This window comes from Bubalus bubalis, chromosome 8 (genome assembly GCF_019923935.1).
Source record: "Bubalus bubalis isolate 160015118507 breed Murrah chromosome 8, NDDB_SH_1, whole genome shotgun sequence".
Classification (NCBI taxonomy): domain Eukaryota; kingdom Metazoa; phylum Chordata; class Mammalia; order Artiodactyla; family Bovidae; genus Bubalus; species Bubalus bubalis.
The window spans coordinates 68,400,677-68,465,866 of NC_059164.1; the positions used below are offsets into that span (position 1 = coordinate 68,400,677).

The 65,190-nt window shown below is 50.0% G+C and overlaps 2 protein-coding genes and 2 long non-coding RNA genes across 6 annotated transcripts; 1 reads left to right on the top strand and 3 right to left on the bottom strand.

The window, feature by feature from the left end:
• Positions 1-7,703: 7,703 nt before the first annotated feature.
• Positions 7,704-15,394, bottom strand: EVX1 (even-skipped homeobox 1). Its single transcript, XM_025291262.3, has 3 exons — positions 12,537-15,394; positions 10,710-10,957; positions 7,704-10,140 (listed from the first exon to the last, which is right to left on the bottom strand). Exons 1-3 carry the CDS (start codon positions 12,961-12,963, stop codon positions 9,595-9,597), a joined length of 1,221 nt encoding a protein of 406 aa, XP_025147047.1. The 5' UTR covers positions 12,964-15,394; the 3' UTR covers positions 7,704-9,594.
• Positions 15,395-27,768: 12,374 nt separating this feature from the next.
• LOC123334749 lies at positions 27,769-39,055 on the bottom strand. The gene is made up of 3 exons (XR_006552844.2): positions 38,889-39,055; positions 38,664-38,757; positions 27,769-28,135 (listed from the first exon to the last, which is right to left on the bottom strand). It is a non-coding gene; the product is annotated as an uncharacterized LOC123334749 (long non-coding RNA).
• A 9,322-nt stretch (positions 39,056-48,377) lies between these two features.
• On the bottom strand, positions 48,378-54,182 carry LOC102410654. Of its 3 annotated transcripts, none has more exons than XR_328206.4 (5): positions 53,176-54,182; positions 52,817-52,964; positions 52,328-52,505; positions 51,968-52,204; positions 48,378-49,735 (listed from the first exon to the last, which is right to left on the bottom strand). It is a non-coding gene; the product is annotated as an uncharacterized LOC102410654 (long non-coding RNA). The 3 variants fall into 3 exon arrangements; XR_003110986.3 differs by having other exon boundaries at positions 48,378-52,204; positions 52,328-52,363; positions 52,454-52,505; positions 53,176-54,179; XR_003110985.3 differs by having other exon boundaries at positions 48,378-52,204; positions 53,176-54,180.
• A 283-nt stretch (positions 54,183-54,465) lies between these two features.
• On the top strand, positions 54,466-60,490 carry HOXA13 (homeobox A13). The gene is made up of 2 exons (XM_006066084.4): positions 54,466-55,488; positions 56,208-60,490. The coding sequence occupies exons 1-2, from the start codon at positions 54,567-54,569 to the stop codon at positions 56,450-56,452; spliced, it is 1,167 nt and encodes a 388-aa protein (XP_006066146.2). The 5' UTR covers positions 54,466-54,566; the 3' UTR covers positions 56,453-60,490.
• The last annotated feature ends 4,700 nt before the right edge of the window (positions 60,491-65,190 follow it).

Below are 65,190 nucleotides of genomic sequence, written 5' to 3' on the forward strand. Positions count from 1 at the left end.
TAGAGCTTCTCCATCTTTGGCTGCAAAGAATATAATCAATCTGATTTCGGTGTTGATCATCTGGTGATGTCCATGTGCACCACAAAGACAACTTTAATGATGCAATCAGCAGTGAGAACTCTGGAATCAGACTGATCTACCAGCTGTGTGACACAGGCAGGTCACTAGCTCTCTGTGCTTCAATTTCCTCATCTATAAAACAAGAGTTATAATAGTATTCACCTCAAGGGGTTGTTGTAAGAATTTAATTAAATAATGCATAGAAAGCATAGAACAGTAAGTGCATGAGACCAAGTACTCAATGGACTATAGCCTACCAGGCTCCTCTGTCCTTGGGGATCTTGTCCTTGTCCTCTTGTCCTTGTCCAGGCAAGAATACTGGAGTGGGTTGGAGTGGGATCCTCCTCCAGGGGATCTTCCCAACCTTCCCTCATTGCAGGTGGACTCTTTACTGGCTAAGCCACCAGGGAAGCCCAAGTACTCAATAAAGGTTAGGTATTCAACCTCGCAGCCTAGCACCACAAGTCTGGTCACTGGACTTTCCAAGTGAAGGCAGAGGAATGTAGGAGCCACAGTTACTGCTGATTTGAAGGAAAACCTCAACCTAGGGTTTGCCCATCGCCATCTTGAGCCCAGATACCCATCAGTCAGAAGCTTAAAGAGTCCCCACCCAGCAGCTGAGTTCCCTGTATGGTGGACTCAGAAAGTGATATTTTGGAGAAATTAGTTAAGAGTGGAACTTTAACTTCTGAAACCACTGTTTACCTTTCATTGGCTGTCAGATCTCAGGACCTTCTCTCTGCTCCCTTGAAAGTACTCTCCATCAAGGAACTGCTTCTGCGCTATTCATCCTCACTGACTTTCCCACCATCTCAAAGATCTCTACTTCTGATTCCTTTTCCCTGCATGCTCCAATCTCTCTACCCTATGTTGCTCTTCAGTTGCTCAGTCATGTCTGACTCTGCGACACCATGGACTGCAGCATGCCAGGTTTCCCTGTCCTTTACCATCTCCTGGAGTCTGCTCAGACACATGTCCATTGAGTTGGTGATGCCATTCAACCATCTCATCCTCTGTAACCCCCTTCTCCTCCTGCCTTCAATCTTTCCCAGCATCAGCGTTTTTTCCAATGAGTCAGCTCTTCACATCAGGTGGCCAAAGTATTGGAGCTTCAGCTTCAGCATCAGCCCTTCCAATGAAGATTCAGGGTTGATTTCCTTTAGGATTGATTGGTTTCATCTCCTTGCTGTCCAAGGGACTCACAAGAGTCTTCTACAGTACTACAGTTTGAAAGCATCGATTCTTCAGCACTCAGCCTTCTATATGGTCCAGCTCTCATATTTGTACATGACTACTGGGAAAACCATAGCTTTGACTATACAGACCTTTGCTGGCAAAGTGATATCTCTGAAATTGAAGAAAGTAGGGAAATCCACTAGACCATTCAGGTATGACCTAAATCAAATCCCTTATGATTATACGGTGGAAGTGAGAAATAGATTTAAGGGCCTAGATCTGATAGATAGAGTGCCTGATGAACTATGGAATGAGGTTCGTGACGTTGTACAGGAGACAGGGATCAAGACCATCCCCATGGAAAAAAAATGCAAAAAAGCAAAATGGCTGTCTGGGGAGGCCTTACAAATAGCTGTGAAAAGAAGAGAAGCGAAAAGCAAAGGAGAAAAGGAAAGATATAAACATCTGAATGCAGAGTTCCAAAGAATAGCAAGAAGAGATAAGAAAGGCTTCCTCAGTGATCAATGCAAAAAAATAGAGGAAAACAAAAGAATGGGAAAAACTAGAGATCTCTTCAAGAAAATTAGAGATACCAAGGGAACATTGCATGCAAAGATGGGCTTGATAAAGGACAGAAATGGTATGGACCTAACAGAAGCAGAAGATATTAAGAAGAGATGGCAAGAATACACAGAAGAACTGTACAAAAAAGATCTTCACGACCCAGATGATCACGATGGTGTGATCACTCACCTGGAGCCAGACATCCTGGAATGTGAAGTCAAGTGGGCCTTAGAAAGCATCGCTATGGACAAAGCTAGTGGAGGTGATAGAATTCCAGTTGAGCTATTCCAAATCCTGAAAGATGATGCTGTGAAACTGCTGCACTCAATATGCCAGCACATTTGGAAAACTCAGCAGTGGCCACAGGACTGGAAAAGGTCAGTTTTCATTCCAATCCCAAAGAAAGGTTTGCATAGCTTTCCTTCCAAGGAGAAAGTGTCTTTTAATTTCATGGCTGCAGTCACCATCTCATGTACCACACACATTCTATTCAGTTCTCTCTCTCTACTTTTTTCTCTCTTGTCTTCCTTCACAAGATTATATTTGAGAATGACACACACAGGGATATACAAATTGATATTATGCTGTCACAGTTCAAAAATACACACTTCACAGTAATTGGCACATAGTAGGCTCTCAAATATTTGCTGAATAAAATCCTCCTTGACTGAACCTTCCAAAGCAGAGTATCTGAGAAGGGGCTCAGCTCCCTAACTCTGGTGAGAACTTGAGGGAGGAAAGAAATATTATACATCATCTATATCAAGCCCTACCTCCTGTTTATTTTATAAAATAGGAAAATAATGTAATATAGACACACGGCTATTTAAGCACAGAGTGCAAGCTAGAAGCCTCATCTGCTTTCCAACCCAGTGCAACTCACTCTGGATTATGTGGATACAAATATCCCTTATTTCCCAGAGGTATGAGTTTGTAAGGCTTGGAAGGCAGCAGATAGCCACCACTCCTCAAAATGGGCCCTGGATTGAGACTCAGGTCTCCATTTCTGATCTCGAGCAGATTCTCCCTGCAGGATTTGACATCCACACTTCATTGGGGTGGGCTCCTAGATGGGATTTGCTCTTCAACACTACAAGGGTTTGGGTCTGTGCTGACTTTATAGGGGAAACACCCTGAAATGGGGACCTAGACCCTCCCTCCTCCTCTACCCCTGGGCTCCTTGCAGGCGGTTCATGCCCACCTTCCTCCAGGTTCCAGCAAGCCCGGCAACTCTGGTGTAGGTCTCTGTGAGTCTCTGCTCCTAGCGCCTTGATGAGGCGTGTTTAATCTTCCACCCAGATTATTTAACCTCCGCATCCTTGTTAACAAACAGCCATTATTAACGAGTTGAGAGACCACATGGGGTGGGCTTCTACAGACAATGCGCGCTCCCTTGGCTTTTCTGCGAACAAATTCATAATCCTCAGCGACTCAGCCGGAGCCCTCCTGCCAGGTCCGCGAGGGAGTCAGGAAACTATAGAAATCGGGTGATCTGGGCCCTTATCCAGGACCCCTGCGCCCCGGAGGGTCGGGGAAGTGCAAGATGGAGCTGTATCTCTCCCTTCCTCCCCAGCCTCCCTTCCTCGCTCGCTCTCCCAAGGGATTGCTGCAGTGCGTTATAAATTTTACCTTTCCAGTGTGCGGGAGAGGCGAGAGGAGGCTGTGTCCCAGCTCCGGGCCAGCTTGTCCCTAAGGACACCAATTAAAGGCACTAATTGGACAGCAATACATCAAAGTCGCTCCCGGGAGTGGGTCCTCAGAGCGCCAGGAATCCATTAGTTGGGCTTTTGTTTCAAAACACAGAAATACAGAGGAATAAAAAATAAAATTAAAAGCACTTCGACGCAGACGGGAGTGGCGAGGGTGCTGTACCGCGAGGACTCCTCTCTCGGTTCACTGGGAGCCCCCTCGCTCTCCCCTCCTACTCAAGTCTCGGTACATGAGCCCACCGCACATTTATCCCCAAAGAGTGCCGCCTGCAAAGGCTCGGTCGCCCCTGGGCCCCCAAAGAGACCGTGTAGACGCGGCACACAGAACCAGACGCGCCTGGACCGATGCGGGGTGGGGGGAACAAACCCACCCTACCCCCGCGCACATTGTTCAGGTTCTCTGCCTAACCTGGCCCAGGAAGGGGAAGCGGACACCTCGGGGAGGCACATGTCACCCGGGAGTCGTTTCGGCCTCATGGGCTGCACTGGGGACGCGAGGCAGACAACGCAGGGGACAGCGTCCCTCGGGGGTTATTTCAAGGTGCGGGGAGCGGCACTTCGACAGCGGAAGGAAGGAACTGGTTCTTCTTTGCAGAGCTGGATGCCACTCGCAGGCCCGAGGGCACTGGGAGAAACGGGCCGGGGAGGGGCCCAGGCCCCGCAGGACAGGAGGAGACCCCTGGCCCAGGGACGGCGGGGCGATAGGCCCGGTGGAAATGCGACCCGAGGCCAAGTCCAGAAGTCCATCCCCCTAGTCCCGTGCCTGGCGAGGCCTCCAACCTCTGCGGCCGAGGCCAAAGCATGTCAGAGCTGGTGGGTGAATCCCGGGCGTGGCCAGGACCCGGCACAAAGGGCACTGCCTGCGGTTGGCGTCTGCGGGCGCGGCGCCTCTAGATGCCCAAGTGAGGCTGAGCCGCGGCTTCCCGCCAGACCTGAAGACCGGGAGGAGGCTGGCCCCGCGTCGCTACGGCAGCCAAAGCGCCGGCTGGCGTGCCGGGAAGCCCAGGCCTCACCTGGGCGGCGGGAGGCCAGAGGCCGAGCCCTCGGCGCCCCTCATCCTGCGGAGGCCGCGCCTGCTAGCTTCCCTCGAGGAGCCAGATTGGAATGGCTGCTTTTGATCCCATTTGTTACTAACCCCGGCATTTGTTTTCCATTTTATAAACGCTTCCCTTTAAGTAATTGTCCCTGTTAACAGCGTATACCTTTCAGCAGCCCTCACTGCGCTATAAATAATCTCGATGAAGATGCAAGGATATGACTTTCACAAGATTGGACAATTGATTCAATCTGTGACCCGCGATCGCGAATAATATTGGAAGGCTATTTAAACAGATGAAGGCCTAAATTGTCTTGCTTGTATCTGAATTAATTTCTCATTCATCATCATTATGAAGTGATTGGTCTATTCAAGCTCTTCAGCCTGCTGGAACGGAGAGGGATTTAAATGAGATTGTAACACAATTTAAATGCTTGCCGACTTTAACGAGGCCAATTGAGCAGCTGCAATAAATACAAATATTTTTCTAAACAGCCTTGTTTTAAATAATTACTTAATGCTTTCATGTTATTTTTAAGTGGCAATCTCTCTCCTGCTCCTGCTCAGAATATCACACACTTATTTGCTGAGAAAGCGATTTTGGAAAGGACTTTGTGTTTCTATTTGCTTTGTAGACGGTGGCTTTTTCCCTCCTCAGGCTTAACATTTCGGGGTCCACAAACCGGCACAAATGGTGAGTTGGGCCTTGGTTTCACCCTAATACACTGATGTGTCTGCCCCCACAGAGCCAGGGAGGAGCTGAGTGATGGGAGAATTTTTCCGTTTGGATCAAGTCACTTATCCAGACTTGTTTTAGCTGGGTCTTGCAAACGAATCCATGCGACTGCACTGACAAATGACACCCCAAAGGGTGGCATCGTTTCTGACTTATCCTGATAACCATCATCATCTTGAACAAATCAGAATTCCAGCGTACCTGAAAGGTACTTAGGAAGTTCAGTCTGCCAACAGTTTGGCTCCCGTGCAAGTCGACTGGAGTGAGTGGAGGCCGGCTGAGGATTTCTTTGTTAGGGAACAGGCCCAGAAAGAGAACCTAGCCATAAGGATTGGGGTGGGGGGCAGAGTAACTAGAAGGAAATCGCCATTTGGGGGCTCAAACTCCTTTTCCTGCCCCCACTCACCGACACTACTCCCTCTCTCACTCCGGGTGAGGGTGCTTAGAGAGGACTCTAGGAAGGAAAAGCCCTTTCCACTAGGAGAATGCCATCCGCTGGTCATCCCAGACAACTGTCCGCCCGTGACACCCACGCCCTTAGGCCGACATATGGCTGCGGGTGTTTTCTCGATTGGGGAATAATGGAAGCAACCGAGCGGGAAAAGCCTGGGGAACAAAAGAATCTTTTAAACTTTCAGGAACGTGCTAGGATGGGGGTGGGGAGACACGCGACTGGGGCGGGGACCTAAGCTCCCGTTAGCCACGACCGTCTAGGGCCATATCCCCCTGGGAGGCCTAGGCTGAGAGGGCGCATCCTGAATCACCTCTCACTATGCCCGGAATAGGGGCAGAGGGACTCGATGTGTGGAATGTGCAGCTGCGGGTTTCCCGGTTGGGAAAGCAGGGCCGACATAGTCACTAGAAAAATCATTGGTGGGGCAGACAACACTGAGGGGATGCAATCAAACTGCAGGCCAAGAGGGGAAACATGCGGGCAAGGGTGGAGAAACTAAGTGATTTGCTATGTAACCGGGCAATTTAATGCCAGAGTTAGGGAGCTGCTGGCCGGAATCACTTCCTCTTCGGAGGCTCTGCCGAGCTCATCCTCTTTATCCTGTTGTTTAAAATGAGCATTATCCCAAACATATGCAATGCAATCAGTTTGGTCACACTTACAAGAACACGCTTTAATAAGGCAATCAATCACTCGCTAACTAGACGGCGACGGCCTGCGCTGAGCGCGCACTCGGGCTGCGGGGTGGCTATTCTTCCCGGGCCAAAAGGACCGCGGCTGAGCGCACGTCTGCGCTCCTAGGCCCCGCTGGGTCCCCGACTATGTTGAGGAGCCTAGGAAAAGTGTGAGTCGAATGTGAGGTGTCAGACTAAACGAGGGTAACCGTGGACTCTGGGCCCCAAAGAGGCCTAAGGCATGGGAGGGGAAGCCACCGGAGCTGAGAGCCTCTAGCTACATAAGTCACTAATATCTGTGTGAGGCCAGAGCCTCCGTTTTCCCACCTGCAAAATGGGACTGAGACGGAGGGAAACTAAGTAGAGACGTTCGGAAAATTGAAAAATGAAAACAATAATACTATGTCAGCCCTCTTGCTTGGACTAGCCTTCTCATTTTACAGATGAAGAGGCGGAGGCTGCGGAGGACGCAGTGCCTTTAAGATCATCTCCGCCCCAGCCCCCACTACAACGATCACCACCTAATTGGGCCAGATGCTGCTTCCGGTGCAGGTGGGAAAAGTCTATTTTTAGGTGCGGGGGTCTGCAAGGGAGTGTGAGTAGTGCGTGCCTAGCGCCAAACCGCAAACCTTGGCAAAAGGGAAATTTCATTATGAAGTAATGAGTAATTCCTCCTGGCAAGATGTATTGTTATATCTTCCACTTCAATTTGGAGGAAGAGAGGCTCAATTACCCAGAAAATACAGTCAATTAAAGGCTGCTGATTGGACACGAGGCCGGATCATCGATCTTGTACTTTCCAATATCGCTGCAGACACCTCATTTTCCCTCCCTATTAACTGAAAATACGCCTGGCATTACGGCAGCCCGCAGCCCATTTACCTGTCGCAAGCAATCTTGGCCCGACGCGAAGTAACCCAGAAATTTGCCGGGTTTGGCACCGGGAGCTTCCCAACTGCAGAGGGAGCTGCGCAGGGCTAGGGGGACGGGATGAGTGGCAGATAGGATGCTGGAAACCTCAGCACAACGATTTGCTTGGGAGGGTAGGGAGTACTGTGTTGGAGAGGGTTTGCTTTAAAGCCCCAAGAGGGATGAAGGCTGATTAAGGAGACCCATGGGTACAGGGGCAGAGGACCCTTGAACCCATACAGTCCCGAGCCTGCTGAGGACACCCATCTCGCTCCTGCTTGAGCACGACTTCAGAGGCAGCCACAGTGGCTCTCCTAAAGGGACAGAGAACGACAATGAGGTGGCCATTCAGGATTGCCTGTCCTTTTGCCCTGACCAGCCCAGAATTCCATCCTTGGAGATAACTTCCGGTTTGAAAAGGATTCAAACCCTCTCTTCCCAACTCAGAAGTCCTCCCTCCTTTCCCTTCACCATAAGATGCAGACTCAGCTTGACCAACAAACCCAGCTCTCTGCAGTGCTCCACCTCCACTCCCACCACCCCATTTGTCTCCACCTTGGGTTGGGGTAGAGATAGGATTACAGAGACCGGAGTCCAGAATCTCCTTTCCTCAAAGCGTTGGAGCAGATGGAGAGGACTCATGAGGGTGAGTTCCCGATGGGCTCAGCGCTCTGCTGGACCAGTTGAGCCAAGTCTCCTAGTGTGCACAAAATTAAGGAAATATGCACCTCACAGCAGCTCCTCCTTCTCCACCTCTGTGAAATGTCCATTTGGAGACTGCCAATGCCAAATGGAGGCTTGGGAGACTGTGTCCCTCTTTTGACTCCTCCCCTACCCAAGGCTATAGTTGAACTAATAATTCAAAAGGAGTTAACAAACTGCCTGCTACCAAAAAATTTAAAATGCTAAAGTGAGAATCATATCCAGCTTTATTGCAATATGGTCAACAAATTGTAACAGCAAATTCTTTGGGCTTCAAAGGAAAACCAAATCAAACTCAGTCCCTACAGGAAGAACCACTCCCTCCCAGTCAGGGTGAAACTTGCCTTTGTGGGGGTATAAGTTCTCCTATCCCTCAAAAACTGGCTGCAAGAATGACTACAGATGTGAGAGTTTGGGAGTGGTTCCCAAACAAGCCTTGGAGGAGGGGAGAGACAAAGTCCCCAGAAGCAGCAGAAGGCTCCTGCTAGTATTCTGAAAGTCAAGCCCCATGGCAGCTTGGGAGGCAGATGGGTGTGAAATGCCAAATGCAAAGAGAAGGGCCAGAAAGCTCCTAGTGAATGAAAGGAAAAGGCTGGAAATAGCCTCTAATTTGCCACCAGATATGGAAGGAGGGAGATGAGGTTCCTGCTCCCTAAGCTCTTCCCTGGGCGCCTTGTTAACAGCTCCGCTCTGGGCTCCATGGCCAGCCAGAGGCATGGTAATCATTATTATACATTCAACATTCAAAAACCCTCCTCACACACATCACTTGCTAATCAGGGTGTGTGCTGGGCCCAAGGAGAAGAGGCTTGGGAGAAGTTGCCAGGGGACCCAAGGGTATCTGCAGCTTCCCTGCCCACAGTACACAAAAAGTGAGGGTGGAAATGAAGTTACAGTGGAGGAGAAGCCAGGAGAGAGGAAAGAGATCAGGTGCTGGTAGATGCCAGAATCAGAAAATATCCTGTAACTGAGGCTCCAGGGGGGCCAGAGAGCCCCCTGCTTCTTTGGGAGGGTAGTAAATCATCTCCCTCTCTCCCCTAGATGGCTGGTGCACTGTCATCCACAAGCCCCTTGCCATGCCTTGGAAAAGCTGGCAAAGATTAATCTCTACCTGCTCTGCATACACAGCATTTTGTTCAGAGAGACAGCAATTTCCCTTTCCATCGCATGGGCTTGGCCTTTGCAAGGGGGAGGGGTCCGGGTGAGAAAAGGGTTGGGGGTTGGGGGCTAAGGGGCTTGATACTGGTTGCTGTTACTGCTAAGTTTGTTAAGCTTTGGAGCCACGGCCTCAAGCCCAGGTCAGGGCAGTGGGTCGGGTGAAGAATGGCAAAGAGGGGCCGACCCAGAGGAAGGTCTTTCAGGCTCAGCCTCCCCAACCCCACTCCTGCTCCCCAGACGCGCCAGCCAGGACCCCTTCCCAGGCATTTCGACGCTCGATGCTCGAAACCAAGTCCCGCTGGTCCTCGGCGGCCCTCTTCTTTCCCCTCGGTGCCCCTGGGGCGGGGAGGGATGCTGTCTGAGTCCCCGAGGGGTCCCCACGGGCGTCCTGGAGCCGGCTGCCCGCGGGCGGCCCCTTATCTGGTGAGGGGCACCTCCTCCCTCTGGTCCAGCGCCACGGAGGAGGCCTTGCTGAGCACCGAGGGCGCGAAGGAGAGGAAGGAGTCCGAGCGGGAGGTGGAGGCACAGGTGAAGTCCGAGGCGGCGGCGGCAGCGGCGCGGGGCGCCAGCCCGTTGGCCGGGCCGCCGTGGCAGGCGAGGCAGGAGCAGGGGCCGCCGGCCGCGGTGCCCAGTCCGTGCGCCGGGCCCGGGTAGAGCGGCGGGTGGCGGAAGGCGCACAGCAGTTCGGGCCGTGGGTAGGGCTGCGAGAGCACACGGAAGGTGTCGAGCGGGCGCAGCGGGCCGCTGAAAGGCGAGGCGGCGGCGGATGCGGCGGACGCGGCGCCCAGACCCACGGGCGAGTAGTAGGGCAAGGGCAGGTGCGACGGGAAAGGGTAGGGCAGGCCGCCCGCGGCCGCCGCGTGGCTCATCATGTACGTGTAGAAGGCGGGGTCGGCCGGGTGCGGCCACGTCATGGCTAACCGCTGCCGCTTGTCCTTCATGCGCCTGTTCTGGAACCACACCTGGCGGGCGGGGAGGAGAGGAGCGGGTTCGGCGGCGCCCGGCCCGGTGCGCAGAACCCACAAGTCCCGTCCCACCGCGGGCGACGGTGAGGGTAGCATAAGGAAGAGCCGAAGAGGAGCTCCTCTGGGCGCGGGCAGATCCCACCACCACCCCCTTGGATCTGTAATCCCTCCCAGACAGGCTCTCTCCCTCCTCCCCTCAGCCCTCGCTGCCAGGACGCCCAAACGCAGTGTGGGTAGGAAAGTAGTGGGGCAACTAAGAACTCCACCGGTCTGAGGCAGCAGGCAGCGATCCCCTCAAAATACGTCCCATTCCTGAGGCTCTCCCTGGAAGCACTTCCTTGTCACCTGCCCAGGCACTTCATCCCCGCTGTTTATTTGGCCACGAAAGAGAGTCTCCCCTAGGGGCAAATCTGCATGCACCTGGCTCCTGCACCAGGCTTAGACACTCCTGGCCTAGCTGCCCTGTCAAGAGACTCCAGGCCCTACTTCCTGGTTCATGATTTAAGAAGGTGGTATTTACTTCCTCCTGACGGGGTGCATCCCCCCCTCCTCCCTGTGGCTCATACCTTGATTGTGGTTTCGGGCAGGTTTAGGGCAGCTGCCAGCTCACATCTCCGAGGCCTGGATACATAGTTCTCCCTGTAGAATTCCTTCTCCAGTCGTGCAATCTGCTCCCGGGTGAAGGCAGTACGGTACCGTCGCATCTGGTCACTAGCACTGCAGGCCAGGCTGCCCTGGGAGCCACCGCTGCCATTGCTTTTGGGGGTCTCGCTGCTGCCATTGGGACTGCTGGCCAGTGCTTCAGAGCCAGGCCCTGTTCAGGGAGCCCAGAGTATAGGCACACACAGAACACACAACAGATACAGACACTGTTGATGTGGGGCTGTAGGTCTTGGTTGATGTGTGTGGAGGAGGGTGATGGAAAGGGACATCCCCCCTCTTTCCAGTAGCCCCAGACTCTACCTCTGCTAGGGTGGCAAGGACTTTGAGAACCCAGGAATGGAGGACAGAGGCTCACCATTCAGATGAGCACATAGCAGCCATTAGGCCTGGCCGGGCTGCTGTGTTAGGCCTGCTGGGTACAAAAGCCCCAGGCGCCCTGGCCACCTGCCTTGGGGCACAGGACAGATGCAGCCACTCTGAACTTTCTGCCCACGGTTGACAGGAGTGAGCAAGGATACGCATATCTGACAGTCAAGTGAGTTGAGATGCCCCCTTTGTGCTGGAGTGTTGTAAACTTGGGTCCTGTTTTGTTGGATGTTGGGCAGGGACTGAGTTTCCGTGCTTTGTGTGCCAGATGGCTGGTGCAGGTGTGGGAATGTACACTAGGCTGCGTGTGCTGTGTGAATGGCCCAGGAGTGTGTGTATGAGTGTCCTATTGCCTGACTATATATGAATGGAGTATGGGTTACTCTGAGGGTATGTTGTGGTTAGTCTGGATTGAGTGGATTAGATGGCAATGGGTGGATGTGGGTTCTCAGCAAGGCGTTGGCTGCCAAGGCCAGGGGGTGGGTTTTCTTCCACACCAGGGTCTTCTCACCCACCGGCACAGCTTTGTGGAGGAGTATCTGCTGGTGGGCTCTTCCTCCTAGCTTTCCACCCCTCTCAGGGAGACTCCCTTCCTGATCATTCACCTAGCCCCTGGTCAGGGAGGGGTTCTCCAGTTACAGCAGTGACACACAACTCACCCCCCCACCCCCCAATTTGAGCTGAAACCCAGGGAAGGGTGGGGCTCCTGCCCCCTGCCGCTCTTTTCCTTTGGGTGGAGGAGTGGGACTAGGAAGGAAAGGTGAATGGGGGGAGGGCCAGAGCACTGCCTTTTCAAATGCAACCGGAGACCAAAGGCAATTAGACCATTGGGACCATTTCCGACCTGGCGCCACCGAGCCCGGGAAGTGACAAGGTAATTTGGACCTCTGACCGACGTGCAAACTGGTCGGAGGGCCGCAGCAGCCGGTCGGCCCTAGTCGGTCGCGATTTTACGGTCCTTTATGGACTCCGCTTCCGCGCCTGGATGCGCCCTACACCCTGCTAGCCACAAACTGCCTGGACCCTCGTTTGATCTCGCCCACGCCGGGAGATAGTGTCTTGCCCTCGCAGCTGAAGCAGTGCCACAAAGCTCTGGGGGGTTGGGGTGCACTCTGAATCCCCCTCAAGCCCAGGGCTTGCGTCTCCCTCCTTCCCCCAAAGCACAGCTGTCACCCTCAGTCCCGCCAATGCCAGAGCGGAGAAAGAGACCCCCGCCAGGGCGCGGAGAGCGGGGGATGAGTTGTTCAGGTGGGTTCCCCCAGCCACCCCGCCCTGGGGTAAAGGAGTGTCTTCCTCTCCTCTAGAGCTGAAGTGGAAGGTGGGCGCGGTGGGAGGCCGGGGGAGAGAAGGGGCGCGGTGGCTACCTTTGCTGTGCTGGTATTCGGCGTTCCCCGTGGCGCAGTCCGGGGTGCAGCTCACCTCGATTTCTTCATAGAAATCCGACTCGGTGTCTGAGCTGCTGGGTTGCCCCTGGCCAGAGAGACTGTCGGCGGAGGCAGCCGGAGGTCCGGGGCCGAGTACCGCGGCCCCGGCTGCCCGCGACTCGGCGCCCGGCCCCGCAGCGCTGCCTGCTAGTCCGTCCACCGGCTCCTCCTCCAGGCCTCCCCCGCCGCGCTCCCGGGCGGCCGGAGGACCGGCCCGCGGGCTCAGGCAACCACGGGGCACCATCTTCTCGGGCGGCTCGGGCAGCGGGCTGCCCACGGCTTCGGACAAATTGGAGACCCTCTTGCCAACCAGAGTGCCAAGCTGACCCCCATCCAAAAACATAACCATGTCCTTTCGGCTCTCCATCCCGGACTCTCGGAGGGGGGAGGGGGAAAGCCCCAAGTGAGCTCCTAGCCCCCCGGCTCCCTGGGTCCCCAGCGGTCCGACAGATCTTGGCTGAGGGAGGGAGAAAGGGGCCAGGCGACTGGGCGGGCGCGGAGCGGCCGGAACGCGGTGTCGACGGTGACGGCGGCGGTGGCGGTGGGGAGCTGGGGTCACCTTGTGATGCGAGCGCTCCTCTGTGCCGCACCGCCTCTGGGAGGAAGCCCCATTGCCCTCTTCTTTCTAAGCTGTCATCCTCCTGCTGCAGTCGTCATTACAGTACCGCTGGTGACGCCACTCGGTGAGCGCAAGTGGATAAATAGAAACGTCTGCCACAGCGAAGATGAAAGGAGACCCGCAGCTAATGGCTCGGCAGTGATGCGCCAGGTGTGGGCCTCGCTCGAATGGGGAGGAGAGTGTGAAAACAGAGAGACACACACACTGAGAGAGGGAGACACCCAGGCACAGGGGATGCAAATGGAATTCCGCAGGAAGAAAAGGGAGCTTAACGCGGCGAGTTCCGCAGGGGTTGCGGGACTCGGTAATTGAATACGCTTTTGATATATTTAATTTTTTTTTATTGTTTGGGCTTTTGTTTTCTTAACTTGGTGCCTTGTTCTAACACTGATGAGAGAATCCATAACTGCATTTTAAAAGTGTGAAGGCCGATTGACAAGCCTAGCTTCTCTTATTATTACAACTGTCTGTCCCTGGTGAGCTAACCGCGCCGCGTCTCCTAAGTCTGTCTTTCTTTCTTTCTTTTTTTTTTTTTCATTAACAAGCTATCGAAAAGCGTATTCCCTCCCCCGCAAGTTGTCTGGACAGCTTGAGCCTGAGATCTCCTTTCCTCCCACCTCCTCCCAGCCCCTACCCCCAGCTGTTTCCTTCCTCCTAGGAACCAAAAGAGAACTTGGCGATTTTTCTTCCCCAAGGGGCAAGAGATAAATGTCTTTATATTTTTCTTTAAGACGGCTTTGGCTGCTGACTCCAAATGTTCGCTTTTTTTTTTTTTTTTTTCCCTCCCATTGCCCCTCTCCCCATCTAGGTGACCTTAAGCTTTCCACAGCCGGGCTTGACCTCCAGATGGCTATTCAAGGAAGAAATCTCCCATTTGCTGGGGCCTCGCCTGCACTTCAGGTATGTAGAGTGGGGAAGAGGTTCTAAGGGTGGCCTTGTTTCTTTTCTTGCCCGTATTTTAATGTATTCGTTCAGAGTCAACGAATTACCCGGAAACAGGTTTTTGGGAGTTAAGAAGCTCTGGCAAATGTGCTCCCCACAGCGGCAGCGGCAAAGGCTCCTAGCTGGGAGAAGGTGCTGTTCTTACCCGGAGATTTGGGGCAGGGGTCGAGAAAGACCAGCACGCGGCATTGGGGTTCATAGAGGGTTGTCTAATGGGGCTCTCCCTAGTGCCCTGCCCCAGGGTTTTGGTCCCCTGCTCCAAAAGTGGGTGGCATTGGGATCGAAGAGAGAAGGCATCGAAAATGCCATGAAAGTACAAGTGACTGGAGTTCTCATCAGTTGTCGAAGACAGAGGGGGACCTCCAGGGCAGGGCTGGGGGTGTGTGAGTAGTGCCGAATGTCTTTGGGAATAGCCACAGGCTCCCTCTCAGGTCTGCTTCCAGGGGAGGTGGAACCCATTAGGAAACTGACCCCTTGCCAGTTTTGAGTGTGTTGGGGCTAGGTAGGCAGGCTGGGTCTCTCATTTTGCTGAGGCTAGAAGGCAGGCCCCTTCTTTGCTCTGCAACCGCTCCCACTAGACTTTCTCTGCCCCTTTCTAGGAGCTTCTAGCGCTAAGCTGATGGCTGCAAAAGGCTGCTTTGCCCCTCCTCCTTCTGTACATTCCAAGACAAAGCCCCAACTTCTGAAATTCGAAAGAAAAGTCCCTCTATCACTCAGTATTTTTAACTTTATCTTTTTTCTCTCCTCCTCCTTTTTCTTTTTCTCAACTCTTCTCCCTCTTCCCCCCTGCCTCAATCTTCCTATCTGTGGGCTTCCAGAGGTGATGAAGGAAACGAGGAAAGACAAGTTCCCTTCTCAAGTTCTGCCTTCCACATGCCCCCCTCCCACTTGATAAGAACAGTTCACTGACCTCCCCCTGGGGTCGGGTGTGCAGAGGGAACTGGAAGGGAAGGTTCTCATAAACATTTCCAATCCCCGGGACTCCCAGAGTCACCAGGTGCTGAGCACTGCCGGCCCCAAAGTCCTGGAGAGTATTTCAGAGGTGAGAGGAGTGATCCGGGTCAGAGTCCAGAGCCTTTTGCCCTGGCGGAGAGTTATCCTAGGATTCCGTGGTGCCCTGTCCTCTCTAGCTGGTAGGCAGAGCCTGAGAGAACACCTGGCTTGCTCCTTCCTTCCTGTCAAAGTAGAGCCACCAGCGTCTGCATTTATATCTGCCACTATCCTTCACCTTCTGGGCCCTTCCAGCCCTGGGCCTGGGGCGCTTTCCCCCTCCCCTTCCTCTATGCTCCGCAGCCTTCGGCCAACTCACAGCAGCCCCCCCTGCTGCGCTCACCTCGGCGAGGCCGGGTCCTCAGAGGGACCCCTGGCTGCCCACCCCGCCCCCAGCTTTGCATTCAATGGGAGTGCTCTGTGTTTGATCCTCTTTTCCTCCGGGTTTTCCGTGTGAGATGAAAGAGGAGTAGGATTGAGAGATCAAGAGGTGCCACTTGCGTCTCTTTCCTGGGCCCGGCCCATCTGAGCCGGACTTCCCCAGCCCCGGGCTCAGCCTCTCCCAGAGGGGGCTGCCTCTTCTGGGCTTTGGATCTGAAGCTTCAGGGACGCCTTCATCCCTGTCCTGACTCCTGCCTCCACTCTTTCAAAATGTCTCAATTTCCCCGTCTTTAGACGCCTAACGTACCTCGATGGCAGGAGAAAAAATTTTTTTCCTTTTTAAACCAAATATCACTTCTTCCAAAAGCATCTTTTCATTAATATCAGATGAAGAGAGGTCTCATTTTTAACAGGAAGAAGAAGAAAACAGGAGGCTCGATAAGAGCACTGTTTCTAGTTGGGGTTTTCTGGGGGGGTGTTGGGAGGGAGTGTTTGTTTTTGGTTTAGGGGGAGGCACTTTAATAGCGTGGTTATCACTGTATCATGGAGGTTAGTCCCTATGCGGCAGAAGAAAGGTAAATTCACAGAGGGAGTAAAACCCGCGCGTCGCCGAGGCCTGGGCGACCCCATAAAAGAGAGGGGGTGATAGCAGCCTAGTGGGGTCCGGCCCGGGCCCCCACCGCTTCTCACCTCTGGCGGCGGGAGGGACAACCCCCTCCTGTCTGCGGGCCTGCTGTCCCCTCCCCCGCTGGGGCGGGGGTTTAGGTCCAGCCGGCTCCTCTGGGATTGAAATTCTCCGGACTTCAAAAGCTCGCGGCCCCGCTTCCGCCTGGCTGGGCTGGGCTGGGCTGGGCAGGGGGTGGGTGGGAACCCCGGGGAGGCGACGCGAAGATAAGATGCGCGGGTTGTGTTAAATGGAATCGGAAGCTGGGCCAGGGCCACCAGACGCGCCGATCCGCAGGAGCCTCTTCGCTTCCCGAGAAAACCCCGGCTCCGGAGAGCTGAGGCAGGGGGTAGGGAACGCCTCAGTGGCCAGCGGACCCGCTCGGAGCGATAGTCTGAGGCCCTGAGTACCTTCTCCAGCTGGATGCTGGGTCTCCTGGCAGCAGGCACGCGTTCCGGACGAAAGGAAGGGACGCGGAGACGTGGGAAGAGGAGTAGGGTTCGGGAGGTGATTTGGCTACCTCAGTGTGGGCAGAATTTTAATCAAGAAAATTTTTTGCTTCTCACTTTGGTGAAATGTCAGAGCAAAGGGAGCTTCCCTTTAAACAGTAAGCGTCGCCGGGCTGCCGCGGCAGTGATCTGGGGCCCTCAGTCACCTTCCAAGCCGAGGCGCGGGCTGTGGCCATCAAAGTTTCCCCACGCGGTGGTCTCCACCGCAGTAATAGTGGGGGGTGAGGAGACTTCTGGTGGTCGGTCCCCATCTCCTCCCTGGCAGCTGCCAAACCCAGAGCACAGAGGCACTGCAAGATGTGCTCCTCAGGGAGCAAGGTCAACTGGATCTCAGAAGCCCAGGGGTCGGCCTTTCTGGGGAATGAGGAGACAGATCATGCCCTGCCCACTTCCCCCCACCATTGCCCGCCCTGCAGAGGGGGCTGGTGGTCGTGAGCCAGCAGCGGTTGCCACAAAACAGTTTTTCCTTCAGGCAGGCAGAACCTGTGGCTTCCGGAACTCTGAGCAAGCACCCCCTTCTCTCTGTACTCTTGGAGCCAATGGCCAGGCACCCAGGACAGGAAACTGGATGTTTTCAGATGTTTTCGCCGGCCCATGACACCTGCTCCTCATGTTCTTGGAGCCAGGCAGTCCCGCAGTCACTCTTGCTTCCACACCTGTCAACCTTTGGCTCCTATAGGCTTGAGCCCAGTGGCAGCAAGCCCTGGACAGCCTACAACCTATACCCACCACCTAACCATCCAGGAGCTGGAGGACCTCCCCAAGCCCAAGGCTTGCTTCTTCTTGAGGCTACCAGCTGGAAGGGCCCATGTTTTGGTCACAGTTCTCCAACACCCAAGCACCCAAAGGCCCCCTCCCCTATCCTAGCAGAGATGGTATGCGGGGCAGGGGAGTTCACCATTACTGTCCTGAAATTTGCTTTCATTACAAAGTGCTTTGATGCCCATTCCTCCTTGACTCTTAAACCTTTAAAAGCAAGCAGCAGTGCCTTTTCTCCCACACAGATAGGGTGACCAGTGGTCTTGACTCATGGCCAGGGCCTGGCTGAACACTGGGCCCTGGACTAGCGCTCCTTCCGAGTCCTTGTCCCTCCCTGGCAAGCAGGGATAACTTAACATCTGACAGCCTCCACATAAGGCAGCCTCCACAACCTCCCACCCTTTTGTGGGGTCAAGCTGGGTTCAGAGGCCTCACAGAGAGGTTATCCTCCTGCCCTCATAATCAGGAGGCTCAAAGACCCACATATCTAAACTGTCCTCACCCTGCTTCTCCATAATTTCCCAGGAGGGCAAAGAGAAACTGCATGTGGAAGTCTAGAAACCCCACATGATAAAAGCAGTCACTGTTGTAGCATTTCACCTGTATTAGCTCTTTTCATTGTCACAACAAAGCTAAGGAAGATCTTGTGAATCACTCCTACTTTCTGAAGCACAGAGAGGAGGCTTATATATAAATGACTCATTTCCCATCCCTCTAACTTCAGGACCACACTCACAACAACTTGAGCTATTAGAAAGTGCTAGGGACTATCATATTCTGAGCCTTTCCTTCCAAAACCTCCACTTGTGGACTTTTGCCAAGATGAATTCACAGGGGCTAGGAAAAATGTGTGTTGGGGTAGGGGAGGTGTGGGAGCAGGCAGAGGTGTAGGCGACTAACCTCTAACCACTCATCTTAGGCATGAAGAAGAAAAGTAAGGAATAAAATGGCCCAAAGTCATTTGGAAACTTGTTCTAGAGAAGGCCACTTCTTCTTTTAAGAAAAGAAGAAAAAAGAAGAAATTCCTTTCTTCTTTTAAGAAAGGAATCAGAGGCTGAGTGGGGATTATGCATGACCTACAGAGAGACTGGAGCCACCCTTCGTGGTATGGGGTAAGAGAGACTAACTGCAGGTGGGAAGAGTCTTCAGGGCCTGAATTCCAAATAAGAATGTCATTGCAGCAGGTGATTCTGGAGACCCTGAGAGACAAAGTCTGGTTTCTCTGACCATCACAATCCACTGAGGCCCTGAGCAACCATCTGAAAAGGAGCAAAACTCATCAGGCTTACCTAGCCAGTTTTAACATCTAGGGCATTATGGCCTCCACGTATCTGGCAATCCTCTCTCCAGAAAAATGCGCAGAGACACTGAGGTTAGCCTTCAGTTTCCCATGCCCTTTACAACCCAAATAGAGCCACCAAACTTCAGACACAACTGCCTAATCCCTCTGATAAGGAGGTATGGCTTTACCAGATGTTTTCCCTTAAATAGCAGCTACCTCTGTCAAACTGTCTTCCTGCATTGACTGGCCCAAGGGCCAAAACCTTAGGGACTGGCTCAGCCTGCCCACGCATCCTCCAGGCTCTGCACAGGCCTCCATTCAAAACCAGACCTGGGAGGTGACATCTGGGTGGAGAGAATAGTGGATCTAATGCTTCTGTTGTTAAAGGCAGGACTTCATTTGGGCTGACTTTCCCTTGGGATAAGGGTGACCCACAGGGAAAGGAACTGGACGGTTATTATGGAGTCCATTATGGGTTGCTTTCCCTTCTAGGGAGGAGGAGGGAGGGGATAGTAGTCCTTCAGTTTTGTTTTTAATAAATTTTGACTGGGCACAAACCATTTCCAAACTTTCTGGACGGTCCACAGGCAGAAGAGCCTGACAGCTCCCCTTCTCCCCGCAGTGGAAAATACCCACCCCTCACCCTGGTGCTGGTAGAGGGAGCCCGCCTACTGAGGCACCCATCTGAGTGGTCCAGCCGGAGGACCCCTATCTTGGTGGCGTCACTACCCAGTGGGATCTGTCTTCTACGATTTAACTAGCCTTAAATGCCCTAAACGCTCTCTCCCGTTGTGGGTCTCCCTGTGAGTCTCTGTTTCTGTATGCTCACTGACTGCCTGTCTCTCCCCGTTCCCGGGACAAGGAGGAGGCCGCAGCCCCTTCCTCTCCGCTTTCTCGGGTTCGCCAGGCCAGGAGACGCGGTGGCGCCGGAATGCGAACAGAGGAGCCGGTCTCCCGGGTGAGGGGTGGGGAACCGCCGGCACGCGAGGAAGTCCAACCAGTTGGGTCGGCTAAGCCGCTCCCTCCGAAATGGAAAAACCTTTGTGTGAGAAGTTACGGGGACTGAGTTTTATAGAGCCCCTCCCGACCCAGTCTAGCCCCTTCCTCCAACTGAGCTTTAGGGAGTCCCGATGGGGTACAGTTCCTCCGGATGTGCAGAGGGAAAACTGAATCTCAGAGAGGTTGAGGAACTCGCCCAGGGTTACTCAGCTGGGAAGTGGCCGGAGCTGGGATTTTAACCCAAGTCGTCCAGCCAAACGTAAGATTCTGTTTGTGAGGTTAACACTGAGCCCCCAGGGCCGAGGACTACGTCCCCTGACACCGCAGATAAACCACTGCAGTGCCTCGGCTAAGACTGAAAGACCCGGCAGTGGCCACCCTCCTCAGGCTGGATGGATGGATGCTGCTTCCGCCACTGCAGAGGGTGAGCAAGGAGCTTGAGCCAGCTTCAGCTGTTACCGTAAGTCTCAGAGGAGCGGCGCATAGTGAAAAGGTTGGCTAAGAACCCGGAGGGCCGGAGGGCGCCGCGACGTGGAGGGACTGTGCGTTCCCGGCCCAGAAACCTTTTAGCGAGCCAGTGAGGGTGCCCACTTCCTGCAGCCCTAAGTTTCGTAGGTGGGGTACAGGCTATCAAGGGTTTGTTGTAGTGGAGGAAGAGCAGGAGGAATGTCGCCGCGGAGAACAGGGTGTCAAAGGCCCAGCATAGGAGTGCCCGCGCAGTCTGGGCCCAGGCCTGGAATCTCAGTCCTTTCCTTTCCCCTGCAGGGCCGTGCGAAGTGTGGCCCGCAGTCCTTTGAACGTCCCTGTCCGGCCGGAGAGCCGGTCAACCGCCCCGTCCTGTCCCCTTGACCCTTTTCTGAGCCCTCCTCCGCTCCCTCCCCTGGCCGCCGCGGTGACAAAGCGCAGCTCCTGAAGTGCTGTCTTGGTGCGCCCCCCACTGCCGACCGCCAGAGGAGGAAGTCGCGACTCGTTTCAGCATCTCCGCTGGCTCCGATCCCGCGACTCTGCGGTGGGCGGCAGCCCAAATCCCATCCCTGAAGCCCACCTTCGCTCGGTAGGGAGTCTCCCCTCGCCCTAAGCGCCCACCTTCCGAGCTGGACCCCAGGAGGAATGGGTGGCAGGTCGCGACCCCTTAGTCTTGTCTTCTAGGGACCGGTTATTACCGTGAGAGGCTGGAAAGAGCAAACAACTCTGAGATGCTACCCTCCCTTGAGAGCCGGCAGAGAACATTTCCCCTCAACCAGTCGAAGCTTGCCTAAAGGAGGGTCACATAGGTGAGGGTGTCTTATCGATTCTCCTGGTCAGCCAATATAAGCAAATCACACCCCCAAAGCAAGAATCCACCCAATTTGTTGAGGTGCAGAAAGCCCAGGGGGTCCCCTTGGACACCCCCGTCTCCGCAGACCTCAAGGGGTTCTTTGAACCTCACTTGATTCTGAGCAGTAACTCTCCTGGCAGCAAGTCTTTTCAGATTCCCTTCGAGGTGCTTCTCGAAGTGTGCTCTCTGCATCACCTGGGAACTTGTTAGAAATGTAAATTATCCGTCCCACTCCAGACTTACTGAACCAGAAACTCTGGTGGGGTGGGTGGGCAGCAATCTGCATTTTGACAAGCCCTCCAAGTGATTTTGGTATGCACTCCAGTTTAAGAACTGCTGCCCTATGGATTCCATTACCCTGGTTTCTAAGTTCCCATGATTCTTCACTTTGCCTGGAACAGCTTTTTGTAAGTTGACTTGTTTTTCAGCCTCTGGTGCAGAGCTTTATGCCTCATTTACCCATGTCTATTCACCCTTGTTCTTTACACGTTATCACCTCCATGTGTCTCTTTCTGCACTAACTTACTACCTAACGATATCATTATTTAATTTAGCTCCTCACTCATCTCATTCATCTATTGCCTAAGGACATTCCTTACTCACTGGTGTATTAGAAACTACCCTGGAAGTACAACAGCTGGAGCAGAGTGGAAATCTTGCCCTACCCAGACATTTCCTTCACAGAAAGGAATCAAAGGCCTTGAGATGTGATTGGTTTGCTGGCTTTAGAGTGGGGAAGAGTAGATCTTCCATGCCCCCAAGGACTATGGACAGAGACTCAGCAGGGTTTGCCAGCACCTCCTGTCTTGATGTATACAAGTATTTTTCTTTCCAGATTTCTCAGGATGGTGATTTAGGCAGCTGTGGTAGCTGGTTAAAAGAAAGCAGCTTTAGTAGGAATCAAAAGGCCTAGCCATTTAACTATAGATACAAACACTTGTTCATTCAGATTTTTCTAATATCAGACATACTCTGGGATATTATTTGATAAATTAAATATACAACTAATGTTATAAATTAGGCATCATGAGGCCAGAGTGCCACCAAGAATAAAGATAGCCATAAATATCTTTGTTTACTGGGTACTACTGTAAATGCTTTACATGTATTATATTGTTTAGTCCTCATAACTCCATGAGGTAAGATAGAGAAACCAAGTTTCTCTTGTAGTTAAGAAGGGTTAAATGCTTACTCAAAATCACACATCCTGTTAGTGACAGAGGTGAGATCTAAATCCAACAGTGTGATGCTAGAGGCCAGTCTCCTACTCATGGGATTCAACCCCTGCCTGTGGAAGCCAACAGATCATGCCCTAGGATCTAAACGGATTGATTTCATTTCCAAAGAAGACTAAACTAGTTGGATGCCTGTGAAGAATACTGCAACGTCACCAGGCATTACTACTTCTAATATTAATAACAATTAACAGGTGGTTGGCCTTTTCTTATCTAGGTAACATTTTTATACCCACAGTCCCATTTGACAATAATTCTGTATAATAGGAAGAACAGCTATTACTATAATTCCTATCTTACAGATGAGGAAACTGAGACCCATGGAAGTTAAGTGCCTCCCCTCAAATCACTCAGTTAATGAATGTCAAAGCAAGGAATACGGTTGCCTCTTTTGACTTCTTTGGTTTTGCTTCTGATTTTTTCTTTCATTCTCACTTTAGACACACATACATGTATCATCATATTAATCCTTGACACTAATCTATTCGTTTAGGTTGCTTTGAAAGACTTCTGTGTCCAGCATTTTGTTTGCGCCTCCCCAGCTCTCTAATGACATCAAAGAGGCCAGAGTTGTTCTTTTCAGTTTCCAGTTGAAGAAGCAAAGATCCAGAGAGTTCAGAGGACTTGACCAAGGGCACAGAGCCTCAATAAGCATGTGAAGTCTCAGGCACTTCACAAACAAGCACATCAATTTTGCAGAGAATTCTACAGAATGAATGAATATTCTTAGTCCCTGCCCATCCTTAAAGCCTGGCAATACAGACAGACACTCAAAAGAAAGCCCGACAATTGTAAAATACTACTGACAGTTTATAAGTATTCAAAATATAATGTGCTGTTAGTGCATGTTTTTGTTATAATGGACTTAAAGTTCTTTCATAACTTCCATTATTGGCATTATGTCAACTTTGAAATGTTTTCCTAATTATTCTGGAGTCAGCCTTACTGTTCTTGGAAAGAATTAGGAGAGGAAAGAAAGGTCAGTTTTAAAAATAGGCATGGAAAGGGCCAAAGAAACCCATACTCAGGATGTAACTCTGCCCTGATCTTAGGCCTGAGGCAGGGGTTTATGCTTTCCCAAGTGCCAACACTCAGACTATACTTTTAATCCTGAATATGGCCCATCCGCAACTAAAGAGCCAGACTACCTCCAAAAATTGACCAGTTTTCCTTTTATTAGAATCTTCCTTTCATCACAATCCTAATCTTTTCCCAATACAATGAAAAGAACAAAAACCTGTGTACTTAGCCTCTAAGCTAAGGACATGATGCATGCTCTCATCCAAGCCTCACAACAAGTCTCAGAAGAACATATAGGTCTCCCCATTTTACAGAAGAGGAAACTGAGGCATAAAGAGGTTAAGCAACTGGCCTGAGGTCACACAGATAGCAAAGGGAGAGCCAGGGAGGAAACCCAGGTTTGCAGATGCCAAATTTTATTTCCAATAGCTATAAATTCACTCTCACTATGGATGTAGATTTTGAAGTCTGATCCACAGGAGAGGAGCAAGAAGGAGTGTAGTGAGGCCTGAATTTTGAGTCTAGGAGGAAGAGAGATCCCAGAGACCTTTGGGAAGATAGAAGATGACCTGTAACTTCTATGAGAACAGAATCAGTAGTGGAGGAGTGCTCTCAAACGCACCCAGCCAAGACTTCTGGTGCTGCAAAGACACTTGGTTTCAAGGTAAGAGCATGCACTTGGAGCCAGATGAACCTGAGCTTGAACCTCAGTTCTGGCACTTACTCCAATGACCCTGTGCAGACCAAAGCTGCAGGACATTAGATCTAAGGGATGACATGAGGTCTGCCTCATGGAGCTGTCCTGAAGATTTAATGAGATGCCAAGTGGAAAGAGCCTAGCACAGTGTCTGGCCTATGGTGGATACTCACTTCAGTGTCCCTGCGAAGTATGCTTAGTCACTCAGTCATATCAGACTCCTTATGACTCCATGGACTGTAGCCTGCCAGGCTCCTCTGTCCATGGGGATTCTCAAGGCAAGAATACTGGAGTGAGATGCTATGCCCTCTTCCAGGGGATCTTCCCAACCCAGGGATCGAACCCAGGTCTCCCGCATTGTGGGCGGATTCCTTACCAGCTGAGCTACCAGGGAAGTGCCCTTATTTCACCCTATGTTTCTGATTCTCCTTACTTAACATTATACTCTTCGTGAGTGAGAACCAGCAGTGAATGTGAAGTAAAGGGGAATGGTGCCCAGAGAACCACTGTATGATACGCCCTTCTTCTCGCATGATGGCTAGCATTTCCCAGAAAAAATTACACAGCAAAACTAAGGTGCATTCATGCACTTGTTGGAGTTCAAACAAATATGGAGATGGTAAATGTGTAACTGAAGTAAAGAAACTGTTTGGAAAAAAAAAGAAAAGAAACTGTTTGGTTGGTACCATCTTTGTGGTAACATCATAGATGGCATCCAGGTTCCTGAGTCCTTTCTATAACTCCATTCACTGGGAACTTGGATAAGGAGAAGAAAAATCAAGACATGCCTAGTGTGATGATGGAATTTCCCCTTTATGGTAGTTTAAAGGTATAGGCAGATAATACATAAATAAAAATAGGGTACCACTATTGCCCTCTTAACTATAGTGGTAATTTAGCCTAAAACTTAAGTGCTCAGACTCAAGTTAGACAGCTTGGGTTCTGATTCCAGTTCTGACATTCACTATAGCGTTGAGTAATGTTGGACAAGTTACTTAACTTCTTAGAGCCTCGGTTTCTTCATATATAAAATGGGGTCATATGAAGATAAAATGAGTTATTTTTATTTATATAGAACTTAGAAGAGTATTTAGCTTGTAGTAAGTTTCAATTTAGCTGTTACTACTGTGATGTGTTACTTCCCTGACTATAAGCCCAAGGGAGTTTTGTAAGTTTGTGCAATGAAAGAAAGATGAGTGAAGCAAGTGCTCCATGCCTGGGGCAGATATACCAGTGGGCAGCCACTTACAATCAGGGCTAGAGAGACATAGGGTTCAGTTCTGGCTCCACCACTAGTGGGCTAGGACAAGTTGCTTAACCTTCAGGAGCTTCCCTATAAAATGGGGATAAACAATAGCTGCCTGGTCATCTTCCTGCAGTTACTAGCCCAGATAGAGCCCTATTGCCTGCCATTTTAGCTCTTAATCTTTGGGCTCATAAAGGTTTTCTTCTGCTTATTAAGGAGCACACCCTCTGGGAGGAGTCCCATTTTAAGCCATCACCTCTCAGTCCTTAGAGACCCAACAACACTTTACCCGTGTTCTGAGAGTAGGTGAGAGGAAGGCTGGGGCAGGGGAGGGGCAGGCTTAGAAGCAGGATTGAGGAAATGAGAGCAGAACATGAGTGGATTTCCAAGACTTCTCACTTCCTTCACATTGTCTCCTTGAGAAGTTCTGCACCCGGTGCCTTACAGTAATGTCACTGGCTTAATGCTGCAAATATAATAAATTGCTAAATGAGGGACTCCCCTAGTAGTCCAGTGGCTAAAACTCTGATCTCTCAATGCTGGGGCCTGGGTTTGATCCCTGGTTGGGGTAGATCCCACATGCCACAACTAAGACCCTGTGCAGCCAAATAAATAAATAAAAATAAATATTAAAAAAATAAATTGCTAAATGAGAACTACTCCTGACAGTCTCTCTTCTATTTTGAGGGAAGAGATAGAGTTTTGGTGGCATGGGACTTTCTTTGATATCTGTGGGAGGTGGATAGTATAAGAAATGCAAGGAGGCTGCCATGTTGGGCAATGTTTTCAGTGGATGTTGGAAGGTGGAGGAAGTACATTACAAAGATTTCTCCTTTCTCCAGCTGGCTGGCTTAAGGGTGGCCAATTTGGAAAGCAAAACTATTTGATTCCCCTTCATCAGCTTCCACTCCCAATTTTTTGTCCCTCTGCCCAGCAGAAGGTTCCAGTGTTATTAGTCTTCCTGGTGAATGTCTCAGAAATCCTCAAAAGATAAACTCAATCTAAAAAATATTTGCTGGGGTCCTACTGTGCACCCTGGGGGTTCCCAGGTGGCACTAGTGGTAAAGTACCTGCCTACCAAAGCAGGAAACATGAGACGCAGGTTTGACCCCTGGGTCTGAAGGATTCCTTGGAAGAGGGAATGGCAACCCACTCCAGTACTCTTGACTGGAGAATCCCATGGACAGAGGAGCCTGGTGGGCTACAGTTCATAGGGTCGCAGAGTCGGAGACAACTGAAGTGACTTAGCACACATGGACATACTGTGTGCCATATCCTCTTACAGAGGATAACACTCAGTTACAGAGTGACTGTGACAGAGACTGCTAACTTTCTCCCCTTCTTTCATCATGAAAGAGTTCCAGAATTCAGCAGTGCACATAGCTTCCACATCTACAGACCACATTGCCCTGCCTCCATTGCAAGTAGGGATATCACTGGAAGTAAATTCTGACCCAGTGATGTCAGCAGAATGTTATGTGGCAGCTTCCAGGCACTATCGCTAAAAGACAGACGTGTATAAACCCGTACACAGTCATGTTCACTGTTTCTTTGTCCTGCCTGGAGCTTGTCTACGGAGATCCCAGACCTTCACATGGCAGAGCAACGAGGTGGAAGAAGCCTGGATCTCTGACATCATGGAGCACCACACCAGGAGAATGGGAAATGAAGGAAATCTGTTTTCCAAATTAAAAAGAGAGAGTAAGAAAGGGAGGGAGGGAGGTGGAGAGAGAGAAAGAAAGGAGAGACCTATAAGAAAATGTAAATTTCCCAAGGTTTCAGACTTGTGATAAAGGGTGTGGATGTATGCATGTGTGTGTGAGAGATTTTCCACTGACAAATTATAAAACATCTTCAGAGAGCTTCAGGCTACCCTAAACCTTTTTCCAGGCAAGCAGCTGAACCAAAGAAAAAATTGCTAGAGTATAACAGAGACCTAATTATTTTTACATGTACAATATGCCACTTAAAAAAAAATAATTTTACCCACACAGTGATAACTAAGTGAGATATTATAGAGGGATTGTGAAGATGGCAAATGAGAAGTTTCTCTGGAGACAGAATGAAAATGAACAAGCCATTCTCAGGAGACCAATTGAGAAAAATAGCCAATCCTTCTATTTCTATTTCTGTTCTCAATTTGCTGTGAAACCTTAAGTGAGCTATTAAACATCTTGGACCTTATTAAAATGGGGTGGTAATTTCATATAGAGTGAGTGATTTCAAATCCAAACTGAGACTCTCACATGCAAAAATGTAGGTTTTTTAAAAAGCTGTTCACTTTCTGCTAAGGAGGTAAGAGGATATGTTTGAAGAGCTAACACAGTTACCGATAGATACTCCATATGCTAACTTAACATAAATGCCTCAAATTTTTATATCCTTGATGGAGGGACATCAGGGTCTCTGGCTTATTTTATGTGCTTTAGTCTTGGGTGGGAAGTGCTTTTAAGTAAAATAAGAAACCATTTCAGAAGTCTTTCTCCTTTTCCACGTCAGTCATTTATTAACTGTAACAATTCCCTTTTCACCCACCGTGTTTCCCTATGTTCGTTTTATGATAGGGAGTCTCACCACTGTGAAACCAATTCTTCCTGGCTCCCCTGTGAAAAATGGGGGACAGAATGCAGAATCGTGACAGGGCTGGCCATATAACGTGGCTCTTGCTTTTGCTGTCTTCATCCAGTCTGTAGGTGGCAAGTTTAAAGGTCTGGGAAAATCCCCCTGATGGCTAGACAGTGGATTTCTAGTGGGATCAGATTAGCACATTCAAGTAGAATCGCTGTAGTACTGGCCAGGTCTGTTGTCAGACCTGTGCACCAGGATGAGGAAAAGCTGCCCATGGGTCTGTGATGTTTCTTAGACAAGAATCCAGCCCCTGAAAGGTGGAAATAAGACACATGCCAGCCATTAGGGATTGTCTCCATTCTATAGGCGTAGATGGTAGCAAGGGAAACTTTGTTTCCATCTATGCCTGTAGGATAGAGTCTGACCAATGACTAGGTCAAAAGCCAAGAGCCCAGGTCAGGGTCATGTGCAGCATCTTTGATCAATGACTATGTGGTACTGAGGCTCCTGGGCAGTCAAGAGAATGGGCCAGTGGTCAGGAAAATGGACTCTAGTACTGCCCCTGCCATAGCCTGGCTGGGTGACCTTGGACAGGTCACTTCACTCCTCTGGACCTTTGTCAGTAAATAGAGCGCAGTCCCAACTCTGCCACACACTGGTGACCTTGACAAATTCACAGCACCGTGTGTCAGAGGAAGCTGAAGGGATTTGTACTTAGAGTGTCCCAACCACAACATTCTGTAACCCCAGCAGGAGTCACGCACCATGCCTGGTAGTAGCAGTGACAGAGCTGGCTTGGTCATATTAAGAAATTGAGGATGTCAGAGACTGGGATGCCAGATTAGCATCAGCTAATAGTGTTGCCAAATATTTCATTTGCAAATGTTTTTACACGTTGGCAGCTAATTCGAATTGTTATAAAAGTCTGTACTAGCTGATGACTCTAGGGCAGAAGTTCCCTACTAGTCCAGTTGGGGGGACTTCTGCATTCCACTGACTGGAGGAAGAAACTGATTAGGTCGGGACCTGGCTGGTAGCCCAGTTGATGGAGGGTCCCCCACATGGAGAACATGGCTGTGTTGGCCAAGACTGAGCTGGCTAGTCTGGCCTGAGCTCCTACCTTAGCCTGGTTCCCTGGTACACCTGCAGTGATCTGGGTCAGCCTGGGCCTGTTTGCTTCCAACCCCGGTGGTCTGCCAGTAGCGGTTGGAAAGAGGATGTAGGGGGCAAGAAATGACGCTTGGCCTGCAGGTACCAGGCCTTCAGGGTCCGGTCACCGCGGAGACGTGCGGGCTCGGTGTCAGCAATGCCTGGGGCAGGTGCTGGGCTCGTGCAGCCCACCACTCAGCGACTCCTGGCTAGGGGTAGGTTGGCTCAGGGTGGGCACCGCAGCTCCCACAGAGAACCCCCGGGAAGCGGCATCCTGGCGCCGGCCGGCTGCGGATGGTGGGGAAGGGGCCAAGTGGCCAAGGAACCCCCAAATCGACACCACGTATTTGTCGGAAGGAAATTCGACCCTGGAGCAACAGTGGGCTGGGCAAGCACATTCCTGCCGGTTTCAACAGGGATTCTCCATCTGCCAGAAAGCCTCGGCTCCAAGCGGCCGGGTCCCACCCCTATAGTTGTGGGGAGCAGAACTCCCCAGAACACGGTTCCCCAAGCAGAACCATGACTCCCGGGGCCCCTCCTCTGGATACACTCCAGTGCACCCAGACGTGATGTTCTTTCCAGGCCCCTCACCTACTCCAGCCTGCCCTTTACAGAGGCGGAGCTCTGTCAAGTTCAAACACAAAAACCTATTTTTCTACTGATGCAGTTTGTGCAAAGGAACTTTGAAGACTGACAACAGCGTACAAGGACACTCACCCTCACGTTACTGGCGAAACATAAAAATAAATACACAAACATTCAAAACCTCTTTCAAGGTAATTTTGATAGCTGTGAATGTAGTTATTACTCCTTTTGTCTCCACAGTCTCACTTCCTGAAAATTTTCCTACACAATGCACTCAAAAATATTTATTGTATCACTTTAGTGATAACGAAAAAGTGGAAACAACCTAACCATCCAACTACATATAAACTGATTCAACAAGTAATGGAAAAACTCTATATAAAAGTGTGAGTTCACAGGCAAATCGGTCTAAATTTACATTAAATGAAAAATAATAAGTTGTTAAAAAATGACATGGTATGATTACTCCTTTGTTAAGGTGCAGAAAGAAATTTTAAGTAAATTCTGCAACTCAATCAGATGTGATTATTGGTTTCTTATAGATGATTATATAGGAAGCATATGTATATTTTATATGCACATACATCTAGACATTGTTTAGCTTTGAGGTATGATGGAGGAGGCATTAACTTACCACATTACAGATTTCTTCAAATTTTGATTTCTTTTTACATAAGCATGCATTAGTTTTGCATTTCCCATGCTCAAAAAATAACAAAGGTATTTTTAAAAATCGTAGACTTTCCTCATCTCTAGACCACCAGATTGTTATCACTTTTCATTACTGATTGTTTCACTAGTGTTATTTTTCCCTTCAGCCTCTTCTCCCTGTAGAGTATCCAAGAAAATTGCATTCCTTTCATTATAACTTATAAACTGCTTGTTTCATATGTGCAAATAATTTTTAACCCCTTTCAATTGCAAGAATAAAAGAAATGAGAATATTATTTCCACTTAATCTATTCAAATGAAAATATTAGGTATAGTATTTTTTGACCCTTGAAAGGAATGAAGTTTTTAATTCTCCTTACTTCTCAAGTTCTGTGTAATTTTGTCTTCTAGCAGCACATATTCTCTCTCAATACAGTAAACCATGAAAGTAGATCTTTAAGTGGTTTGAAAAAAAATTTTTTTTAATCCATAAAGCCTTCATAATTTCTAGAGGAAATAATCTTAGAAAGTTGAATAGGATTTCCAGAGACAAGATTTGGAGCAGGCAGGGCACTCTTGGCTGAAGGAGGGATGCTGTGAAAGAGCTGGGAGAGGGGTATGTGACTCTGGGATTGTTTAAATCAATCTGAACATTGTCCCAGAAACATGAGCTCCATTCATATTATGGGAAATAAGCATGGCCACACTTAAAACATGCAGAAATGCAGGGATTGTCTGGCCTTTTAAAAGATTCATATAGAAAAATGGCACCCAGCAACAACAAGCCAAGAGCATCCACCCCTATCAAGATGTCTGTTGTGATTCGTAGTTACACACAAAACAACATCATATTTCCTTAGGCAAAAATCTCAGAATATACCAAAATCATACACTCACACACATAAGTCAAGATTTTTGCTCAGACCCCTGTTTTCTTTCTCCTCCTTTTCATATGCATTAATAGCATCAGTATAAAAGGCAGGTGTTCTGGAACAAACTACCCCGGTTCTAATCCTGACTCTGCCATATATTAACTTATGACTTTGGTCAAGTTATTCAACTTCTCTGGGTTTCAAGTTCATCACCTCAAAAATGGACATAATAACATTACCCATTTTACAATGTTATGCAGCTTAAACAAGGTTATACATATATGTGTGTGTGTATATATATATACACATATATATAAAGATTTTAGAACACTAAGCTTTTCAGAATACTGAGAATATAGCTTTAGAATATAATGCTTGCTAGAATACTGAGTTTAATAAAAGTTACCCACAACTGTTGCCTATTCTTATATCCCCTAGGAAAGCTTACGCTTCCTTCATTCTCCCCTCCTTAAGACACTGCCATCTCCACATTCTTTTAATTGTCTTGGTTAGCTCCATCCCTGATTTAATGGAGATTCTAACAATAGCTTCTCCCCTGCTCTTTTCCTTCTCTCTCCTACTCAGTGGGAGGCAAATACCAAATCTGCCTGCAATGCAGGAGACCCTGGTTTGATTCCTGGTTTAGGAAGATCCACTAGAGAAGGGAACAGCTACCCACTCCAGTATTCTGGCCTGGAGAATTCCATGGATTGTATAGTTTGTGGGGTCACAAAGAGTTGGACATGACTAAGCTTCTTTCACTTTCACAGAACACCTAGTTGGAAACCTGTATTCTGTTCTTCCTCTCTGTGATAGTCTATGAGTTTTTAAGACAACTTTTCTGACGTATATTTTATATGTTATTAAATTCACCCATTTCAGGTGTATGATTCCATGATTTTTAGTAACTCTACTGTGTGGTGCAACCATCACAATAAATCATTTTTCGAACATTTTCATCCCCCTGGTCCTGCCAGGATCCCTCATGACCTACAGTTAATCTTACTTCCCTCCAGCTTGAGGCACCCACTAATCTACTTTCTGTCACTAAAAATTTACCTTTTCAAGGTTCATCCATGATGTAGCATATGTTAGTGGCTCAATATTTCCTATTTTATTGCTTATAAAATTAGAATGATTTCTACCGTGTCTATGAGAATTACATTATATACCAATATTGATATTATATAATTAAAATTACTATTACACCTATATTATTCTAGGCACTGAGCTAACTGCTTTATCTGCATCACGAAACTTAAACTTTACAACAGCCTTATGGGTTATCTGGGTAACATCATATTCACTTTTGAGTTGATGAAACTATTTTAGAATTGTGAGCAGGCTAACCTAACGTCACAAATCAAGTAGGCAGTAGGGTGGGGACTTAAACCTAAATCTATCTGATACCAGAATGAAAGCCCAAGTCACCTTCAAAATTAACAATTTTGAAATTTCATACCTTTCTATCATCACAAAAACAAAATTCAAGGAAATATTCATATAAACCCCACCAAAGAGAGAGAGAAATGGCCAGGGCTTCCTCAGTTGTAAATCTCCATTCATATGTAAGGAGTTTGTTCTCCATCATATTCTCCATCCCTGATGCGGCCCTGTTCAGAGAATGTTTAGCTCCCTTGGGAAAAAGCTGGAAGCATAAAGGACTCAGTTTGGCTGGATAAAGATTTCTGATATCTAAAGATGTTGCTCCTGGCACTGTCCTAGTGCATCCTCAGGCAGCCTGGAGAGGGAAACTAAACCTTTACCCATCACCCTGTCTAACAGGAAAGGAACATGGTGGGGTGGGCTTAGAGACCCCGTGACTCCTACTGTTAACAATATTTAGACTGGAACTCATAGCAGCATACTGTAACACTGAAGACGGACTGTTTCAATACTGGTCCATCCAGTACCCAGTGGTACTTGAGAAAACTGTTTAATAGGAAATTTCTGCTGCCACACTTGTTTAAACACCCTTGTCTAAAGATTTCTAAAGAAATCTCCAGTTGTTTAAGGCAGTAAAACCTAGTTGACATTTTATGATGAGCCTCAGGCTGGTGACATTCACCTTCAAAAATGTGTTGTTATTATGAATACACTAATAATATTTGCTGTGTTAATAAATACTACAACAAGCCATGCTCCAAATCTGTCCTATCGTTTCTGAGATAAACCCACGCCACCCTCATTAGCTACAGAAGGAAGGGCCGTCAGAATGGAAACCAAGCCCCTTATTGCATGGAAGAATCCCAGAGACCACAAGAGGGTGCCTAGGTGTTCTGGGGATGAGAAAACAAGTCTTCCAGCCCATTGGAAAGATCCAGGAGAGACAGGTGCTTAGAGAAATGCCACTCCAGCTCAATAGCACCTAACTTTGGCGATGATAGCATTTTACTGCCTGTGTGCAGTGTCCTTTAACAGTATCATTTATTCGTCAAATGAAAATAACTATTTGTTGGTGTTAGATGTCAGGATAGTGACGGGGCGGGGAGGGTAGTAAGGTACTACATCTGTTTCTTGATCTCTTGCAGGTTACACAGGTACTTTGTGATACTATGCACTTTTTTGTACGTAGTATTTCAATATAACGTATCCGAAAAGGCACAAATGAAAAATAGTTTAGAATGAAAGGAGCCCAGCATAGTGCCTGTTGCATAGTAGGTGAACATCGCGTTTGTGTTCATTGAATAAAGGATCGCGTTCGATCCCATCACGTGGGGTAAGCAGACTCGTAGGATACTGTTGATACTGTCGTCATTATTAACCTTTCTTCACAGGTTGGAAGACGTTTCAGGATCTTGGCCCGGTCACACGGTTAAGTCGCGGGGCCGGGAGCCTTGGTTCCTGACGCCGAGCCGGAAGAGGGTGGATCACCGCCCCATTTCGATTTCGCCGCCGCGCGGGCGGGGTCCCGCCACAGTCCCGAGCGAGGCTGGCCGGAAGAAGCCGGGCGGCCGGAGGCGGCTCTCCAGCCCGCAGCAGCGAGCGAGCTCCGAGGACGCGACCGGAGCGGACGGAAGGAGGCATGGCTGCGCTCGGCCCGGCCCGGCCCGCGGGGGCTCCCCCGGCTCCGCGTTCCCGCGGTCGCTCGCAGGGCCCGCGGTCCTGCAGGCCGCGCCGGTCCGTCTGCCCACGCCTTCGCGCTCTCCGCACCCTGGTCCCCTTCTCCGAACTACGGTGCCGCCGTCTGACCAGCCTCGGGAAAAAAAGCCCCAGCTTCCCGGAACTATTCGATATCATCCATTGGATGTGATGGCAGCAGTAGGAAAATACAGAAATGTAAGAACAACACAGCTTTTTCTTAGACCGCAAACAAAAACCTCCGACTTGGGCTCCCCTTGACCACGACTTAACTACACAAGCCTATGGACCTGGCTCAGGGTGGCTGAGAGAGGGTCTCCCGGGTCACACAGATCCTGGCCTTGGCCACCCAGCCCTGGGACCTAGCACGAGTCATGGACCTTCTGCCTCACTTTTCTCATCTGTAAGATTGGATCCCCTGTCCAATTCATGGGGGTTGCGCATGAGAGTGAAATGAGATACCCCTGCAAATCACGGCATTTAGCAGGTAGTGGGTACTGGACGATACTTCCTTAGCCTCCCCAACCTGAGCCAAACTGCCCTTTGTGCTTGTTCCCAAAAACCTCTCTCTCTGCCTGTCCTGGATCAGAGACACTCTCTAGGCCTGGCACAAGTATTCAGCCTCCTTGCTGCCTGCCCCAGCCTTCACTCCTCCATGCCTCTCAGCACACTAGGCGTGCTGTCCCTGGGTCTTATCTCAGCCTCCAGTGTGAACATTTATGTAGCTGCGTCACCCCACCTTTCTCTCACAAACTCACACATGCACACACAGATTATTAAGGCTGTTGAAGGATGAGTACCAAAATGCCAAGTGGTGCCTAGCACGGAGACTTGCCAGCCCAATAAATGTCTGTTGTGGGACAGGGTGGTAGGTAGAGAAGGCCTGCTCTACCTCTAGCCTCTTCCTCCCAACCCCCACCTCACAGCGCCCTCCCCCCTTTCTCTGCAGCTGGTGGTGCTAAAGACTAAGCCTCCACCCCCTCCCCTCAACTCAGAAGCCATATTCACCCTAGCCGTGGTGACAGGTTGATGACTCCTATAACAGGCCCCTTTCCTCCTCTGGGGGGTTCCTGCCTCTATGGAGCCTGGTGGAGGGGCCACCAGCAGGGCCGGAAACCTGAGGAGAACGTCTCTGGCTGCCACTGATTTCTGTTCCTAGAATTGATGTTTTTCTACAATTACAACCTTCCCTCCTTCATTATGTCTCCTGTGTTCCTGAAGCAGTAAATACCAGAGTTATGCATTACATTTCCCATAACTTACTTTCAATGATCAGAAAAGCTTCTATTAATAGACGTGTTATTGACAGGGAACCTGGTTTTGAAGCTGAGAGTAAGATTTCTAGAGCAGTGGTTACCTGCTTAGCACAGAGATGCCCACCTCTCCAGCTTCTGTCCCCTGGGCCCCTGTCTGCACACAGTACAGTAACAAGAGACAAGATTAGCGGTTAAAAACACGGCCCCCAGATCCAGTGCTTGAGTTCAGTCCTGGCATTGCCCCTTAACCTGGCTGTGTTTCTGTCTCTCCATCTGTGATATGAGGATGATGACAATAATAATTCCTAGAGTTGTTAGGCAGATTAATGAGTTCATATCTGTGCAGTGATTAGCACTCTATAAGCACTCAGTAATTTTTGTCACATACCTAAAGTTTAATACAGCTGGAGACCCTGACTCCTAAAGGTGTCTAGCTAGCCCGAAATGCTTGTAAACTGTTCTGAAAAAGAGACCCAGGATACCTGTGGCAAAAATATGCACAAGGCTCACCTAGTTTAACCCTGGTCTTATTATTGATATTTAAGCTTGATAGAACTGTACTTGGGAATAAACTAATCTCTCTCAATCTTTACTTTCCTTCATTTGTGTTATATGTGCATGGCCACATTCTGAAAGGAAAACAAGAAAGGAAAGAAGGGGAGAGGTAGAGAGAAGGAGGGAGGGAAAGAGGAAGGGGGAAGAAGAGAGGAAGGATCAGGTTGAGAAGGCCGAATTGTGATAAAAATTCTTATTTTTAAAATTATTTTCCATCAGAATTAGAATAATAATGCCAAATGTTCAATAAATAATGCCAAACTCATAATTTCCTGGACCTTACAGTTTCTAGAAAATCTAGGTCAGAAGACATTGCTGGGCCAGGTCAGCTAGGTCTCAGACCTGGAGGGAAGCAATGGCTGCAGCCACCGGATAAGCATCTGCCCCCCAGCATCACAGAGACCGACTCCCACTTCCACACTTGAACTAGGCCCTCCACTCCCTGATAGCATCAACAGCACAGGTTGCACAAAACTCAGCCATTTCCCACTTCAAGACCAGGTATGACAAGGAAAGGAGCTTTCTTTCACTTGGTGCTCAGTTGTGTCCGACTCTTTTTCAACCCCATAGACTGTAGCCTGCCAAGCTCCTCTGTCCATGGAATTTTCCAGGCAAGAATACTGGAGTGGGTTGCCATTTCTTCCTCTAGGGATCTTCCCCACCCAGAACCCAAGTCTCCTGCATTACAGGTGGTTTCTTTACCACTAGCGCCACCTAGGAAGCCCTTCTTTCACTCAAGCCTGCCTGAAAAGGTGAGGCCTGGATCCCCTTCCTCCAGCATCTAAACACACACACATTTGTCCTGGATTCAGTATGTCTAATGGTTTGGATTATATGCTCTAGAAACTACAGGCTTCCAAAAGGCTTCATGAAGATGTTCCAAGTGGAGGTTCAAGGCAGCCCTGAGAAGGTGCTCATGACCCAGCTGGCCAGAAGGCCAAAAAAGAAGAGACTGGTTCCCATCCTGCTTCCCCAGCTCTCTGGAACCCTACAAAGATCATTTCAAGCCGAGCACTCCAGTTTTGTTTTGTTTTTTGAGAAAGAAAGTGTGATTTTCTTTGCTACTCAAAAGGGGAACACAGTAGGTTCCTAAGCTACTGTGTTAGCACTTTAAGAACTGAGACCCGCCCTCTAAGCACTCCACTTTTCCCCCCAGAAATGCCTGCTTCACCTAGGCCTAAATCAGTAATTCTCCACAGGGGGATGATTATGGCCCTCAGGGAACATTTGGCAAAGTCTGCAGACATTTTAGATGGTCACAACTGGGGTAGGGTCTACTGGCATCTAGTGGATAGAAGCCGGAGATGATGCTAAACATTCTGCAGTGCACAAGACACCCTCCACAGCAAAAACCATTCCAGGCCAAAATGTCAATAGTGCCTCGATTGAGAGATCCTGACCTAAACCAAAAGCCAACTGCCTTGGAGGAAGTAATCCCTCAGAATTCTCCAGCAACCTAGGCAGAGAGCAAACTGGAGCATGGGGCTGGTGGGGAGGAGCCCAAGAGGCTTTCTCGGGCCCCACACTAAGAATGGGGAGGTCCCAACATACTCCTTCCTCCTGCTTTGCCTGCAGAACACAAAATCCTGGCATCTGAAAAGATTAAACAAAACCCATGATTCCCAGCCCCTCAGGCTGCATAACCCTGCCTCTCATCTCCTATTTCCCTCCTGCACCCCCTCACTCTTGGAGCACAGTTGGAAATTCAGATTGCAATCTTTTACTGTCCAGCCCTCAAAGGCTCAGCCTGCTTCCTCTCCCAGGGACAAAGTCTCCTCAACGTCCTGCCTCCCTTTGAGATGAACCCCCCAACCCTGCCTCTCTCACCAACTGTAAGTTTGTCTTCCCCACCTCCCTCTACCCCGCCTTCTCTCTCTAATTAAACCACATCCAGGGTGTTGGGAGGGAAGGGGAAAGGATTCTGAAGACTTCCGTGCTGCAGGTTCTGGGGGCCTACAGCCTCATGTTTTTTTTTTGTGAGGTGCCAGCCACGCTGTGATCATTAAACCCCACCATGGTGGGGGGATTTTCTTGCTGCTGTTAACCTGGGAGCCAGCTCCATTCTTGTTTATCAGACTTGATTTAATTCAGCTTGGTCAGGTTCCAAGTGTTGAGGTGGAGATTAAAGGCAACTGAAGAATCCAATTAGCTGCCCAGTCTTCTTTAAGCCAAAAAATCAGGTCACAAACTAGATCAAAGTGAAATTATTTCTCGACAGCTCTGTTCATTAAGGGGAGGGTGGGAGCTCATACTGGTAAGCTGGGCTCATTATGGGGATTGGCATTTTAAATACAGTATCTCCCCCAAATTATATGTTTCAGAGGTCACAGGGAGAAACCGAGATTATCTCATGAGAAGTTTCTATTTGGCTAATAGAAAACAGCCGAAGAACGAGCGAGTATATAACTTCTAGGAAAAGACTTAAACAAGGCCCCAATTTTCCTGGGCCGGAAAACCAAATCTGGAAACTGGAATTGGCAACAATCACTCCCAGCCAGAGAATTCCTCCTCCGAGTGATCTAGAGAGCTGAGAAAGCTAATTTTTCCAGGTGGCCCTATATTCACCCATTTTCATGAGAGCCTACCCCTTTTCCTGGCTGGGTACAGTGGCAAGGGAGGCCCCCTGGCTGCCCAGCCCAACCTCCCCCCAGCCCCAGGACCCAGGCAGCTTTGAAGAGAAACCACTCACCATCTCTGGATTCTGGGTCCCACGCAGTGTCATTTCCAGCAGCAAGAGATTCCCCTTGGGCCTTCCCGTGTTTCTATGGGCTCTTCTGAGGAGGCTGAAGAACATAGGAGGAGGAGAGCAAGGAAGGCCATGATCAGATTCATTTCCCATAGGAAGGATCAAATATCAAATTGCTGTGAAGGCATTTAGAAACCCTCAGTTTCATGTGAGAGAAAGAAAAATTACATTCAAGAGAGCAGAACAGGACATGTGCCCTCCTTCTTCTGTAAGCACTGATTTTGGACTAAGGAAATCAGCAGAAACCATGGCTTTTCCCCTCCCTGTTTCCTTCTGCTTGCAAAATTCCTGCTTAGCTTCTCAGGCAACCAGGAACCTCTGGGTTAGAAGATGGCATTTTTAGGCTCTCCAGGTCACAACCTTGTGGGACACTGAATGTGGTTAAGTTTGTAGGGGTTTTTTTGCGAGGGTGGGGGAATAGGTTGTGACCACTTCTGGAGTCTCTGAGGTCTGAACCACCAGTGAGAGACCCCTCTTCAAACTTCCCAGTCTCTCCATCTCATCCAAGTAGGGTCTGGGAGCAAAGTCACTTGTACCTGGAGGTCTGACCCTCTTGAGTGGAGTAAAGATAGGAGAGAGAAAGGGAGACACAGGAAGAACAAGGAGAGTCTGAAAGCTTCTATGAAAGCTTCTATCTGCACCTCCTACCAGGTTCTTGCTGTCCCCAAATTTCTAGCTGCTGCATCACTAACCAAGTCTGGGAGTCTTGACGACTTTATTATGTGGAGGCATCCAAATCATGGAGTTTATTTTGGGGCTGCAGCCACTCAGGACCCCCACTAGGCTTTTCTTCTCCCTTCCATCTCCCTTAGCAAGAGCCTGCACCCTCAAGGGAGAGGTGGGAAGCTCACACCTTGCCCAATATTGGGAGATCTAAGGACCCAGACCCCTGAGCTCAAGTAAGTGCAGCCCAAAGGGATTCCTCTTGGATGATGCATTTGAAGCAAAAGGAAATCATGTATGTCTCCTGGGTTTTGTTTTTCTTCTCTGTGTATTTCCCCTCATGGGATTACATCATCCTTCTAGATCCTTCCACACCCGCCTATTCTCCATGCCCCGGGGCTGGGGGGGGCAGCAGCGCTGTCAGGTCTTAGAAAATACACGCTGGATCCTACACGGATTTTCTAACGTGTCCCATAAGATGGAATGAACGCCCAATGTTTTCGTTTTGTTTTGTTTTAAATTAGCGGCCAAAAATGAGTTTCAAAATCTGGTTTCCGAAGGAGAAATGAAAGGACACAAGCCCGAGGTTGAATGTTGCACTAACCGAGCCGGGACCCAGTGATTCCCATAGGGCTTCTGCCGGCCTCTAGCAAAAGAGGAGCCTCCTGCAGCCGCCCCCGCCCGCCTCCCAAAAGGCCGCGCTTTAGGGGTTTCCGGGGATCGCGCTGCCAGAGGTGCACCCAAGCCCTGGCACTCTGGCCAGAGCCGTTCCTGCTGCTCCACACGGCGGCCTTGTTGTTTTTGTCCTAAAAGCCTGAGCTGAAATAGAAAGCTGGGGAGTCGAGGCTGTGGTTGGCTTGCACACGTGCGCCTTGGTCCCTCAGGGGGCCGGTCCCCGTCCTGGACGCAGTCCCTGTGCTGGTCACTCACACTCAGCTGACGGAGCCGCTGACTGGATATGGGGACCGAGATGTACGTGTCGCGCGGTGGGAGGTGCCAGCACAAGCCCTGTACCAATTTCCCGGAGAGCCCTGGCGCCACCGGGCCGGGTGGGGATGGGGGCGCGGACGTGCCGGCCCGGGAGGGGGGTCCCCCATCCCAGCTGTTCTCTTGGCCCCGCAGCACCCGGGACCCAAAATAGCCAGTTCACGCCGGGTCAGCCCGATGAGAGCCGAACCCGCACCGCTCCCCAGCAAGGGATCACGGGCCTAGGGCCTCTGCCCATAGGTCACATTTCCACACGGAGCAGTCTCGCAGGGGTGTTGCGGGTGCGCGGATCGCGGCCTGATGGGAAGGTGCGGAGAATGCGGATGAGACCCGAACGGCCGGGAAGAGAGGCAGCGCTCGCTCCTGCCCAAGCTGGGGGCTGTCCGCGGCCGCCAGGGTTCCAGGCCACCAGCCCAGCCCCCTCTGGCTGCTAGGCCCGCGCGCCAGGCCCGGCCTCCAAGGGCCCCGGGCTCCGTATACCCGCGCGGGCCGCTCCGGGCGCTCCTCGGCCGGCGCCTTCTCTCGGGCGCGCCCCTGAACTTGGCACAGACGCCGCCGCCCAATAGACACTTCGAACAATACGGGAGAAAAAGAAAGAACGAAAGAAAGAAACCACTTTGCCGGCATAAACGCTACGAGGCACTCTCCAAGTTTTCCTGGCTTCTCGTAAAGGTGACTGAGGCCGTTTACAGTAAGAGCAGAATAATGTTTGCGACTGTACGACATAATTATCTCCAGACTTGCCTCTCCCCCGCTCCCAGCTAGGGTTTTCACCAGCGAAAGCGGCTAATGCATTTGCACACATTAAACATCTTGAACGCATAATTACAGGCTGCAGACAGCCTGAACAATAAAATATCTCGGCTCGATATTTTTGGAAGCCTTTTGCGACTGTGCCTGGAATAAATAACAACCGCTTTCTATGTCCTCAGCCATCTAAACTGCAGCCACCGTAATTTTAGAGCACCCCTACCCCATCCCTTCTGGTGCTTTTGAGAAAAGGTGCCTGAGGTGAGTGGGGGTCTGTGTATGGGAAGGAGGGTGCAGCCTCCTGGAGAGGTGTCCCGCAATGAGGGAGGGCTCCCAGGGCTCTGTGCCTGGACAGGGGTGACTGGAAGAGGGAGGAGAAGAAAATAGGTTCCCAGCCGGAGGCCACCTTCCTCATTTGAGGGATGTAAGTAGGGCCCTCTAGGCCTTACAGCCTCTGGACACTGCTCTCCCCATCCTTTTCCTCTTCAGAGGCTAGACACTTTGGAGAAGGAGCTGGTTATCACCTCCCCCGCCTCGCAACCATCCTGAGAAGGGTGTCTTTAGACAGGACTGGTTCCTGTTACCTGAGAAATCTGCTGGAAAAGAGCTCCCTATTGAAGCAGCAAGATTGGGAGCAGGAAGCTGGGAGTGGTTATTTTCTCCCACCGAGGCCAGGGACGCTCTAGCTTCCCTTGAGTCTTACTTGCTGTGTCTGTAAAATGGAGATGATTATAATAACCACGGGACCTACTTCACAGGTTGTTATGAGGAAGCACTTAAAATTTTTTTTATTGCCATATAACTTACATATATAGTGAAGCATAAAAATCTTAAGCGCCCAGCTCACTGAATTTTTATATGTGTATATACTTGTATAACTACTACCCAGATCAAGATACAGAGAATTACTAACCCCCAAAAGGCTCCATGAAGAAGCACTTTTAAAACTAACTTTAGTCAGCGATAACATTATTGTCTCTAACTCAAGAAGTCAACATCCTGGTCAAGTATGTGGAGCCTGTTGACCCTCAGCAAAAAAAAATTGACAAACCAAATATACACAGAAAGGATATTTACTATTCACACCATGGTTAAGGGCTGTGAGAATCTCTGAACTGAAGGAGCATGGATGGGTTTTTGTCTACAAACCCCCAGGCACACGGAGATTTGGGGGAAAATTGAAGATAAGACTTCAGTCCGTTTTGAGACCATGGGGTTCTCCTGTTGCTATGTGCAGCTGGGACTTTATATCCTGGGCTGGTATGCTCAATTCCAGGTTAGGGCAAGCCCAGCAGAGAAAGGCCTGAGAATCCCTCCCAAGGGATAGGAATCTGAATAGATTCCTGTAGGGGTAAGGTCTAAGTTTTGGGGTGTCTTATTTCAATGTATCCTCTGAGTACAAATCTAGGTTGATATGTGGAGGGAATTTCCTACAGACATGTTTGGCCATGAGATGAACAGAGCACCCTGTTTCCTGACAAGTGCTATCCCACTGGCTAACACATGAAATTGGTACAAATTGCAAACAATACAAGAGAATTTACAGCAAAAAATGAATTCACCATCTGACCCTCTGACCCCCAGTTTACTCCATAGGAAGCTGCTGTTATTGGTGGCTTGACTATCCTTCCAGCTCTTATTACATACACACCTCCTTTTTTAAACCACACTGGTAGCCCTCAATATGCATGCTGCCCTGGCCTTGGATTTTTTTCCCTGAGTAACTGTCCAAGACAATTCTTGATGACACATGTATTGGTTCAGAAAGTTATGTTCAGCCCTGGTGACTCAACCCAGCTGACATTCATGCTAACCTTGTGTGGCCTGGCACGGGGGAAGGGTCATTATAGCCTGGATTCTAGATCCTGACATACCTCTAAAGGACTTGGCAACCTGCAAAACAATCAACTAACTTGGCTCACCACCCATCATTAGCAGCAACCCCTATCACTCCTTGAGTGACCAGAACCATGCTGGGGGAAATAGTCAAGGCACCGACCATGACTTTTGATCTACAACTATTCTCTGGAGTCAGGGGAAATTGGAAGTGCCTCTTGGAATTTTTAACTATTTTGTTTAATAGCTATAAAAACTGTGCTCCCATCATTAGCCCACCCTGGGTGTCTGCCTCCATCGATCCTATTTCCTCAGTCCTCCTTGGGGCCCAATAGGATGGCTCTCGTCCTGGCCCTCACCCAGGCCTGAGCAGAGGGAGGAGGGCACAGAGGGACCTCAGCCCCAAACCTTGGACCCCACAGTGTCTGCCAGAAGACGTCGGAGGAAACGCATTTACCACCTGGGCGACCTTGACGGCAGCCGATTAAACTTTAATCCGAGGTGTGTCCTCAACCTTGCCGTGTCATTTAAACACATCATAGGTCATAAAAGGATTCCAATGCCATGAGCGGGTCCAACGCGGGCCTGCAGGGAGTCAGCGTTTAATTCTGATGGATTTCCACAGCCAGGATTGGGAGCACGGGGTGTGGCGGGGGGCCATAAGAAAGAAAGAAAAAGGGTTGCTTTCCCAGCGGAACTCCAGACTTCAAAAAGCGGCGGGGGAAACCGAGTCTCGGGCTGGGGAACAGACAGAGCCCTTCAATTCCGATTAACTGGGAAGACATCTAGTGGGAAGAGGTCGCAACTGCAGCGACGTCTCGCGAGCATCCTCGGCCTCTGCCTGCCGCGATCCTGACTACTGCTTAATTGTGAGGGTGGGAGGGCCGAAAAGAGAAGACCCTTTCTCCCTGGCTGTGCCTTCGAAGCAGGCGACTATCTCAAAGTTTTCCAGTCAGGGCAGAAATCCCACTCAGTGCCGAGACACTATTTCTACCTCAGAGAGGACAGGTCCAGCTCTCACTGGCTTTCCAGTCTCCAGGTTCTGGTCCTAATCAGCCAACTGAGGCCACTTGGACCCAGGTTCCTCTGATTTTCATTCAACCCTTACTAGGGATCCTGAACCCAGAGCCAATAGAGTGGTGAAGTGCACGTGTGGGTTCTCCTCCAGGTTACTGAGTGATTCTGGGAACCACAGACAGCGGCAGAATTCATGGGAGGCAGATCCCCCGAAGGCCATCCCACCCAGTTACCTGCTTTGAGCTCTCATCACCCTCAACACCTGCTGGTGGTGGCCAGGCACACTGCAAAACCGAGGAGCCCGGCTGCCCAGGTGCACAGCCAGATGCAGTGTGTTCTCACCACATCTGTGTGGTGGAGCCGTTGCACCTTGCTGCATCTTCTTCTTCTTGCTCAGACTGTCTCATTTCTATGGAGGACCTGGTGCCTTTAAGGACCCTGGGAGAATGAACCACACTATGAGTGCCATCTCTTATATTAGCTCTCCCAGCTGCACCAGTGCCTCTCCCTAATGTGGATGTGGGCAGAAAGACAGGCAGATTCTGGGCAGGCCTCCTCCTCAGAGATGCCAATTACAGCTTCTCTGTTGGCAGCTTCACCTGTTTAAATCAGGGTCTTCTCCTCGGGCCCTCATGGCTGACCACTTTAGCTGGATCTAAGTTTTCCCTTTTGTTCCACTAATTGTGGCACACATCATCTAAGAATTACTAGGGAGGAGGAGCCTCAGGATACTTTCCAATGATACAGAAGGACAAAGCATATGTATGTTTCACATTTCTATGTGTGAATCCTGGGACTTCATGGATCCACTGATAGACTTTCCAGGCCCTCTGGGGTGGGGCCTGAGAGGACAGTGATGATGCTGAGAGTTGCCCTCAATAGGAAGACCCCATCTTATGCTCATTCCAAGGCTGTCAGAAACGGCCTCCTCCCTCCTTTTGCCCATCAAGTTGCCTTCTCCAAACTCAGTCGTGTCCAACTCTTTGTGACCCCATGGACTATACAGTCCATGGAATTCTCCAGGCCAGAATACTGGAGTGGGTAGCCTTTTCCCTTCTCCAGAGGATCTTCTCAACCCAGGGATCGAACCCAGGTCTCCCATATTGCAGGTGGATTCTTTACCAGCTGAGCCACAAGGGAAGCCCAAGAATACTGGAGTGGGTAGCCTATCCCTTCGCCAGCCAATCTTCCAGACCCAGGGATCGAACCAGGGTCTCCTGCATTGCAGGCAGATTTTTTTTATCAACTGAGCTATCAGGGAAGCCCAGCTTACTATACTCCAGGGCTTAAACACTCCCTGATTCTCACAGGAGGGCTTAGGGAACCCTGTTCTTTTTTGTGTTACCCTACACCCCCCACCAAATGAAAGTAACTAGAAACAGTGGATGATACCATCATAGGCAAATGCTTTGAAACCCTTTACCAAGGTGTTAGCCAGCCCTGTCACACACTGAAGTGCATCTTCTTCCCTGAAGTGCATCCCCAAAGTAGTATAAGAGGTATGGTTCTTTCTGCCTTCTCCTCTTCATACCTCTTAGCTGGGTGAATCTTATTCCTCAGGTAGAGAATCCCTTAGGTTTTATTGAAACTGATACAGACCATTAGAGCAGCAGTGAGTGGAGTGAGGTTTAGGGGGAAGGATTGTTGCTGATATAACCAGTCTTAACTTTAGAGAATGAAAAACTGAGACTTGGATCCTGTAGAAAATGAACTTAGGATCCAAGGGCCTGAAACAATCTGGGTCCCAGGCAAGCTCTACCAGCTTGGTGTGTGTGCTTGGAACAGAGCTGACCCTTCACTCCCTGCACCTACATGAACAATTCAGACAGCCCCCCTCCCAGCCCACCTGGCTAAGTCAGCACTAGACCCATGGCTGGATCCCACAGCCCCAGCTAGCCCGCTTTGCTCTGCTCCCAGCTCAGACCCGCGGGGATGTCTATTCCTCTGGGTGACAAACGAGTCTGTTTGCTCTCAGTGACATCAAATTACTTTCTACCAGCCAAGGGTCCCATGACCCGACATAACCCCACATTAGGTCCTAGAAATGTAAAGAAATATGGCCTTTTTGAAAGTGACTGAGAGCACGTAATTGCTAGCAGGCTCGGGAGGTTGTCCCAAGTATGGCTCAAGTCCTATGACAGGGCAGCGGAAACCAGCCAGAATTCCTTGCTTGGGCTCCCTATGGTCAGAAGGTTATGCCCACATTTAACTCTGGACTCTAATCAGTTTTAGAAAGCTCAGATTATTTTTGTGAAGTTAAAGAAATTGTAGGGAGACTTGCAACCTAAGCATCTTTTCCATACCAGTGGCTAGCGAGGTGGGGTGTGTGTGTGGGGGGGGTGGGTGTCGGGGGAAGTCAGGCTTCCATAGAGAACCAGTTTCTGTGGAGCTTTAAAAACACGGGCCTGACTTGGGCAGCCATGGCTTGACTTTTTGATGAGAATTATGGTTTCCTTGGAGAAGGAAATGGCGATCTACTCCAGTATTCTTGCCTGGGGTATCCCATGGACAGAGTCTGAGCCTGGTGGGCTACAGTCCGTGGGGTCGCAAAGAGTCGGACATGACTTAGCGACTGAGCACACAAACACACATGGTTTCCCTACTTTTTATTTTGCACCCTCCCATCTCCCCTTTCCTCTGTCTCCTGGCTTTGCTGCAGTAGCTTTCTTCCCTTCTCCCCCTTCCTCTGAATCTTCCCATTTCCGCAGTCTCCACCCTGACCCTGGCCAGAACCTTAACCCCCATGGTGAACTCCATCCTAGAATCAGGAGATCAGGGAGCCCTGAAGGAGCTGCCCAGTAGACCTGGCAGGGATTGATCTTGCTAATGACCTTCAGGCTGCAAGAAAGGGACTCGATGTCAGTGTCCCCAGGGGCTTCTGCTAGCTGTAGTTGGGGTTGTCAGAAAGTTATATAAAAATCTGTGCACATAATTTCATCTCTTGTTTAATTTACACATCCCTGGTGAGTTTACCCAAATAGTTCTTTTCTAATGTAATGAGGAGTTGTTTTAGCATACATTAACATTTTAGCATCTATTATTAGCATAAAAATATCCCCGAGTAAAAGTGTCCCAGATATTTAACAACTCCTCAAAAAACATTAAGGAGCCATAAACACTCCAAATGCAAAATAACCCAATACTCTGCCACAGAAAGGGTGACTGATATCCACTGAGACAAGTAGGATTAGAATTTATTAAGTAACTGGTTGGTGCAGGATTTTCAGATTCAACGGTTTGCTAGTTTCCATTTTTACCTTCTTGCTTTCTAAAATTGCCAACTCTTTAAGTTAAATCATGTTTCAGAGGAGGATCACGTGCATTGTCAATTAGACCACCAAATTAAAACAAAGCAAGCTACGACACCACTAGTATTTCTTTTTAAAAAATATTTTACTGTTGAGATTTTTATAAAATACACAGAATTGAATTTCTTCTTGAAAACTGTGGTTACTGTGTTGATATATCAACCCAGAAAACCTTTCCCTTAATCATTAGAAATCATTCTTTGCTTTCTAAAAGGGGAGGAGGTGTGTTGAAATGAGAAATGGTTATTTGCCCAATAAGAAGGAAATATATGTCAATTGAGGACATAGAAAGGACGGAGGCATGGTTTTTATTTCTCCCCCAAATCCTGATGCAGCAGTAGAAATCTTCAATTAAAGCATGACACGCTTATGGAAAAGGGTAACAAGTGTCTACATACGCATTTTTGATGAAGAGACATAAAAATTCAGGCAAGATGCCCCACAAGCCACACTCCTTCTTTATCTAGATTTCTCTCTGGTGGACCCTCAAGTTCTTTCTAGATTGTAATCAGAACAATTCAAGTTCAAACACACTGACCCCTTACTCTCAGACATAGGAAGGATTCCTTTTGTTAAGTAATTTTGTTCAACCTTGAAATTTATTTTCAAAATCCTATGTTGGGAGTGGAATGATGTGATGTCAGGGATTTACTTTAAAATACTCCAGGAGAAAGAAAAGAGTGGAAGTGAACAGTGAAACATGAAAGACAAAATGATAATAGGGGTTGAAACTAAGAGTTGGGTATATAGGGGTTCATTGTACTTTTCTGTGTGTTTGGAAAATTCCATAATAAAAAGGTTTTTTTAATGTGTTAGGCAAAGGTGGAAAAATTATCCCTGCCAGGGGGCTCAAATAAAAACGTAGTCCATCGGGTAGCACCTGGAGTTACCCTTTTAATCTTCATTTTTCAAGAATGGTAAACGACCTTGCTCCCTTTTTCATTTCTCCGGAATCAGCCGGCCATCCCCAAGCTTTCTTTCCGGCAATCTCTCTTTCTCAACCCATAAACTGAGCATCCAAACCCGAGGTTGGGGGCTGATTAATGGAGCTTCCGTACTCAGCTCCTCTGAACAGAGTGTAAATACCCATAAAAACTAATATCAAAAGTTTTTATTGAGCTGCTTCGTTTCCCTGAGCGTTGGGCCGAGCGGAGCCAGAGCAGCGGGACAAAGGAGCGGCGGCTGAGCCACAAGAAATGTCGGCGTTTTTGGTTGGCTTGGGCGGCCCCCAGAGCCAGCCGGAGTTTCTGGGGAGAACATTCAAACCAGGTAAATGCCAATCGGGGGCTTGCCTTCCCCTGGGGACAGGTGTATTTGGAAAACGGCGGCGGGTAAAGGAATGGTGAGTGGATGGAAAAATCAGCAAAGGTAGGGAGACGCCAGCCACCCCGAAATATGTCACCAGACTGGTCCGACAGGGTGAACTATTCTTCCTCAGGACTTGATAGGATGCCTGTGTTTCACCCACAGGACATTGGATGTCCGTGTTCACTGATGCGTGAATCTGTGAGTGCCTTATGAGGCACACGCATCCTTATGATTACCGCATATAACTTGCCTGTAAAAGTCTGATCACACCTCTCTGTTCTGAGTTCCCCTTTCTCGTGGCCGCGATAGTGAGTTTCATCCCTTAGTTGACTGCGTTAAGAATTTGCATCCCGGGTCAGGGACCTGGGAGTCTTTGGGGAGGAACGAACTCCCGCGGGCCCAGGCCGCGTGGCCGCTGGTCGTCTGCATCGGTTTCTCGGCGAGAAAGCTGGGGGCTCCGCGGGGCCAGGTTTACTGTCCAAGCCCCTGTTTCCTTCAAACGTTCGAATGTCTTCAGTGTATTTGTTGACATAATGAATCCACAGCCCCCCCACCCCCCGCAAGAGCCGATTTCCTGTTTTGTTGTGGGGCCTGAGCGAGCATCGAGCGAGGAAGAGGGTGGGGGCCGGCGGGTGGGACTTCTCTTGGGCTGTGGCAGGGCCGTACGGACAGCGTCGGGACGGAGATCTCTCGCCTCTTTCACGCCCGCCGCAACCTCCCGGGATTCCTCGGCCGTTCTGCGCTCTCCCAGCGGCCCGGAGGGGTGACGGCGAGCTCACTCCCCTGGTGGCGTGGGTCCCGGAGTCCGCCAGCCAGCTGAGGACAGCGCAAAGGCGCTTCCTCCCTGCGAGGAGCGCTTCTCCGGGTTCCCTCTGCTTCTAGCGCAGGCTTCGGTCCTTTAAGCCGAGGCTGAGTTTCCAGGTCCAGTCAAGAGCCGGGCAGCGGCGGCAGCGTCGGGGGCAGGCAGCACTCAACCTCATCGTCACCTAGGCCACCGCCACTGGCGGAATCATCCACCCATCCTGAGCCCGAAGGCGGCGGGTCTCAGAGGCGAGAACTCCACCTTCACTCCCAAGTTTGCACCAATCTTGCGGAGTCTGGGCGCCGCTGGCTGGCTGGCGCTGTGCAGAGGGTCCTCAAGGGAGCCTGGGAGATTTAGGACTAATTGTTCTAAAACGGGGATGGCGCCCCTCTCCCTGCTCAGGGACTTTCTGTGAGAACTAGGAAAGGGCAGTGCGGGAAGTGGGGTCCTTCCTGACGCTCTGGTCACTGGTGGCCTTGAAGGTCTGGTACCAGAAAGAACCCACCAGGCAGAGCTGCTGCCTCCAAAACCTTACTCTCCTCAAAATTCACAGGATGAGGGCATTTTTCAAGACAAAGTAGGGGTCTTGGTGGATTTTCTTGGACCTTGCACACCCTTCCATTTCCACCATGTTAGCGTTTGGTCACCATAATGCCAAGTGACTTCCCACAGCCAGACACTGTTCCTATCACCTTGGGCCTTGTGCTGCCTTATTCATGTGTCAAATACAAAACAAACAAACAAACAAAATATACAAACAAAAAAACCCTAAAGCTTGAGCAAGTGACTCAGGACATGCTATTTCTTTGCCTAGTGGCCAGCATTGGCCCAAATTTCTTGAAAACCTACCCTTTCTCCTTAAGGAAGAGTTCAGCTTCCACAAAACCCACCATGAACAAAGTTGTCCCTCACCTGCATCCCAAAATGTCCAGTTGACTACAGTATTGGAAGTACTGTCCTGTTCAAGTGTTCTTCCTTTTCTCTCTTTCTCTCTTAGCTAGCCTCAGCTCCTCAGCCCTTTCCCATTCTCTAGGTCTTTCTTCCTTTGCCATTATCTCTGAGCCCCATATCCCTTGTGCCCTGGGAGAGAGAGGGTTAAGATGTTCTGCAAATGCAGCTCGTAAAGCTGCTTGGATACATTAGAAACACATGAATATCCTGAAATACAAAGTGTCTTTAAAACCAACCCAGGAATGTTTATCCTAATGCTGGATGGATGCAGAGAAATAGTGCCAGAGAGCAGTGCTGACAGCCTCCTCCAAGTTAAAGTGAGAGCAGGTAAATTTCATTTGCTAGTGAAAATCAAACTCGATTAAAACCTGGGTTTCCCTTTGTCCTCTTCTCTTCCAACCCTGGGAACCCAGGGCTTCATGGCCCAGGCTGGCAGCGAGTCCCCCCCATCGCACCTCCCCCAAAATAACACCCAGCCAGGGTATTTTTCTTCGGCTCCAGAGCAACCAAAACCCCTCAGGGCACCCCAGCCTGCCTTAGAAGGTCTGAAGCCATGTCTGCCAAGGGGCTGGTAAGAGAAAGGATCTGACAACTTCTGGAACAAAAGCTGCTGGCCTCTGATCTTGCCATTGCTGCCCACTGAGGGCCCCTCTAAAGGAAAGCAGGGAGCACAGGGCAAAATCCACCTCCACTCTGCCACCTTCTTGCTCAATGGGCCATGAATCTGCTGTTTACAGAACCCAATGGGTGCCATGGCTTCCCAGCCTAGCCTACAAAGGGTCTGAAGATAAAAACTGTCATTGCCAGGATTCAAGTTGAGGCATCTCCCCGCAATCCCACAGGAATTTCTGAGCCTGGTAGATGCCCCCCCTCCCCCCCCCAAAAAGCAGAGGGACAGTTCAGAGGGTCTGGCCCAAGAGCTGGGCAGGCAAGGGAGTCTTGACCTTGCCATTGGAAAGAGTCTGTGCTTGCTTCCCAGAAGGCTCTCCAGTTCTTCACTGCCCTCCGACCTTTCCTTTTCCAGCAAGCTGGTTTAGTGGCTGCCTGGAGGACTAAGAGGCTAAGAAACAATACTGGGAACTTATAATGCATCTCTTAGGTCCCTCAGCAATGGACAAGAAGAGGGAGAGAAAGAGGTTTTCTTCAAAGTAAGAAGAAATTCTGGAAAACCAAAATTATTCACAGAGTTAATCCAAATTCTGTAAACCATCTCCACTAGATATAACTCAATATCTAACAGGACCTGCAGACTTTTAAAAACAGTGAAGGCATGCCAGGACATCACTAAGTTGTCTGGTAGAAAAATCACTTCATGTAGATTGAGATCTAAGACAAAAAGGAAACAGGCAGGCTGCCTCCCTGTAAGTAATCACATCTCAAGAGTTTTCAAAAGTTGATACAGATATTTAGAAAAAAAAAATATCCCCATAACCTGATCACTAAAGATCCACCTCAAAGTGCAATAAATAATTCAGGCCTGCCTGAAGCCCTTCCTTAGCGGGGTCACCAAGCTTGGGTAGCAAAACCTAATTCGAGATGCAACCCAAAGTCTTCCCCTCGGTGCCGTCCCTCCCAGACAAACCTGCTTGGGGCTCCTCAGCAGACAAAATGAAATCTTGTCTCACCATTTTTGATGAGGAGGGACCCAGTTGGCTTTGGCAGTCTGTGGAGCTGGGGCCCTTCCTCTGCATTCAGGGCTTGGTCTCCGGCGAATTGGGGAGAGTGAGGGAAGAATGTGGAGCTGGCCTTGGCCGCGGTGTGCACCGGCAGGCAGCTGCGCCATGCCATGACCAGAGGTGAGCTGGCACAGGCGCCGGCTGGTGGGGGCTCTCGGAGCAGTGTTTTCGTTTTTCCGGGTCTGGCTAGAAAACAGAAGAGGCACGAAGCTCGGGCCAAGAGCAGGGCGGAGGCAGAGAAGAAGAGTCTGTAAACACTGCCCCCAAAACTCCGAGAAGGCAGTAAAACAAAACAAAACAAAAACAAACCTGGGTAACCAAACGGAACCAGAAACAGGAAGAATTCTAAAGGAAAAAGGAATCAGGAGTGAGGGGAGGTGGGCGGTATTCCTTGAGAAGCGTACGGAGTCTCCAGGCTTGCCGGGCAGTTCTCACCATGGCTAGACTGCAACTTTCAACTTGACCTTGGCCTCCAGCCGTGTCTGACCTGTATGTAAAACAGCCCTCAAGTCCTTGGGAACTGGGGTCTCAAACCCTACCCTGTCTCTTTGTCATCATGAGTTTTACAATGCCACTTGGAGGAAGGAAGGGGGGTGAACGGGCCGGAAAGTAACACAAAAATCAAGTCCCTACAGGGGCTGGTTCTTTAGGCTGCAAATGGCCAAGTCAGGGAGGAGGTAAACTGGGGGCAAATCAATATTTACCGGAGCTACTAAAAAGGCAGGAGGAAAAGGGCACACTGGTGTTGTGTATGGCAGGGAGTGGGGGTCATAGAAGGTTTTATTGGGCAACACTTACATTGGTCCGGACAAACCGGGGATCAGGGTGGATAAAAGCCGGAGCTCAGCCTCCTTGGTTCGGACACTTCAGGAAGACCAGAAACTTTAGAGAGCACACTGGGGTGGGGATGTTCACAGTGCCTTGAGCTTGGGACTGAGTCTGCAAGCTGAAACAGGAGGCAGGTCCAAGCCTGGCTGCTCACCAGTCTGCCTGGGATGGGAGTCCAGCACTCTTCCCAACCCTCATGTCCCGATAGAATGCACCCACTTTCACTTTGAATGCAAGTCCCCTTTCTGGGTATCTGAGCAACTCACAACATTCACAATCGGAGATGGAAGTATATGATCCCAAAGGCACAGGACCCCAGAATTTCTCACCAAAATGTGGCGGCCGCTTGGCTCTTCCAGCATCAACACCCCACCGTGCTCTCAGGAAAGGGCTGCATTTCCCAGGCACAGAGGGCAAAAGGCTTCTTCAGCTGGTTCATGGACAGAGGAGGGCCAGGCATCCTCTCTGCCGGCTGGAGTCAGTGCTCTTCCCCAGTCCTACCTGGGGAAGGTGGGGAGGGAGATGTGAAATGGCCCCAAAGAGTCTCTTTCTCTTGTCCCAAAACAGAGTGTGATAGAGAGTGCCCAGGTGCCTGGGGAATCAGCTCCAGCCCAGGCTCTGTGAAGCCTCATTAAACCCCAGAAGAGAGTCCCAACTCAGCACCCAGCTGGGGCCTGTTCCTCTTAAACTCCTTCCAAGACAGGCCAGACTGGTTGGAGACAAGGGAGCACTGAAAAACGATGCTCAGAAATCGGTCTCTCCATCTCAAAGCTTCTGGAGGAAGAAGAGTTGCTACTGGGACAAAGTGAGGAACAAAGTCTGTATATAAACGTGTGAGTGTGGCACCAAAGTACACTTGGCTGTGTATGCGCTTATGTCCGTGTGTGATTGTGATGGGTCGTCCTGAGCCTATGGGCCTAAGGGCGAGTCTAGGAGATTGCCCACCAACACTATGGACAGAGAAGGGGAGAAAGCTTCTACATGCAGTCCGAGCTTTCCAGTGTAATGTCCTGGGACTCATGAACCAGGCGCATCCGCAAACGCCCCACCACGGCTCCCCGGAAAGAGCCAAATCGCGAAGCTGTCGAAGCCGACAGCCGAAAGCGCAAGTGTCAGTGCAGGCGTCTCGCTGCACAAAGGGGTGCGGATACCTGTAAAGAAAACGGCGCCAGAGGCCCCAGGAAACACCCAGCCTGGTCTGCGGCGCGCTACTTTACCGTCCCCAGATGCCCGCAGATTTACCTGACCTGTCCCCACCGCCTCAGGTCGCCACCCAACATCTCGCCCTGTCCCCTCCCCGCCGTACGCCGCTCCGAGCCCCACTGGGAGAGGGGAAGGGAAAGCGAACTGCGAGGAGGTCGCCGTTGCCTCCCCTCCCCGCCCGCCATGTCCTCCGCCCCCACCCTACCGCACCCCCCGCCTCTCCCCTGGGTGAATGGTGCGCGGCCGTGCGGCGGGCGCTGGCGCTGAGGACGGCGCGGGCGGCGGTGGGGACGGCGAGTGTACAGGGCAGAGCCGGGCTTGGAGCCGCCCGCTTTGCATACGCCGTGGGCGGAGCGGGAGGAAGGGGGGGCCGGGCCAATGGGCGGCCGCCTGGCGCGACCCCGCGGGGCGCGATCCGCCCCCCTCGCTCGGGCCCCGGCCCCGCGCCGCGCGCTCTTCACTTCTTGGGGGCTTTTTAAAACAGCGCCACTGGGGTCTTCTCCATGCGGCTCGTGCTATGACAGCCTCCGTGCTCCTCCACCCCCGCTGGATCGAGCCCACCGTCATGTTTCTCTACGACAACGGCGGCGGCCTGGTGGCCGACGAGCTCAACAAGAACATGGAAGGGGCGGCGGCGGCGGCGGCGGCTGCGGCAGCGGCGGCGGCTGCTGGGGCCGGGGGCGGGGGCTTCCCCCACCCGGCGGCTGCGGCCGCGGGGGGCAACTTCTCGGTGGCGGCGGCGGCCGCGGCGGCGGCGGCGGCGGCGGCCAACCAGTGCCGCAACCTGATGGCGCACCCGGCGCCCCTGGCGCCCGGCGCCGCGGCCGCCTACAGCAGCGCGCCCGGGGAGGCGCCCCCGTCGGCCGCCGCCGCCGCTGCCGCCGCCGCCGCCGCTGCAGCAGCGGCGGCGGCGGCGTCGTCCTCAGGAGGACCGGGCCCCGCGGGCCCAGCAGGCGCCGAGGCCGCCAAGCAGTGCAGTCCCTGCTCGGCGGCGGCGCAGAGCTCGTCGGGGCCCGCAGCGCTGCCCTACGGCTATTTCGGCAGCGGCTACTATCCTTGCGCGCGCATGGGCCCGCACCCCAACGCCATCAAGTCGTGCGCGCAGCCCGCCTCAGCCGCCGCCGCTGCTGCCTTCGCGGACAAGTACATGGACACCGCCGGCCCCGCGGCCGAGGAGTTCAGCTCCCGCGCTAAGGAGTTCGCCTTCTACCACCAGGGCTACGCACCCGGGCCTTACCACCACCACCAGCCCGTGCCTGGCTACCTGGATATGCCGGTGGTGCCGGGCCTCGGGGGCCCCGGCGAGTCGCGCCACGAGCCCCTGGGTCTTCCCATGGAAAGCTACCAGCCCTGGGCGCTGCCCAACGGCTGGAACGGCCAAATGTACTGCCCCAAAGAGCAGGCGCAGCCTCCCCACCTCTGGAAGTCCACTCTGCCCGGTAAATGGCGCCCCCTTCTCAGCCCCGGTCCTCCGGTTCCGCCCCAGCTTCTCCTCCGCTCGCTCCTGGGTCACCCTCGTGCCCCTCTGCTCTCTCCCTGGCCTGTCCTAGTGGTGCTGCACCACTGGGAGCCCGACCCTGGCAGGCTGGCTCTGCCCTCACTGCCCTGGAGTTGGGCTGGTCCTGGCTCTCCCTGGGTGAGGGATGGCTGGGAAGAAGCTCGTGCGTACCCTCGCTGGCTTCCTTCGCCCTCTGCGCTCCGCCCTCGCCAGCCCCTGACATGGACTTTAAGGATGGGAAATTGACCTGGAAATGGTTTATCAAATTGCCCGTATTCATTCTCTCAAAAATGTCTTCAGTGTAGAAGCATCAAGTGTTGGGGCTTTGGCGACATAGAAAGGAATCAGGAATGGAAGTGTTGTCCCCTGAGCCTGGAGGCTAAGATGTGAGCCGCTGGGCCAGGAGATCAAGCGAAGCCCCGCCGCTGTGCGGGCAGAGTGGCCCAGGCTGGGGTAGTAATTGGATTTCGGCGATTTCATTTCAGTGCAGAACTTCCCATTCTCCCCACTGACCCTCCAGGTTTTGGCAGAAGGGCTGGATTGTACAGCGGTGGCAAAGGGCAGCCGGGCACTGCAAGGCGGTGGCTCAGAGAAAGCTGTCCCCTGTGTCCTGGCCTGGATCCGATCCCTCTTTAACTTGCCTTCTTCCCTATCTTCCAGACGTGGTCTCGCATCCCTCAGACGCCAGCTCCTACAGGCGGGGGAGAAAGAAGCGTGTCCCTTACACCAAAGTGCAATTAAAAGAACTCGAACGGGAATACGCTACAAACAAATTCATTACCAAGGACAAACGGAGGCGGATATCAGCCACGACGAATCTCTCGGAGCGACAGGTTACAATCTGGTTCCAGAACAGGAGGGTCAAAGAGAAAAAAGTTATCAACAAACTCAAGACCACTAGTTAATGGATTAAAAGTGGAGCTAGAGGGCAACTTGAAGAAATGCTTCAAAACTCGTTGCTTTGCCCAGATAATGGTTATAATGCAAATAATAATTGAAGAATGGGAAAGAGAAAGAGAGACACTGGCATTTTGCTTTTCTAAGGGGGATCTCTTTCTCCTGTGGAATCTACAACTCTTTTAAAACTTAAAGAAATGGTAAAGACTGCCAGTTCTCCCACCAAGTCCGACAGACCATTAAATGACAAACTCTAGAGTCAAACATCAGCCCCCCAAATACGCAATTTCAGATAAGTTTACCCTTTTACTGAAATCTTGTAAGTATTTATGTGACCGTTATGTTTTAGGACACTATGTTATGTGATAATGATCAATGATCAGAAAATTGGTTACAAATGCAAGAGGCTGTTGTAAACATCTGCTTGTCTTCTGGGTCACCATTACTATCCCCTTTGCATGTTAAGTGACTGCTCAGGTAAATCTTAGTGAAATTCCTACCATTGTTGTATATTCTGCAAAACACGTCATGTATAGATTTAGAAAGGAAAGGAGAAGAAGGTACTGAAATAATGATCTTGGACTATTTACTATGAAGGGGCAAAGGGAGAGAAAGTTCTTCCGAGGATCGAGGATCGTTTGTCTTGGGAGTAAATACAGCCATCGGAGTGAGCCTTTGAGGCCATAGGAGAACCCCAGGTTGGGAATGTCCTTCTGATAATAATTTTTAATTGCTTATGACAAGTTCTTTTTTGTGGCATTTGGACAATATTTTCTGCCCCAATATAATCTACTTTTCAAAGGATTTGATACATTTAAAAATATTTAAAGCATCAAATAATTCACAGAATTCACTTTATGTCAGATCTTCTGAGAGGTCCCACCCTAACATGGTGGCCTTTGGTTTGAATACAATTAATTTTTCACATAAATTGATATTTCCCAATATTTACAAACATTGGCTAGAGAAATAATTTTTTTTTTTTAGAAAACTCAAAATGGAAATCCATTCCCCAAAACATTTAGATGTTTACATTCTATATTTTTGATCTGTTAAGGGATTAGTATTTTTTCCTTGTTTGTTTGTGTTATGAGACTGCATTAGAAAGTTTAAGGGTTCATCTTCATAGCACATTTTTAATCAAGCAGTTATTTCAACCAGCACATTCATTTTGTTCATATTCACTATAAAATGCTATCTTGTAAATAAAGACATTCAGCACACTGTGAAAATGTATTTGTGCACCTGCTTTTCAAATATTTCTACTAAAAATGATAGTTTAAAAAAGCCTTAGACCTGTAGATAGTTGATATAGTGGTATTAATTATGTTAATAAAATAGACACTGTCATTAAAATCTGAAGGAAATAGTCATTATTTTCCTATGCTAAACATGCACTTCACAGAAAGAAAAGGAACTGGTGGTTTGTCCTATACAAACCAAGGACCATTCTTTTCTATTATTATTCAGCTTTTTTTTTGCTACAAATTTTTTAAGCAAAGGGAGAAATCCCTCACAACTAAAATCCTAAAAATTTAGATAAGTGCTTTAAGAAGGTTAAAGTGTCAGGTATTCTGAAAAGAAGAGAAAAGAAAGGAGGAGGTGATAGTATAAATTCCCAGGCTCCCTGTGGAAAATGAAAACCAGTTGTTTAGTATCAGTGATGCCCAGGCTGTCGTATTTTAAAATCTGCTGTTGGGTCTGCATGTATCTGAAAGGGCAGGTTTTGATATTTGTTGAAATGACAGGACTAGGAAAGGCCTTAAACCTTGACCTTGATGAAAAAAGACAATTTGTGACCTTGACTTTTGACAGCTCATGAATTGGCCTCAGCTGGATTAGTAGATCAAGGGCGCCACCTCGCGTTGACAAGCTTCCTTGTAATTCTTCAGCTTCAAGGGAATCAAAAGGTCTTACCTCCTTGACTCCTTGTTTTAGAGATTTGGTACTCATTTCTTTGGCACCAGATGGAGCAAATTTGAATATATGTAAGTTATACATGTGCCTGTATATATGTGAATATATATCATATGTGTATACATGTATACATTTGCATATTACTGCTTGTGTGTGCTTGTATATATATTTGTAGAATCTGTACAGATAGAGTATCGTTAATTACTGATGACCCAAGATGGTGTAATTTAAGGTGATTTGAGTGTTGAGGTCCAAAATGTACCTTATATGATGAAGTTTTGCTCCTTTTCTTTAATGGCCGAGTTTGATTTGTATTCATAGCAGCTTCCCCTGCATCAGATTTCTGCAGATCTGCTTGAAAGCTGTACATTTTTGTTACAGTCTAAGAGGTGTTCTTAAATAACCTTTCTTTCTTGGCCCTCACCCTCCAAGGTGGTCTACCATCCTAACTAGAGCTGTAAGGGATCTATACGGTAAATAAAAAGTTTCAGATGCCTTGCTAACTCTAGAGCTCTAGAGTTACATTTCAGAAATTCAAAGAAACTCACCTCTTAAGAGGTCAGTATGGAGAGCTTAAAGATCTCATATCTATAAAATGACCATAATATGGATGCAGAAGGAGAGTTATCCTGGATAGCTCTGAGTCGAGTGCTGTGCCTGGGTGGTGTGCAATCTTATACTGATGTTTTCTAAGCTGCCATTTGATTTATGGAAGAAATATATACATTTAATATTAACAACCACCATCAAAACTATACTGGCAATAACAATCATATTTACTACTTATTGACCCCTAATGACACATTGGATGCTGTACGTAGACTCATAACTAATACATATGTATGTTTCTATATTTAATATACACATAAGGTGATGTTTTTGTCAAAAACATGCTATGCTGTGCATATATGCATTGAAATGTTGGTGGAACCAAGATCTTTAGGATGCAAAATTTTGAGATGAGGTGAATTTTATCTTTATGTTAAGACGAAAGTAATTGTGAACTGAGTAATCTTATTAAATCATTTTATGGAAAATAATATCAGTTGATAACAAAGTTGGCTGACGCTGACAGAAACCTCTCCAACCTGAAGACTTAGAACTCCTTTATAGATGGAGAAGTATAGAAAGAATCTCTAAAGCTGTCTAAAAACAGCATGGTCTTGAAACGTACACATGGAATGGTCTTGTGAAGTGCAATCAAGTTTTGCTGCCCTGAGGATTTTCACTCCACTTGTGGAAACAAATGAAAATGGTGCTTCAAATCAACCTCTCCACATCTTGTTCTACAGCACTCCGTTTCTAAAGGAGCTGCCACCAAGCCAAAGTAACAACTTTCTCCCAAAATGTTTAAAGTGGTGGAAAATCCCCTCAAAGCTGGATCAAACTGTGTGTTTACGAACAGCTCCAAAGGGGACTCTTCTGTTGATGGGGGATATTTTTCTTTAGATGTAAGAAATATTCTGAGCCTCAGGCCTAGGAAGAAGGCCAACAGCAGCTCTGCAGCAGGAATACCACCCTTTTCACAAGCCATCGCCACTGCAGGAACTCTGGGTAAAGTAGTTTTCTTTTTTTTCTCCCTTCAGTTTTTGAAATTAATGACAGAAGATATTTCGGAGGTTGTTTTTCTCTTTCTCTCTTTTCTGAAACAGTTATTGATAATGTTGATTTTACCTTTTGCTTAAAATTATCATGGATCTACCAGATAACCTGAAGTAAGCATGGAGTGTGATGGTTCCCTAATACCCAAATAGCAATTAATCTAAACCTTTAGAAAACAGACATCCAGGAGGATGCCAGCCACCATATAGGAAGGGATAGCGTTGTTGAATCCCTGATTCAAGTATATTTCTTTTCCCCAAAAGGGATACCCTTTCAGAGTAAGAAATTATAATATGGAAACAACTAGACACCATTTCCATCTATCAAATTAACAATGATTTTTAATCCTGTAGTGGACTGTCATGTTACCATTTTTTTTAATTGTAAATATGGGACTTAAAAAAAAACTACTCTTCCATCTGCTCTTAATACTGTCAAATTTATTAAGGTATTTTAAGTGGATGATTGTAAAGTGCCACTTTGCATTTCACTACAATTTATGCCTGATACAGAGCTTAAGCCATCTATTTAAACTGGTTTTCTTTTTTTAACAGAAAACTAAAATTTTCAAGAAAGGGTGAGAATTATTCTTTTTAAAAATTCAACCTATTTGAGATATTTTCTTGAAACTTCGCGAGGCAGCGAAATTCAGCTGAGGATGATAACATATGTGTGCGGGTAGCTAATGACACATTTCACCGTATAATATATGTGCGGATTACATCCTGCTGAGTGTGTTTGGAGGGTTTGGTGAGGGTGCGGGTTCCCGTTCCCGTCTGCGAATTCCCGAGTTTCTTTCGTAGCGGAGACGGAGCCTGCCCGGGACTGCTAAGCCCCAGACCGGGTGGGTTCAGAGGCGCCCTTCCGGATTTGCGAACTTCTATGGAGGAGACGCTAGGGGCTCGCTGATTTATGCGCATTCTTTTAAAGTTGATCGAATGCGTGTCAGCAGCCCAAGACCTGGAGAATCAGAGAAATGTGCAGCGAGTTGCTCACATCCCATTTTTCATAAGCAGAGATGTAACGTTATCCAAGAGGCCTGGGGAGATTTATGCTTCGGTTTAGGACACGCACAAAATAATTAAGTTTTCATCCGCCAGGCTGCCGTGTAAATAACAGCCGGCTTCATTCTTTATGAAAATACCCACTTACTGATCGGCTGCTTCAATCCTAGCGCATCTACCTAGCGCCCGACCAATGTCTGAAAGGTGTTTGCTATTTTTAATTTGATTTTCAAGGGAAGGAAAAAAAAAAAAAAAGAGGCTGGCACAGAAAAACTCCGTGGAAGCAGCCAAGGCCTCGCCACAGTTGATTTAATTTCTGCCTGGCTCCGTCGCGCCGCCGAAGAGCTGGATCCACCGGGAAGCGGTCATCACGGCGAGGCCTTGGGGATGTGCGAACCTTGGCGGGCAGTCGCGCAGCGGCGCGAGGGCCGCCCCCTACCCCTCCCTCGGTGCAGGGACTGAGGACGCGCGGGAGAGGCGCCGCAGCGGACCCAGGAAGCCACCCGATGCCGCGCCCCTCGTGGGCCGAGGAGGCTCAGAATCCTCCGCGCGTCGCTAGGAACACTCTCCTCAAAATGGAGGCGCCAAGCTTTAGAGAGCCTGCCTCGCCCAGACGGCCAGTGGCCGGAGGGGGCGTGCATTGGGACGCTAGCCGAGGTCAAGGCCCAGGCCCCCCAGTCCCGCGCGGCGCCCCGCAGCTGCAGGCTGACGTCACCGCCGCCCGCGCGGGCCTTCGCGGGTCTCGCTGGGCGTTATTTGATGCGGACAAACCGAGTCCAACGAAAGTCTTGGTGCGGGTCCTTCTTCTCCGCTCCCGCCCCTCCCTCCCCACGAGAATAATCGGGTATTTAATCTCTCCCGGTCTTAATTCTTGGCAGCGTGGAAGGTGGTTTGCAACGGGAAATAAAACTTGACAGGAGCATTTGCTCTAAAAGGGGTTCTGAGACGGGCTTAAAAGAAACCGTGTTTTTCTCCTCAAATACTTCCGCTTTCTGAGCCCCGGCCTGATGAGTGGGGTGGGATCCGAGGGAACCCAGAGCGAGCCGGGCACGTTGCGGACCCAGGCGGCCTAATTCAGGTCTCCCGCCCCGGGGCCGGAAAGTAGGCTCGGCCTCGCTGCGCCGGGTGCCTCGGCCGCGCCGGGTGCCTCGGCCGCGCTGGACTCGGCTGTAGGTCCGGGGCCGCCCGCAGTCCGAGGCCAGGACGGGGCGCATGGGATGTTGGCACGGGCAGGGGCCCGACTGGCATGCAGAGTAGTACCTTGGCTCTGGCTGAGGGCGGCTGGGGCTAAGGGAGAGAAGAGGGCGCTGGGGTGGGGGTGAGGGGTTTGGACTTAGACCGCTCGACTTAAGCTCCGAGCCTTTTGGCCCAGGGGAGATAGGGACAAGAGCTCGCGAAGGCGATGGAGAGACCACTGCTGGGGGCTTTGTTCTGGCTGCGGGTCTGAGGACAATACACAAAATGGAGGGGGAAACCGGGTTGAGGGGCATGCGTGGGTGTCTGGGCTGCTATTGGGTGGGAGAGGTTGGAAACCTCAGAACCCCCCTCCTGGCAGCTTAGAGAGCGCTCTCCTCTCGCGCCATCGCTGTCTCCACGGCCAGGGCCGGTCGCCGCGAGAAGGCACAGGACACGCAACCGGCCGGCTGCAAGCGGGTTCTGATAACCGGAGATCGCGGACTGGAGGTAGCCTTTTCCTGGCGACCAACTCCTTCGCCTCCAGCCATATTGAAGCGGAGTTCGCATAGCCAGAGGTGGCCAGGCTCTGTTCCCGTCGAGTCCCGAAGAACTGAGCCCGCGGAGGCCTAGCCGGGGTGAGAGGCAAAACCTGCGAGCTCAGTAGAGTGGATGCAGCTGGATCTGAGTTCTGACCTCTGGGAGAGACAGGGAACCTGGCAGGGGCCACCAGGCCCGGTGCGAGGAGAATAGGATGGGGTAGCAAGGAGCCTGCTGGGAGCCTCTCCTGAGGCCCCTGAGTCCAGGTCTGCCCCCTCAGTACATGGCAGGCCTTTGGTGAGAACTTGCATATGCTTCTTCTCCTGCCTAAATGGGCCACGAAGTGAGGTGCACTCTGCCAAAGGTAAAACTCTCTGACTCCCAGCCCGACCCCCCACAATCCCTTCACTGTGCTGAGGAGGGGTGGGGGTCCCTTCCCTCTGCCCATTGCCTGCTTGCAGCAGATCATGACTTCAGGCCTAGTGGTCAGTCACTTAAATCTGGTCCTCCTCTGAGCTTATTGCTCCAGATGAATCAAAGAGGCCTTGTAAATGACTGATTTTGTCTTTTTTTCACAGCATATAGAAAAGCAGGGCTTTATCCCTAGGGCTGCATGTGTGGAGCAGGGTCTTCAGGGGACAGTAGGCAGAAGGATTGTCTGTGAATAGGTACCATCACAGAACTGAGTATTAGGGCCCTTGGGGGAGACTCCTAGGGCAGAGTTTGAGGAGGCAGGGGCTAGCTCTTCTCCAGCCTGGAATATGAGCCATGGATTCAGGCTGAGTAGAACCAGAGGAGCCTGGGGGAACTGCCCTCAGTGGTAGCTGAAGCTTGGGGTATAGGAGCTTCCTGTGAGCCACAGCGATCAAGACTAAGACACGCTCCCACCCCCACCCCAGGGCCAGAGCTGGCCTTTGGGTTGGGCTGCCCTCTGCCTTTTGTCCTCTTTATTACAGATACACTTGGCTGGGGAAACCCCGTTTGGGGCGAAGTTGCAGGGAGAATGGAAGGCAGACACTGAGAACCAGGGCTTTGCCCTTTAGCCTCCACCCCCTCATCTGTTCCCACTCAGTAGGGGAAAAAAATCTTTAATGAGTCCACAACAATAAAAATAAAAATAGTTCTTCTCAAAGGAAGTAACCCTCTTTCTCCCATCACTTTGGGACACACTAAACTAAATAGTAACCAGATTGCTTGGTTGTCTGAGACCCTCTGCTAAACCTGATGCCTCAGTAGCCACGGGAAGGATGTGGACTTCTTCAGATGTTTAAGGACCTTGGAGATTTAAACTGTGAGTCAGAAAAGAGTCAACTGTAAGTTCAAGTTCAAGGCATTACCTGTTCCTGTGCTTTAGGGAAGGGAGGAAGAGCTTGGTGGAGGGGGGAACAGGTGCCTCTCCCAGCCAAGGAGATAAATTAACCCCCGCATCCTTAGTGATAGAAGGAGGTCTCTTGATATTTTATTGAAGCCTCAGTGTCTCCTCTAGAGGGTGTCTTGAAATGTGATAAGTTGGCCATGATCTGCCAATAGACCATTTCCTAAGAACAAATTCTAGGAGATCTCCTGGGCTTTACCAAGGAAGACAGATGTGCCTCCAGGGTATTTCCCACTTGGACACAGAAAGCCCTCAAATGAGGACCTGGCCTCCAACCCTGTGAAGGGCTTGATAGCCATTTTCATCCTGGGTCCTCCAGCTGGCTCTTGCACCTGTGTGCAGTGTGCAAGGGTTGCCACAGTCTTTGCCATGGTTTTCTAGAAACAGGTGTGACATTTGGGAACAGAGGACGGTAGGGGCTCAGGTCAGAACTAAAAAAAAACAAGGTACCTTATGTGATCCACAAACAACCAGAGATCTTTGGGAGTGAATTTTGGTCTGTCAGGTGGGCCTTGCCCCCTCCCAGGCCAGCCGCCATCCAAGATTGCCAGGTCTAGAAAATCAGGAGCTGAGTTCCAAGAAGAGAAGGGACTGTTGATGAGAGAGGGAGGGAGAGAAAAAGAGCCTGGTAGGGCCTTGGAATAGAATGTTCAGAAGAAGGAGGTGAGAGGTCCAATTCAGACCCCTGGTGGAGGCCTGAACTGGGAGAAGAGTCAGGAACCTAACCAGCTTCCAGACAAACTATGTTTTCTGAACTGAGTGCCCTCCAGTGGCACCTCAGCTCTGGCTCAGCATAGGGGAAGTATCAGAAGAGGCAAGAGGCCACAGAAAGTGAGACTTGGCTGGAAAGGGGCAGGGCGGGTGACTGGCAAGCAGGAGCCGCAGAGAGATAGACACAGACTATGGTTAGAGAGGAAATGGAGTGAGCGGGCAGCCTGCTGTTGGCATTCATTTTAAGAGTTATGCACTGAGCAGTCTGAGGGCTGCAAGTGCAGGCGCTGAGACTTTGCATTCTCAGATTCAGGGACAATGAGCCGCTGCCAGAGTCCAAATCAGCCCCAAAGACAGAAGGCAACGTAGGAGCATGAGCAGTTAGGGATGAGAAGCCCAGAGTCTGGAGGCACTCCCTGCCCCC

Coding starts and splice junctions, on each gene's coding strand:
- EVX1 (XM_025291262.3), bottom strand. CDS start 12,963: ATGGAGAGCCGAAAGGACATGGTTATGTTTTTGGATGGGGGTCAGCTT. Junction 10,958..12,536: donor CGAATACCAGCACAGCAAAG/GTAGCCACCGCG, acceptor CTCCCTGAACAG/GGCCTGGCTCTGAAGCACTG. Junction 10,141..10,709: donor TGCCCGAAACCACAATCAAG/GTATGAGCCACA, acceptor CCCGCCCGCCAG/GTGTGGTTCCAGAACAGGCG.
- HOXA13 (XM_006066084.4), top strand. CDS start 54,567: ATGACAGCCTCCGTGCTCCTCCACCCCCGCTGGATCGAGCCCACCGTC. Junction 55,489..56,207: donor CTGGAAGTCCACTCTGCCCG/GTAAATGGCGCC, acceptor CCTATCTTCCAG/ACGTGGTCTCGCATCCCTCA.